This window comes from Amphiura filiformis, chromosome 3 (genome assembly GCF_039555335.1).
Source record: "Amphiura filiformis chromosome 3, Afil_fr2py, whole genome shotgun sequence".
NCBI lineage: Eukaryota > Metazoa > Echinodermata > Ophiuroidea > Amphilepidida > Amphiuridae > Amphiura > Amphiura filiformis.
This window is the reverse complement of record NC_092630.1, coordinates 65,389,291-65,461,379: the sequence shown is the minus strand read 5'-3', so window position 1 is coordinate 65,461,379 and position 72,089 is coordinate 65,389,291. Positions and strand designations below refer to the sequence as shown.

General features: G+C 35.9%; 1 protein-coding gene across 2 annotated transcripts; it reads right to left on the bottom strand.

The window, feature by feature from the left end:
* Positions 1–31,536: 31,536 nt before the first annotated feature.
* LOC140148978 (uncharacterized) lies at positions 31,537–65,635 on the bottom strand. Of its 2 annotated transcripts, XM_072171101.1 has the most exons (7): positions 65,351–65,635; positions 41,139–41,735; positions 37,849–38,172; positions 37,237–37,290; positions 36,633–36,896; positions 35,724–35,981; positions 31,537–35,617 (listed from the first exon to the last, which is right to left on the bottom strand). In XM_072171101.1, exons 2-7 carry the CDS (start codon positions 41,722–41,724, stop codon positions 35,334–35,336), a joined length of 1,770 nt encoding a protein of 589 aa, XP_072027202.1. In that variant the 5' UTR covers positions 41,725–41,735; positions 65,351–65,635; the 3' UTR covers positions 31,537–35,333. The 2 variants fall into 2 exon arrangements, with proteins under 2 accessions (XP_072027202.1, XP_072027203.1); XM_072171102.1 differs by lacking the exon at positions 37,849–38,172 and having other exon boundaries at positions 65,351–65,627.
* Positions 65,636–72,089: the final 6,454 nt, after the last annotated feature.

Below are 72,089 nucleotides of genomic sequence, written 5' to 3'. Positions count from 1 at the left end.
TTTGCAAATCACACCGTAAATTCTACCTTGAGTAGATAACAAACAAACAAGCAAACAAACAACAAACATGTAGTAACAAATAAAATATACCAAATGAAATTTCTGACTTCTATGATTTTTTAATCAGTTCATACGGTTCCAAATGGTATCATCAGTAGATAACAAAATATTGTTAACCTTTCTTACTTACTTTCTTTGAATTTTATACAAAAATACTATCTTGAGTAGATAGCGGGAAAAAACAAACAAACAAACAGGCAGACAAACAAACATGAAATATAAAAAATATACCAAATGATCTTTTCGACTTGTCTCATGCTAAGTCTTACGATTTCCTTGTTTTGTTTTTGTATTATTTCATTTGGTTTAAAAATGCTATCATCAGTAGATAGGCCTAACAAAATATATTCAACCTTTTTCAATTTCTAAAATGACAATACTGAAAAACTTTTGTTCACAATCCCAAGTCAGAATATTATTAAATTATAAATTGTGTACGACAGCATTTCGTTTATTTTAATCAATATTTTGCTCTTTTGCTATCTACTAAAGATAGCTCAAATTTAATGCATTTTGTTATTTCCTATAACGAAATAAATCGATGTATTTTCTGTTGTAATAGTGGTGCTATCTGCTAAAGATCGAATTAAAATTTCTTTAGTGTTATGATATTTTCTTTTGATATGCCTATAATTTTGTTACATCCATGTGTTTTTGCTATCTATCGAAGAGATGCCTAATTCAGATTAAATGGATGTTGTCATTTTGTCTCTTCAACGGGGTATCTTATTATTTTAAAGCATCAGAGAAACGTATCTCAGACACACATTGGCTGAAAAATGAAACAAATAAGCTCCATTTCAACGTATTACGGGGACTATTTTACGGGTTGCACTTTTTGATTGCAAAATCTTTTAACGTCAGTGGTGTGCCTCCTTATCTCGTTCAGCAGATAAAGACGACAGCCAACTACGCATTTAAATTTGAGCTATCGGCAGTTGATAGCAAAAACACACGAATTCAACATACGCCCAATTAAAAACAACAGATAGAGAAATCTAATAGCTTTGTTTCAAAGTTTGTTTCAGCGTCATACGATATTCAGTTCTTGAGATATTTCAATTTCAACATTCACCGTGCAAGTCAATGCATGAGCTTAATAGACACCGGGTACCAAAATCGAGCAAATTACGGCATGTCTTGCGCCATTTTCTTTCTTTAAAAATCGCTGTTAAATTCGTGTTTTTACTATTTTCTGTTGCTTAAATTAAATTAATATGGTGTACTTTTGGTCTCCAATTGTGCTATCTGCTGGATCAAGTAAATATTCAAGCAGTTAGGCTTGCAGAGTGTTGCGATATTATTTTGAAAAAGATGAAGGCCTAGTCCGTACGTCATACAAAGTGTATGCGCGCATAACGCGTGACACCAAAGTCGCGCGTTGTTTTTACGCAATCGCTCGCGCCATTCGATCAATCTGCAGTAAATACCAAAACCAGCATGAGAATAAAAAAAAGCAGCATTGACTAAATTTATGACAATACTGAAAAACTTTTGTTCACAATCCCAGGTCAGAATATTAGTAAATTAAAATTGTGTACGACATTATTTTGTTTTAATATTTCAATCAATATTTCTGCTTCATGCGCTAAAGATAGCTCAAATTTAATGCAGTTTTGCCATTTCGCGTCGTACTGAATCATCATCTACAACGCGTGTTGGGCAATTTTTTTTAAATATTATTATTTTTTATGTTTTTTGCTTGCTATCTTCTGAAGATAGCAATTTTGGTCAGCTTCGTCATTTTAACATTTCTTTATAGCTTTGCATTCGGCCTAATGCCGATTTTTCTCTAAGCGCCCAGCCCCGGTCAATTAGAGAATAAACGATAGGAATTTTTGTTTTACTATCCTCATATTGTCAAACTTTCTTACTTTTTTGTATTTTAAAAAAAAAATACTATCTTGAGTATCTATACTATTAAAGAGGAACTTGCCGATAATCGATACTTTGAAGAGGAACTGATCGATTCATCGGTATCATGTCAGAGATTATAGATAAATTATAAATTAATGAATAGATAAATAAATAAGTTCTAGCATTTCCAGATGAATGGTAAATGCATAGATAGATAGATAAATTAATAAATACAAATAATTATTTGGATTTATTCGGTAGATCAACCAATGGTGGCCCGCTTATTTACGGTCCGTTGCTGCGTTGCTATACGCGGATTACGCACAGGTCGTGGCAACTTCCCGACGCGCTAATGGTAACAAAACTTCCAGTTTTATCTACGGAAAATATCACATCTCTTAGACGGAACTAACAAATTAATGGCTGAGACAAAGGTGGTTTTAAGTTACGTATTTTGAAAATAAATGGTCCAAGTGATCTAATAATTTTGAAAGTGATATTAGTTTATCCGTTCGTGGTGACTTTCGACGGAGAGTGGGCATTATGCGGCATGGTAACCGCAACGGCTATAATAATAAATCAACTGCATTCGTTTATGCAAATTATGACTTTCGGAAACTTCTTTTGTGATGACTTTCCGAAGATTTTAAATTCAAGGTAGGCCTAGGCATATATACGGTATTGGAAAGTAATTTGAGTTTATTCGTTTGTCATGTTGTGATGAATTTCGATGGGGAGTGTGGGACATCATCCAGATTATAGCATGGTATAAAACCGCAACCGCTAAATATCCGTGGCGTAGATTTCTTTTTGACATTAGGGAGGGATGAAAACATTTCTTGAAGTAGGCATATTAATAGTGAATCCGGCATCTTTGGGCAACATTAACAATGGCGTAGATTTCTCTTGACATGGCATGGGGGATGGGTCCGTTTAAATCAATTTCTTGCAATAGGCCTACAGTGAAGCCAGCATCTTGGCGACAGAATAATTTATGGCAAGCTAATTAGGCCTACTGGTGAATTATATTGTGCAAAAGTGGAACAAATTCGCACGAAGGCCGCAAAAATTGGCACTTTTAGTTTGGCCAAAAATGAGGTTAATTTTGTCAGAAACCCACATCTATTATACATGTGTGAACTTGGGGTGATTGTACGGACCATTGACCTTATCAAAACATTGGGGGGGTTATACCCACCCCAACACCGGAATTTACGCTATGTAACTCAACCTTCTTGAAACCCAATGTTGCTATAGGCCTACTTGATGAAACAGAAACACATATAAAAAAAGAACGAACGAAAGAAATAAAGGAACCCACATACATGCGTCAACATGGAGGTGATTCAGTAGATCATGCCCCTTATCGAAATATTGAGGAATTTATTACTCATCCCGGGATTTATGCCTATGTAAAGAAAGTAGAAGGAAGGAAGGAAAAAAGGAAGGAAAGAGGGAAGGAAAGAGGGAAAGAAGGAGGGAAGAACGAAAGAAAGAAAGAAAGAAAGAAAAAGAAACAACGGGAAAGCAAGAAAGAGAAAGGGAGAGAGAAACGAAAACAAAGAAGAAATAGACAGAAAGAAAGAAAGAAAGAAGAGAGAGAGAGAGAAAGAAAGTGAACAAGCAAGAAACAGAAAGAGAAATGGAACGCAGGAAAGAGAAACTGAAAGAAAAAAAGGGAAAGACAAAGAAAAAATAAGTAAAAAGGGGAAGGAAAGAGGGAAAGAAAGAAAGAAAGAAAGAAAGAAAGAAAGAAAGAAAGAAAGAAAGAACCAAAGAAACAGAGAAAGATAAAAAAAAAAAAAGAAAAAAAAAAAGAAAAAACGAAAGAAAAAAGAAAGAAAGAAAGAAAAAAGAAAAAAGAAAGAAAGAAAGAAAGAAAGAAAGGAAAGCAAGAAAGAAAGTGAGGGAAAGCAAGAAAGAAAGGGAGGGAAAGCAAGAAAGAAAAGAAAGGAAGGGAAAGCAAGAAAGAAAGAACGGGAAAGTAAGAAAGAAAGAACGTCGTTTGCAAAGTAGAGGCAACAAAAAGGGAGGGAAAGCAAGAAAGAAAGGGAGGGAAAGCAAGAAAGAAAGGGAGGGAAAGCAAGAAAGAAAGAACGGGAAAGCAAGAAAGAAAGAACGGGAAAGCAAGAAAGAAAGAACGGGAAAGCAAGAAAGAAAGAACGGGAAAGTAAGAAAGAAAGAAAGAACGTCGTTTGCAAAGTAGAGGCAACAAATGGTAGGCCTACCACATCACTAACCGCGTAATAATTGAGCTGTTAAAAGCGATACCAATTGACATGATTACCATTTCCATCGTTTATACTAACCGATCCCGTTTACTAACCGCTCCCATTTACTCATCTAGCGGGGGCCCGCGCGAAGCGCGGGTACCCGCTAGTATAGTAGAAAAAACAAACAAACAAACAAAACACATCAAAAACAAACTTTCCTAACAGATGTTTTCTAAATTTGTGATATATGTTCTGTTGTTTTATTAGGCCCGCAATGCTATCTTCAGAAGATAGCCGTTTGCGAGCACATTCCGAGAAAATGATGCAGATCGTAAATGATGCATGCCGTAAGTGGGCTCGCGCGTGTTCACAGAAGATGATGCATGTCGCAACGGGTGATTTGGAAATCGCACCGTAAATGGTATCTTGGGTAGATAAAAACAAACAAACAAACAGACAGAAAAAACAAACATGAAATATAAAAAATATTCCAAATGATCTTTCTGACTCGTCTCATGCTAAGTCTTACGATTTCCTTTTTTTTAAAATTATTATTTTATTAGGTTTAAAAATGCTATCATCAGTAGATAGGCATAACAAAATAATTATATTCAACCTTATTCAACCGTAATGTCGCACAGGGCCTATAATGATTTGCAAATCACACCGTAAATTCTACCTTGAGTAGATAACAAACAAACAAGCAAACAAACAACAAACATGTAGTAACAAATAAAATATACCAAATGAAATTTCTGACTTCTATGATTTTTTAATCAGTTCATACGGTTCCAAATGGTATCATCAGTAGATAACAAAATATTGTTAACCTTTCTTACTTACTTTCTTTGAATTTTATACAAAAATACTATCTTGAGTAGATAGCGGGAAAAAACAAACAAACAAACAGGCAGACAAACAAACATGAAATATAAAAAATATACCAAATGATCTTTTCGACTTGTCTCATGCTAAGTCTTACGATTTCCTTGTTTTGTTTTTGTATTATTTCATTTGGTTTAAAAATGCTATCATCAGTAGATAGGCCTAGCAAAATATATTCAACCTTTTTCAATTTCTAAAATGACAATACTGAAAAACTTTTGTTCACAATCCCAAGTCAGAATATTATTAAATTATAAATTGTGTACGACAGCATTTCGTTTATTTTAATCAATATTTTGCTCTTTTGCTATCTACTAAAGATAGCTCAAATTTAATGCATTTTGTTATTTCCTATAACGAAATAAATCGATGTTTTTTCTGTTGTAATAGTGGTGCTATCTGCTAAAGATCGAATTAAAATTTCTTTAGTGTTATGATATTTTCTTTTGATATGCCTATAATTTTGTTACATCCATGTGTTTTTGCTATCTATCGAAGAGATGCCTAATTCAGATTAAATGGATGTTGTCATTTTGTCTCTTCAAAACGGGGTATCTTATTATTTTAAAGCATCAGAGAAACGTATCTCAGACACACATTGGCTGAAAAATGAAACAAATAAGCTCAATTTCAACGTATTACGGGGACTATTTTACAGGTTGCACTTTTTGATTGCAAAATCTTTTAACGTCAGTGGTGTGCCTCCTTATCTCGTTCAGCAGATAAAGACGACAGCCAACTACGCATTTAAATTTGAGCTATCGGCAGTTGATAGCAAAAACACACGAATTCAACATACGCCCAATTAAAAACAACAGATAGAGAAATCTAATAGCTTTGTTTCAAAGTTTGTTTCAGCGTCATACGATATTCAGTTCTTGAGATATTTCAATTTTAACATTCACCGTGCAAGTCAATGCATGAGCTTAATAGACACCGGGTACCAAAATCGAGCAAATTACGGCATGTCTTGGGACATTTTCTTTCTTTAAAAATCGCTGTTAAATTCGTGTTTTTACTATTTTCTGTTGCTTAAATTAAATTAATATGGTGTACTTTTGGTCTCCAATTGTGCTATCTGCTGGATCAAGTAAATATTCAAGCAGTTAGGCTTGCAGAGTGTTGCGATATTATTTTGAAAAAGATGAAGGCCTAGTCCGTACGTCATACAAAGTGTATGCGCGCATAACGCGTGACACCAAAGTCGCGCGTTGTTTTTACGCAATCGCTCGCGCCATTCGATCAATCTGCAGTAAATAGCAAAACCAGCATGAGAATCAAAAAAAGCAGCATTGACTAAATTTATGACAATACTGAAAAACTTTTGTTCACAATCCCAGGTCAGAATATTAGTAAATTAAAAATTGTGTACGACATTATTTTGTTTTAATATTTCAATCAATATTTCTGCTTCATGCGCTAAAGATAGCTCAAATTTAATGCAGTTTTGCCATTTCGCGTCGTACTGAATCATCATCTACAACGCGTGTTGGGCAATTTTTTTAAATATTATTATTTTTATGTTTTTGCTTGCTATCTTCTGAAGATAGCAATTTTTGTCAGCTTCGTCATTTTAACATTTCTTTATAGCTTTGCATTCGGCCTAATGCCGATTTTTCTCTAAGCGCCCAGCCCCGGTCAATTAGAGAATAAACGATAGGAATTTTTGTTTTACTATCCTCATATTGTCAAACTTTCTTACTTTTTTGTATTTTATTTAAAAAAAATACTATCTTGAGTATATAGTAGAAAAAACAAACAAACAAACAAAACACATCAAAAACAAACTTTCCTAACAGATGTTTTCTAAATTTGTGATATATGTTCTGTTGTTTTATTAGGCCCGCAATGCTATCTTCAGAAGATAGCCGTTTGTGAGCACATTCCGAGAAAATGATGCAGATCGTAAATGATGCATGCCGTAAGTGGGCTCGCGCGTGTTCACAGAAGATGATGCATGTCGCAACGGGTGATTTGGAAATCGCACCGTAAATGGTATCTTGGGTAGATAAAAAACAAACAAACAAACAGACAGAAAAAACAAACATGAAATATAAAAAATATTCCAAATGATCTTTCTGACTCGTCTCATGCTAAGTCTTACGATTTCCTTTTTTTTTAAATTATTATTTTATTAGGTTTAAAAATGCTATCATCAGTAGATAGGCATAACAAAATAATTATATTCAACCTTATTCAACCGTAATGTCGCACAGGGCCTATAATGATTTGCAAATCACACCGTAAATTCTACCTTGAGTAGATAACAAACAAACAAGCAAACAAACAACAAACATGTAGTAACAAATAAAATATACCAAATGAAATTTCTGACTTCTATGATTTTTTAATCAGTTCATACGGTTCCAAATGGTATCATCAGTAGATAACAAAATATTGTTAACCTTTCTTACCTACTTTCTTAAAAAAAAAAAAAAAAATACTATCTTGAGTAGATAGCGGGAAAAAACAAACAAACAAACAGGCAGACAAACAAACATGAAATATAAAAATATACCAAATGATCTTTTCGACTTGTCTCATGCTAAGTCTTACGATTTCCTTGTTTTGTTTTTGTATTATTTCATTTGGTTTAAAAATGCTATCATCAGTAGATAGGCCTAGCAAAATATATTCAACCTTTTTCAATTTCTAAAATGACAATACTGAAAAACTTTTGTTCACAATCCCAAGTCAGAATATTATTAAATTATAAATTGTGTACGACAGCATTTCGTTTATTTTAATCAATATTTTGCTCTTTTGCTATCTACTAAAGATAGCTCAAATTTAATGCATTTTGTTATTTCCTATAACGAAATAAATCGATGTTTTTTCTGTTGTAATAGTGGTGCTATCTGCTAAAGATCGAATTAAAATTTCTTTAGTGTTATGATATTTTCTTTTGATATGCCTATAATTTTGTTACATCCATGTGTTTTTGCTATCTATCGAAGAGATGCCTAATTCAGATTAAATGGATGTTGTCATTTTGTCTCTTCAAAACGGGGTATCTTATTATTTTAAAGCATCAGAGAAACGTATCTCAGACACACATTGGCTGAAAAAATGAAACAAATAAGCTCAATTTCAACGTATTACGGGGACTATTTTACGGGTTGCACTTTTTGATTGCAAAATCTTTTAACGTCAGTGGTGTGCCTCCTTATCTCGTTCAGCAGATAAAGACGACAGCCAACTACGCATTTAAATTTGAGCTATCGGCAGTTGATAGCAAAAACACACGAATTCAACATACGCCCAATTAAAAACAACAGATAGAGAAATCTATTAGCTTTGTTTCAAAGTTTGTTTCAGCGTCATACGATATTCAGTTCTTGAGATATTTCAATTTTAACATTCACCGTGCAAGTCAATGCATGAGCTTAATAGACACCGGGTACCAAAATCGAGCAAATTACGGCATGTCTTGGGACATTTTCTTTCTTTAAAAATCGCTGTTAAATTCGTGTTTTTACTATTTTCTGTTGCTTAAATTAAATTAATATGGTGTACTTTTGGTCTCCAATTGTGCTATCTGCTGGATCAAGTAAATATTCAAGCAGTTAGGCTTGCAGAGTGTTGCGATATTATTTTGAAAAGATGAAGGCCTAGTCCGTACGTCATACAAAGTGTATGCGCGCATAACGCGTGACACCAAAGTCGCGCGTTGTTTTTACGCAATCGCTCGCGCCATTCGATCAATCTGCAGTAAATAGCAAAACCAGCATGAGAATCAAAAAAGCAGCATTGACTAAATTTATGAAAAAACTGAAAAACTTTTGTTCACAATCCCAAGTCAGAATATTAGTAAATTAAAAATTGTGTACGACATTATTTTGTTTTAATATTTCAATCAATATTTCTGCTTCATGCGCTAAAGATAGCTCAAATTTAATGCAGTTTTGCCATTTCGCGTCGTACTGAATCATCATCTACAACGCGTGTTGGGCAATTTTTTAAAATATTATTATTTTTATGTTTTTTGCTTGCTATCTTCTGAAGATAGCAATTATGGTCAGCTTCGTTATTTTCACATTTCTTTATAGCTTTGCATTCGGCCTAATGGTGATTTTTCTCTAAGACCGCAGCCCCGGTCAATGCAGTTTTGCCGTTTCGCGCCGTACTGAATCATCATCATCTACATTTACAACGCGTATGCAATATTTTTTTTGAATATTATTATTTTTTATGTTTTTTGCTTGCTATCTTCTGAAGATAGCAATTTTGGTCAGCTTCGTCATTTTAACATTTCTTTATAGCTTTGCATGCGGCCTAATGCCGATTTTTCTCTAAGCGCCCAGCCCCGGTCAATTAGAGAATAAACGATAGGAATTTTTGTTTTTACTATCCTCTATTGTCAAACTTTCTTACTTTTTTGTATTTTATTAAAAAAAATACTATCTTGAGTATATAGTAGAAAAAACAAAGAAACAAACAAAACACATCAAAAACAAACTTTCCTAACAGATGTTTTCTAAATTTGTGATATATGTTCTGTTGTTTTATTAGGCCCGCAATGCTATCTTCAGAAGATAGCCGTTTGCGAGCACATTCCGAGAAAATGATGCAGATCGTAAATGATGCATGCCGTAAGTGGGCTCGCGCGTGTTCACAGAAGATGATGCATGTCGCAACGGGTGATTTGGAAATCGCACCGTAAATGGTATCTTGGGTAGATAAAAAACAAACAAACAAACAGACAGAAAAAACAAACATGATATGGTGTACTTTTGGTCTCCAATTGTGCTATCTGCTGGATCAAGTAAATATTCAAGCAGTTAGGCTTGCAGAGTGTTGCGATATTATTTTGAAAAAGATGAAGGCCTAGTCCGTACGTCATACAAAGTGTATGCGCGCATAACGCGTGACACCAAAGTCGCGCGTTGTTTTTACTCAATCGCTCGCGCCATTCGATCAATCTGCAGTAAATAGCAAAACCAGCATGAGAATAAAAAAAAGCAGCATTGTCTAAATTTATGACAATACTGAAAAACTTTTGTTCACAATCCCAAGTCAGAATATTAGTAAATTAAAAATTGTGTACGTCATTATTTTGTTTTAATATTTCAATCAATATTTCTGCTTCATGCGCTAAAGATAGCTCAAATTTAATGCAGTTTTGCCATTTCGCGTCGTACTGAATCATCATCTACAACGCGTGTTGGGCAATTTTTTTTAAATATTATTATTTTTTATGTTTTTTGCTTGCTATCTTCTGAAGATAGCAATTTTTGTCAGCTTCGTTATTTTAACATTTCTTTATAGCTTTGCATTCGGCCTAATGGTGATTTTTCTCTAAGACCGCAGCCCCGGTCAATGCAGTTTTGCCGTTTCGCGCCGTACTGAATCATCATCATCTACATTTACAACGCGTATGCAATGTTTTTTTTTTGAATATTATTATTTTTTATGTTTTTTGCTTCCTATCTTCTGAAGATAGCAATTTTGGTCAGCTTCGTCATTTTAACATTTCTTTATAGCTTTGCATTCGGCCTAATGCCGATTTTTCTCTAAGCGCCCAGCCCCGGTCAATTAGAGAATAAACGATAGGAATTTTTGTTTTTACTATCCTCTATTGTCAAACTTTCTTACTTTTTTGTATTTTATTTAAAAAAATACTATCTTGAGTATATAGTAGAAAAAACAAACAAACAAACAAAACACATCAAAAACAAACTTTCCTAACAGATGTTTTCTAAATTTGTGATATATGTTCTGTTGTTTTATTAGGCCCGCAATGCTATCTTCAGAAGATAGCCGTTTGCGAGCACATTTCGAGAAAATGATGCAGATCGTAAATGATGCATGCCGTAAGTGGGCTCGCGCGTGTTCACAGAAGATGATGCATGTCGCAACGGGTGATTTGGAAATCGCACCGTAAATGGTATCTTGGGTAGATAAAAAACAAACAAACAAACAGACAGAAAAAACAAACATGAAATATAAAAAATATTCCAAATGATCTTTCTGACTCGTCTCATGCTAAGTCTTACGATTTCCTTTTTTTTTAAATTATTATTTCATTAGGTTTAAAAATGCTATCATCAGTAGATAGGCATAACAAAATAATTATATTCAACCTTATTCAACCGTAATGTCGCACAGGGCCTATAATGATTTGCAAATCACACCGTAAATTCTACCTTGAGTAGATAACAAACAAACAAGCAAACAAACAACAAACATGTAGTAACAAATAAAATATACCAAATGAAATTTCTGACTTCTATGATTTTTAATCAGTTCATACGGTTCCAAATGGTATCATCAGTAGATAACAAAATATTGTTAACCTTTCTTACTTACTTTCTTTGAATTTTATACAAAAATACTATCTTGAATAGAAAAAGAGAAAAAAACAAACAAACAAACAGGCAGACAAACAAACATGAAATATAAAAAATATACCAAATGATCTTTTCGACTTGTCTCATGCTAAGTCTTACGATTTCCTTCTTTTTTTTTGTATTATTTCATTTGGTTTAAAAATGCTATCATCAGTAGATAGGCCTAACAAAATATATTCAACCTTTTTAAATTTCTAAAATGACAATACTGAAAAACTTTTGTTCACAATCCCAAGTCAGAATATTATTAAATTATAAATTGTGTACGACAGCATTTCGTTTATTTTAATCAATATTTTGCTCTTTTGCTATCTACTAAAGATAGCTCAAATTTAATGCATTTTGTTATTTCCTATAACGAAATAAATCGATGTTTTTTCTGTTGTAATAGTGGTGCTATCTGCTAAAGATCGAATTAAAATTTCTTTAGTGTTATGATATTTTCTTTTGATATGCCTATAATTTTGTTACATCCATGTGTTTTTGCTATCTATCGAAGAGATGCCTAATTCAGATTAAATGGATGTTGTCATTTTGTCTCTTCAAAACGGGGTATCTTATTATTTTAAAGCATCAGAGAAACGTATCTCAGACACACATTGGCTGAAAAATGAAACAAATAAGCTCAATTTCAACGTATTACGGGGACTATTTTACGGGTTGCACTTTTGATTGCAAAATCTTTTAACGTCAGTGGTGTGCCTCCTTATCTCGTTCAGCAGATAAAGACGACAGCCAACTACGCATTTAAATTTGAGCTATCGGCAGTTGATAGCAAAAACACACGAATTCAACATACGCCCAATTAAAAACAACAGATAGAGAAATCTAATAGCTTTGTTTCAAAGTTTGTTTCAGCGTCATACGATATTCAGTTCTTGAGATATTTCAATTTTAACATTCACCGTGCAAGTCAATGCATGAGCTTAATAGACACCGGGTACCAAAATCGAGCAAATTACGGCATGTCTTGGGACATTTTCTTTCTTTAAAATCGCTGTTAAATTCGTGTTTTTACTATTTTCTGTTGCTTAAATTAAATTAATATGGTGTACTTTTGGTCTCCAATTGTGCTATCTGCTGGATCAAGTAAATATTCAAGCAGTTAGGCTTGCAGAGTGTTGCGATATTATTTTGAAAAAGATGAAGGCCTAGTCCGTACGTCATACAAAGTGTATGCGCGCATAACGCGTGACACCAAAGTCGCGCGTTGTTTTTACGCAATCGCTCGCGCCATTCGATCAATCTGCAGTAAATAGCAAAACCAGCATGAGAATCAAAAAAAGCAGCATTGACTAAATTTATGACAATACTGAAAACTTTTGTTCACAATCCCAGGTCAGAATATTAGTAAATTAAAAATTGTGTACGACATTATTTTGTTTTAATATTTCAATCAATATTTCTGCTTCATGCGCTAAAGATAGCTCAAATTTAATGCAGTTTTGCCATTTCGCGTCGTACTGAATCATCATCTACAACGCGTGTTGGGCAATTTTTTTAAATATTATTATTTTTATGTTTTTTGCTTGCTATCTTCTGAAGATAGCAATTTTGTCAGCTTCGTCATTTTAACATTTCTTTATAGCTTTGCATTCGGCCTAATGCCGATTTTTCTCTAAGCGCCCAGCCCCGGTCAATTAGAGAATAAACGATAGGAATTTTTGTTTTTACTATCCTCATATTGTCAAACTTTCTTACTTTTTTGTATTTTATTTAAAAAAATACTATCTTGAGTATATAGTAGAAAAAACAAACAAACAAACAAAACACATCAAAAACAAACTTTCCTAACAGATGTTTTCTAAATTTGTGATATATGTTCTGTTGTTTTATTAGGCCCGCAATGCTATCTTCAGAAGATAGCCGTTTGTGAGCACATTCCGAGAAAATGATGCAGATCGTAAATGATGCATGCCGTAAGTGGGCTCGCGCGTGTTCACAGAAGATGATGCATGTCGCAACGGGTGATTTGGAAATCGCACCGTAAATGGTATCTTGGGTAGATAAAAAAACAAACAAACAAACAGACAGAAAAAACAAACATGAAATATAAAAAATATTCCAAATGATCTTTCTGACTCGTCTCATGCTAAGTCTTACGATTTCCTTTTTTTTTTTTTTTTTTTTTTATTAGGTTTAAAAATGCTATCATCAGTAGATAGGCATAACAAAATAATTATATTCAACCTTATTCAACCGTAATGTCGCACAGGGCCTATAATGATTTGCAAATCACACCGTAAATTCTACCTTGAGTAGATAACAAACAAACAAGCAAACAAACAACAAACATGTAGTAACAAATAAAATATACCAAATGAAATTTCTGACTTCTATGATTTTTTAATCAGTTCATACGGTTCCAAATGGTATCATCAGTAGATAACAAAATATTGTTAACCTTTCTTACTTACTTTCTTTGAATTTTATACAAAAATACTATCTTGAGTAGATAGCGGGAAAAAACAAACAAACAAACAGGCAGACAAACAAACATTAAATATAAAAAATATACCAAATGATCTTTTCGACTTGTCTCATGCTAAGTCTTACGATTTCCTTGTTTTGTTTTTGTATTATTTCATTTGGTTTAAAAATGCTATCATCAGTAGATAGGCCTAGCAAAATATATTCAACCTTTTTCAATTTCTAAAATGACAATACTGAAAAACTTTTGTTCACAATCCCAAGTCAGAATATTATTAAATTATAAATTGTGTACGACAGCATTTCGTTTATTTTAATCAATATTTTGCTCTTTTGCTATCTACTAAAGATAGCTCAAATTTAATGCATTTTGTTATTTCCTATAACGAAATAAATCGATGTTTTTTCTGTTGTAATAGTGGTGCTATCTGCTAAAGATCGAATTAAAATTTCTTTAGTGTTATGATATTTTCTTTTGATATGCCTATAATTTTGTTACATCCATGTGTTTTTGCTATCTATCGAAGAGATGCCTAATTCAGATTAAATGGATGTTGTCATTTTGTCTCTTCAAAACGGGGTATCTTATTATTTTAAAGCATCAGAGAAACGTATCTCAGACACACATTGGCTGAAAAAATGAAACAAATAAGCTCAATTTCAACGTATTACGGGGACTATTTTACGGGTTGCACTTTTTGATTGCAAAATCTTTTAACGTCAGTGGTGTGCCTCCTTATCTCGTTCAGCAGATAAAGACGACAGCCAACTACGCATTTAAATTTGAGCTATCGGCAGTTGATAGCAAAAACACACGAATTCAACATACGCCCAATTAAAAACAACAGATAGAGAAATCTATTAGCTTTGTTTCAAAGTTTGTTTCAGCGTCATACGATATTCAGTTCTTGAGATATTTCAATTTTAACATTCACCGTGCAAGTCAATGCATGAGCTTAATAGACACCGGGTACCAAAATCGAGCAAATTACGGCATGTCTTGGGACATTTTCTTTCTTTAAAATCGCTGTTAAATTCGTGTTTTTACTATTTTCTGTTGCTTAAATTAAATTAATATGGTGTACTTTTGGTCTCCAATTGTGCTATCTGCTGGATCAAGTAAATATTCAAGCAGTTAGGCTTGCAGAGTGTTGCGATATTATTTTGAAAAAGATGAAGGCCTAGTCCGTACGTCATACAAAGTGTATGCGCGCATAACGCGTGACACCAAAGTCGCGCGTTGTTTTTACGCAATCGCTCGCGCCATTCGATCAATCTGCAGTAAATAGCAAAACCAGCATGAGAATCAAAAAAAGCAGCATTGACTAAATTTATGACAATACTGAAAAACTTTTGTTCACAATCCCAAGTCAGAATATTAGTAAATTAAAAATTGTGTACGACATTATTTTGTTTTAATATTTCAATCAATATTTCTGCTTCATGCGCTAAAGATAGCTCAAATTTAATGCAGTTTTGCCATTTCGCGTCGTACTGAATCATCATCTACAACGCGTGTTGGGCAATTTTTTTTAAAATATTATTATTTTTTATGTTTTTTGCTTGCTATCTTCTGAAGATAGCAATTTTTGTCAGCTTCGTTATTTTAACATTTCTTTATAGCTTTGCATTCGGCCTAATGGTGATTTTTCTCTAAGACCGCAGCCCCGGTCAATGCAGTTTTGCCGTTTCGCGCCGTACTGAATCATCATCATCTACATTTACAACGCGTATGCAATATTTTTTTTGAATATTATTATTTTTTATGTTTTTTGCTTGCTATCTTCTGAAGATAGCAATTTTGGTCCGCTTCGTCATTTTAACATTTCTTTATAGCTTTGCATTCGGCCTAATGCCGATTTTTCTCTAAGCGCCCAGCCCCGGTCAATTAGAGAATAAACGATAGGAATTTTTGTTTTTACTATCCTCTATTGTCAAACTTTCTTACTTTTTTGTATTTTATTAAAAAAATACTATCTTGAGTATATAGTAGAAAAAACAAAGAAACAAACAAAACACATCAAAAACAAACTTTCCTAACAGATGTTTTCTAAATTTGTGATATATGTTCTGTTGTTTTATTAGGCCCGCAATGCTATCTTCAGAAGATAGCCGTTTGCGAGCACATTCCGAGAAAATGATGCAGATCGTAAATGATGCATGCCGTAAGTGGGCTCGCGCGTGTTCACAGAAGATGATGCATGTCGCAACGGGTGATTTGGAAATCGCACCGTAAATGGTATCTTGGGTAGATAAAAAACAAACAAACAAACAGACAGAAAAAACAAACATGATATGGTGTACTTTTGGTCTCCAATTGTGCTATCTGCTGGATCAAGTAAATATTCAAGCAGTTAGGCTTGCAGAGTGTTGCGATATTATTTTTTGAAAAAGATGAAGGCCTAGTCCGTACGTCATACAAAGTGTATGCGCGCATAACGCGTGACACCAAAGTCGCGCGTTGTTTTTACTCAATCGCTCGCGCCATTCGATCAATCTGCAGTAAATAGCAAAACCAGCATGAGAAAAAAAAAAAAGCAGCATTGACTAAATTTATGACAATACTGAAAAACTTTTGTTCACAATCCCAAGTCAGAATATTAGTAAATAAAAATTGTGTACGTCATTATTTTGTTTTAATATTTCAATCAATATTTCTGCTTCATGCGCTAAAGATAGCTCAAATTTAATGCAGTTTTGCCATTTCGCGTCGTACTGAATCATCATCTACAACGCGTGTTGGGCAATTTTTTTTAAATATTATTATTTTTTATGTTTTTTGCTTGCTATCTTCTGAAGATAGCAATTTTTGTCAGCTTCGTTATTTTAACATTTCTTTATAGCTTTGCATTCGGCCTAATGGTGATTTTTCTCTAAGACCGCAGCCCCGGTCAATGCAGTTTTGCCGTTTCGCGCCGTACTGAATCATCATCATCTACATTTACAACGCGTATGCAATGTTTTTTTTGAATATTATTATTTTTATGTTTTTTGCTTCCTATCTTCTGAAGATAGCAATTTTGGTCAGCTTCGTCATTTTAACATTTCTTTATAGCTTTGCATTCGGCCTAATGCCGATTTTTCTCTAAGCGCCCAGCCCCGGTCAATTAGAGAATAAACGATAGGAATTTTGTTTTACTATCCTCTATTGTCAAACTTTCTTACTTTTTTTTTATTTTATTTAAAAAAAATACTATCTTGAGTATATAGTAGAAAAAACAAACAAACAAACAAAACACATCAAAAACAAACTTTCCTAACAGATGTTTTCTAAATTTGTGATATATGTTCTGTTGTTTTATTAGGCCCGCAATGCTATCTTCAGAAGATAGCCGTTTGCGAGCACATTTCGAGAAAATGATGCAGATCGTAAATGATGCATGCCGTAAGTGGGCTCGCGCGTGTTCACAGAAGATGATGCATGTCGCAACGGGTGATTTGGAAATCGCACCGTAAATGGTATCTTGGGTAGATAAAAACAAACAAACAAACAGACAGAAAAAACAAACATGAAATATAAAAATATTCCAAATGATCTTTCTGACTCGTCTCATGCTAAGTCTTACGATTTCCTTTTTTTTAAATTATTATTTCATTAGGTTTAAAAATGCTATCATCAGTAGATAGGCATAACAAAATAATTATATTCAACCTTATTCAACCGTAATGTCGCACAGGGCCTATAATGATTTGCAAATCACACCGTAAATTCTACCTTGAGTAGATAACAAACAAACAAGCAAACAAACAACAAACATGTAGTAACAAATAAAATATACCAAATGAAATTTCTGACTTCTATGATTTTTTAATCAGTTCATACGGTTCCAAATGGTATCATCAGTAGATAACAAAATATTGTTAACCTTTCTTACTTACTTTCTTTGAATTTTATACAAAAATACTATCTTGAGTAGATAGCGGGAAAAAACAAACAAACAAACAGGCAGACAAACAAACATGAAATATAAAAAATATACCAAATGATCTTTTCGACTTGTCTCATGCTAAGTCTTACGATTTCCTTCTTTTGTTTTTGTATTATTTCATTTGGTTTAAAAATGCTATCATCAGTAGATAGGCCTAACAAAATATATTCAACCTTTTCAATTTCTAAAATGACAATACTGAAAAACTTTTGTTCACAATCCCAAGTCAGAATATTATTAAATTATAAATTGTGTACGACAGCATTTCGTTTATTTTAATCAATATTTTGCTCTTTTGCTATCTACTAAAGATAGCTCAAATTTAATGCATTTTGTTATTTCCTATAACGAAATAAATCGATGTTTTTTCTGTTGTAATAGTGGTGCTATCTGCTAAAGATCGAATTAAAATTTCTTTAGTGTTATGACATTTTCTTTTGATATGCCTATAATTTTGTTACATCCATGTGTTTTTGCTATCTATCGAAGAGATGCCTAATTCAGATTAAATGGATGTTGTCATTTTGTCTCTTCAACGGGGTATCTTATTATTTTAAAGCATAAGAGAAACGTATCTCAGACACACATTGGCTGAAAAAATGAAACAAATAAGCTCAATTTCAACGTATTACGGGGACTATTTTACGGGTTGCACTTTTTGATTGCAAAATCTTTTAACGTCAGTGGTGTGCCTCCTTATCTCGTTCAGCAGATAAAGACGACAGCCAACTACGCATTTAAATTTGAGCTATCGGCAGTTGATAGCAAAAACACACGAATTCAACATACGCCAAATTAAAAACAACAGATAGAGAAATCTAATAGCTTTGTTTCAAAGTTTGTTTCAGCGTCTTACGATATTCAGTTCTTGAGATATTTCAATTTTAACATTCACCGTGCAAGTCAATGCATGAGCTTAATAGACACCGGGTACCAAAATCGAGCAAATTACGGCATGTCTTGCGACATTTTCTTTCTTTAAAAATCGCTGTTAAATTCGTGTTTTTACTATTTTCTGTTGCTTAAATTAAATTAATATGGTGTACTTTTGGTCTCCAATTGTGCTATCTGCTTGATCAAGTAAACATTCAAGCAGTTAGGCTTGCAGAGTGTTGCGATATTATTTTGAAAAAGATGAAGGCCTAGTCCGTACGTTATACAAAGTGTATGCGCGCATAACGCGTGACACCAAAGTCGCGCGTTGTTTTTACGCAATCGCTCGCGCCATTCGATCAATCTGCAGTAAATAGCAAAACCAGCATGAGAATCAAAAAAAGCAGCATTGACTAAATTTATGACAATACTGAAAAACTTTTGTTCACAATCCCAAGTCAGAATATTAGTAAATTAAAAATTGTGTACGACATTATTTTGTTTTAATATTTCAATCAATATTTCTGCTTCATGCGCTAAAGATAGCTCAAATTTAATGCAGTTTTGCCATTTCGCGTCGTACTGAATCATCATCTACAACGCGTGTTGGGCAATTTTTTTAAAATATTTTTATTTTTTATGTTTTTTACTTGCTATCTTCTGAAGATAGTAAGTTTTGTCAGCTTCGTTATTTTAACATTTCTTTATAGCTTTGCATTCGGCCTAATGGTGATTTTTCTCTAAGACCGCAGCCCCGGTCAATGCAGTTTTGCCGTTTCGCGCCGTACTGAATCATCATCATCTACATTTACAACGCGTATGCAATGTTTTTTTTTAATATTATTATTTTTTATGTTTTTTGCTTGCTATCTTCTGAAGATAGCAATTTTGGTCAGCTTCGTCATTTTAACATTTCTTTATAGCTTTGCATTCGGCCTAATGCCGATTTTCTCTAAGCGCCCAGCCCCGGTCAATTAGAGAATAAACGATAGGAATTTTTGTTTTTACTATCCTCTATTGTCAAACTTTCTTACTTTTTTTGTATTTTATTAAAACAAATACTATCTTGAGTATATAGTAGAAAAAACAAACAAACAAACAAAACACATCAAAAACAAACTTTCCTAACAGATGTTTTCTAAATTTGTGATGCATGTCGTAAGTGGGCTCGCGCGTGTTCACAGAAGATGATGCATGTCGCAACGGGTGATTTGGAAATCGCACCGTAAATGGTATCTTGGGTAGATAAAAAACAAACAAACAAACAGGCAGAAAAAACAAACATGATATGGTGTACTTTTGGTCTCCAATTGTGCTATCTGCTGGATCAAGTAAATATTCAAGCAGTTAGGCTTGCAGAGTGTTGCGATATTATTTTGAAAAAGATGAAGGCCTAGTCCGTACGTCATACAAAGTGTATGCGCGCATAACGCGTGACATCAAAGTCGCGCGTTGTTTTTACGCAATCGCTCGCGCCATTCGATCAATCTGCAGTAAATAGCAAAACCAGCATGAGAAACAAAAAAAAGCAGCATTGACTAAATTTATGACAATACTGAAAAACTTTTGTTCACAATCCCAAGTCAGAATATTAGTAAATTAAAAATTGTGTACGACAGTATTTTGTTTTTATATTTCAATCAATATTTCTGCTTCATGCGCTAAAGATAGCTCAAATTTAATGCAGTTTTGCCATTTCGTGCCGTACTGAATCATCATCTACAACGCGTATTGGGCAATTTTTTTAAATATTATTATTTTTTATGTTTTTTGCTTGCTATCTTCTGAAGATAGCAATTTTTGTCAGCTTCGTCATTTCAACATTTCTTTATAGCTTTGCATTCGGCCTAATGGTGATTTTTCTCTAAGAGCGCAGCCCCGGTCAATGCAGTTTTGCCGTTTCGCGCCGTACTGAATCATCATCATCTACATTTACAACGCGTATGCAATGTTTTTTTGAATATTATTATTTTTTATGTTTTTTTGCTTGCTATCTTCTAATATAGCAATTTTGGTCAACTACGTCATTTTAACATTTCTTTATAGCTTTGCATTCGGCCTAATGCCGATTTTTCTCTAAGCGCCCAGCCCCGGTCAATTAGAGAATAAACGATAAGAATTTTTGTTTTTACTATCCTCTTTTGTCAAAACTTTCTTACTTTTTTTGTATTTTATTTAAAAAAATACCATCTTGAGTATATAGTGGAAAAAACAAACAAACAAACAAAACACATCAAAAACAAACTTTCCTAACAGATGTTTTCTAAATTTGTGAAATATTTTCTGTTGTTTTATTAGGCCCGCAATGCTATCTTCAGAAGATAGCCGTTTGCGAGCACGTTCGAGAAAATGATGCAGATCGTAAATGATGCATGCCGTAAGTGGGCTCGCGCGTGTTCACAGAAGATGATGCATGTCGCAACGGGTGATTTGGAAATCGCACCGTAAATGGTATCTTGGGTAGATAAAAAACAAACAAACAAACAGACAGAAAAAACAAACATGAAATATAAAAAATATTCCAAATGATCTTTCTGACTCGTCTCATGCTAAGTCTTACGATTTCCTTTTTTTTATAATTATTATTTCATTAGGTTTAAAAATGCTATCATCAGTAGATAGGCATAACAAAATAATTATATTCAACCTTATTCAACCGTAATGTCGCACAGGGCCTATAATGATTTGCAAATCACACCGTAAATTCTACCTTGAGTAGATAACAAACAAACAAGCAAACAAACAACAAACATGTAGTAACAAATAAAATATACCAAATGAAATTTCTGACTTCTATGATTTTTTAATCAGTTCATACGGTTCCAAATGGTATCATCAGTAGATAACAAAATATTGTTAACCTTTCTTACTTACTTTCTTTGAATTTTATACAAAAATACTATCTTGAGTAGATAGCGGGAAAAAACAAACAAACAGGCAGACAAACAAACATGAAATATAAAAAATATACCAAATGATCTTTTCGACTTGTTTCATGCTAAGTCTTACGATTTCCTTCTTTTGTTTTTGTATTATTTCATTTGGTTTAAAAATGCTATCATCAGTAGATAGGCCTAACAAAATATATTCAACCTTTTCAATTTCTAAAATGACAATACTGAAAAACTTTTGTTCACAATCCCAAGTCAGAATATTATTAAATTATAAATTGTGTACGACAGCATTTCGTTTATTTTAATCAATATTTTGCTCTTTTGCTATCTACTAAAGATAGCTCAAATTTAATGCATTTTGTTATTTCCTATAACGAAATAAATCGATGTTTTTTCTGTTGTAATAGTGGTGCTATCTGCTAAAGATCGAATTAAAATTTCTTTAGTGTTATGATATTTTCTTTTGATATGCCTATAATTTTGTTACATCCATGTGTTTTTGCTATCTATCGAAGAGATGCCTAATTCAGATTAAATGGATGTTGTCATTTTGTCTCTTCAACGGGGTATCTTATTATTTTAAAGCATCAGAGAAACGTATCTCAGACAAACATTGGCTGAAAAAATGAAACAAATAAGCTCAATTTCAACGTATTACGGGGACTATTTTACGGGTTGCACTTTTTGATTGCAAAATCTTTTAACGTCAGTGGTGTGCCTCCTTATCTCGTTCAGCAGATAAAGACGACAGCCAACTACGCATTTAAATTTGAGCTATCGGCAGTTGATAGCAAAAACACACGAATTCAACATACGCCAAATTAAAAACAACAGATAGAGAAATCTAATAGCTTTGTTTCAAAGTTTGTTTCAGCGTCATACGATATTCAGTTCTTGAGATATTTCAATTTTAACATTCACCGTGCAAGTCAATGCATGAGCTTAATAGACACCGGGTACCAAAATCGAGCAAATTACGGCATGTCTTGCGACATTTTCTTTCTTTAAAAATCGCTGTTAAATTCGTGTTTTTACTATTTTCTGTTGCTTAAATTAAATTAATATGGTGTACTTTTGGTCTCCAATTGTGCTATCTGCTGGATCAAGTAAACATTCAAGCAGTTAGGCTTGCAGAGTGTTGCGATATTATTTTGAAAAAGATGAAGGCCTAGTCCGTACGTCATACAAAGTGTATGCGCGCATAACGCGTGACACCAAAGTCCCGCGTTGTTTTTACGCAATCGCTCGCGCCATTCGATCAATCTGCAGTAAATAGCAAAACCAGCATGAGAATCAAAAAAAGCAGCATTGACTAAATTTATGACAATACTGAAAAACTTTTGTTCACAATCCCAAGTCAGAATATTAGTAAATTAAAAATTGTGTACGACATTATTTTGTTTTAATATTTCAATCAATATTTCTGCTTCATGCGCTAAAGATAGCTCAAATTTAATGCAGTTTTGCCATTTCGCGTCGTACTGAATCATCATCTACAACGCGTGTTGGGCAATTTTTTTAAATATTTTTATTTTTTATGTTTTTTACTTGCTATCTTCTGAAGATAGCAATTTTTGTCAGCTTCGTTATTTTTACATTTCTTTATAGCTTTGCATTCGGCCTAATGGTGATTTTTCTCTAAGACCGCAGCCCCGGTCAATGCAGTTTTGCCGTTTCGCGCCGTACTGAATCATCATCATCTACATTTACAACGCGTATGCAATGGTTTTTTTTTGAATATTATTATTTTTTATGTTTTTTGCTTGCTATCTTCTGAAGATAGCAATTTTGGTCAGCTTCGTCATTTTAACATTTCTTTATAGCTTTGCATTCGGCCTAATGCCGATTTTTCTCTAAGCGCCTAGCCCCGGTCAATTAGAGAATAAACGATAGGAATTTTTGTTTTTACTATCCTCTATTGTCAAACTTTCTTACTTTTTTTGTATTTTATTAAAAAAAATACTATCTTGAGTATATAGTAGAAAAAACAAACAAACAAACAAAACACATCAAAAACAAACTTTCCTAACAGATGTTTTCTAAATTTGTGATATATGTTCTGTTGTTTTATTAGGCCCGCAATGCTATCTTCAGAAGATAGCCGTTTGCGAGCACATTCCGAGAAAATGATGCAGATCGTAAATGATGCATGTCGTAAGTGGGCTCGCGCGTGTTCACAGAAGATGATGCATGTCGCAACGGTTGATTTGGAAATCGCACCGTAAATGGTATCTTGGGTAGATAAAAAACAAACAAACAAACAGACAGAAAAAACAAACATGATATGGTGTACTTTTGGTCTCCAATTGTGCTATCTGCTGGATCAAGTAAATATTCAAGCAGTTAGGCTTGCAGAGTGTTGCGATATTATTTTGAAAAAGATGAAGGCCTAGTCCGTACGTCATACAAAGTGTATGCGCGCATAACGCGTGACACCAAAGTCTCGCGTTGTTTTTACGCAATCGCTCGCGCCATTCGATCAATCTGCAGTAAATAGCAAAACCAGCAAAAAAAAAAAAAAAAAGCAGCATTGACTAAATTTATGACAATACTGAAAAACTTTTGTTCACAATCCCAAGTCAGAATATTAGTAAATTAAAAATTGTGTACGACATTATTTTGTTTTAATATTTCAATCAATATTTCTGCTTCATGCGCTAAAGATAGCTCAAATTTAATGCAGTTTTGCCATTTCGCGTCGTACTGAATCATCATCTACAACGCGTGTTGGGCAATTTTTTTAAATATTATTATTTTTATGTTTTTTTGCTTGCTATCTTCTGAAGATAGCAATTTTATCAGCTTCGTTATTTTAACATTTCTTTATAGCTTTGCATTCGGCCTAATGGTGATTTTTCTCTAAGACCGCAGCCCCGGTCAATGCAGTTTTGCCGTTTCGCGCCGTACTGAATCATCATCATCTACATTTACAACGCGTATGCAATGTTTTTTTTGAATATTATTATTTTTTATGTTTTTTGCTTGCTATCTTCTGAAGATAGCAATTTTGGTCAGCTTCGTCATTTTAACATTTCTTTATAGCTTTGCATTCGGCCTAATGCCGATTTTTCTCTAAGCGCCCAGCCCCGGTCAATTAGAGAATAAACGATAGGAATTTTTGTTTTTACTATCCTCTATTGTCAAACTTTCTTACTTTTTTGTATTTTATTAAAAAAAATACTATCTTGAGTATATAGTAGAAAAAACAAACAAACAAACAAAACACATCAAAAACAAACTTTCCTAACAGATGTTTTCTAAATTTGTGAAATATTTTCTGTTGTTTTATTAGGCCCGCAATGATATCTTCAGAAGATAGCCGTTTGCGAGCACGTTCCGAGAAAATGATGCAGATCGTAAATGATGCATGCCGTAAGTGGGCTCGCGCGTGTTCACAGAAGATGATGCATGTCGCAACGGGTGATTTGGAAATCGCACCGTAAATGGTATCTTGGGTAGATAAAAAACAAACAAACAGACAGAAAAAACAAACATGAAATATAAAAAATATTCCAAATGATCTTTCTGACTCGTCTCATGCTAAGTCTTACGATTTCCTTTTTTTTAATTATTATTTCATTAGGTTTAAAAATGCTATCATCAGTAGATAGGCATAACAAAATAATTATATTCAACCTTATTCAACCGTAATGTCGCACAGGGCCTATAATGATTTGCAAATCACACCGTAAATTCTACCTTGAGTAGATAACAAACAAACAAGCAAACAAACAACAAACATGTAGTAACAAATAAAATATACCAAATGAAATTTCTGACTTCTATGATTTTTTAATCAGTTCATACGGTTCCAAATGGTATCATCAGTAGATAACAAAATATTGTTAACCTTTCTTACTTACTTTTTTGAATTTTATACAAAAATACTATCTTGAGTAGATAGCGGGAAAAAACAAACAAACAGACAGACAAACAAACATGAAATATAAAAAAATATACCAAATGATCTTTTTGACTTGTCTCATGCTAAGTCTTACGATTTCCTTCTTTTGTTTTTGTATTATTTCATTTGGTTTAAAAATGCTATCATCAGTAGATAGGCCTAACAAAATATATTCAACCTTTTTCAATTTCTAAAATGACAATACTGAAAAACTTTTGTTCACAATCCCAAGTCAGAATATTATTAAATTATAAATTGTGTACGACAGCATTTCGTTTATTTTAATCAATATTTTGTATCTCAGACACACATTGGCTGAAAAAATGAAACAAATAAGCTCAATTTCAACGTATTACGGGGACTATTTTACGGGTTGCACTTTTTGATTGCAAAATCTTTTAACGTCAGTGGTGTGCCTCCTTATCTCGTTCAACAGATAAAGACGACAGCCAACTACGCATTTAAATTTGAGCTATCGGCAGTTGATAGCAACACACGCCAAATTAAAAACAACAGATAGAGACAAAATTTTAACATTCACCGTGCAAGTCAATGCATGAGCTTAATAGACACCGGGTACCAAATCGAGCAAATTACGACATGTCTTGCGACATTTTCTTTCTTATAATTATGCCGCGCTATTTAAAAAAACGAGGTAAAAACGAGGTAAAAGTATAGAGAAACAGTCAGATGCGGAAAGTGACGAGTCTGTAATATCGCTTTAAACTTTCTAATCGGGACTGATGTATTAGAAAGAAAATAATGTAAAACATTACTTCTAGAGTAGAAAGATGCAATGAATCGGGATGAGATTCTAAATACTATCGTCAGTAGATATAGCGAAAAAATCCTAAAACTCGCAATTTTGGTCAGCTTCGTCATTTTAACATTTCTTTATAGCTTTGCATATGAGACAAAATGGTAATTTCTTGTGTACTGAATCATCATTGTTTTTGTTTTTTTGTCTTTTAAATACCAGCCATGTTTTGCAATTTTGTTTCTTTATTTTGTTCATGTTCTTGATAATCTCTGTTATATAACTGCCGTTTTAAATTTTGGCCAGCTTCGTCATTATAGCATTTCTTTATAGCTTTGCAGTCGGCCTATATTGGCTATTTTTTCTAAGCGCCCGGTCATTTAGTACCGGGTATAGGCTATAGCTGTTTTGCCCCGGGATTTAGCGTACGGTACTGAATCATCATCAAGCACGCGTGTTAGGCAATGTTTTTTGGAACATTATTATTTTTCATGTTTTTCGCTGTGCTTGTCCTGAAGATAGCATTTAGGGCCTACAGAGAAAATAATTAATTTCTCAATTTTTTTCTTTGTGTTTAATGATTATTTTGATGATGATTATTTTGACTATCTACTGAAGATAGCAATTGCGGCGGTTATATATGTAAGATAAAAGGTAAATTTTCGCGTACTGGATCATCCTAGTTGTTTTTTTGAATATCAGTCATGTTTTGCAATTTTGTTTCTTATTTTTTCCCTTCATGTTCTTGATAATCTTTGCTATAAGTGCCGTTTTAAATTGTTTTGCTTTGCCATGTTTTGCTTTGCCATATTTTGTTTCTTTTCCCCCTTCATGTTCTATAATTATAATCTCTGCTATATAAGTGCCGTTTTAAATTTTGGTCAGCTTCGTCAGTTTAGCATTTCTTTATAACTTTGCAATCGGCATATTGGCTATTTTTTCTAAGCGCGCGGTCAATTAGTATAGCCGTTTTGCCCCGGGATTTTGCGTAGGGCCTACTGAATCATCATCGGCGTGTTAGGCAATGTTTTTGGAACAGTATTATTTTTCATGTTTTTTGCTTTTTTTGCTATCTTCTGAAGATAGCATTTAGGGCATACAAAGAAAATAATACCTGTTTTTTCTTTATGTTAAATGATTTTTTTATGATTATTATTTTGACTATCTACTGAAGAGAGCAATTACGGTGGCTTTATATAAGACAAAATGTAATTTCTTGTTGTTTGTTTTTCAAATACCAGCGGCCGTGTTTTGCAATTTTGTTTTTGTTTTTTTCCTTCATCGATTTTAGCGATACACGGCGATATTTTTGGCATTTAGTGTTTGCACCAGGCCTGCAAACCATGGAAACGGTACCATGGATATGCAACAGTCCCTCTCGTGATCTTACCACAACCAATAATGTTCGTGCTCTGTGGTGGCGCTGAAGCAGCCATTAATTTGCTCAGGCTGAATTTGCTCAAGAAAATGAGAAAAAGAATTGGTTCTGGTTCAGGTTCAGTCGGAATCACAGTCAAGCCGCATCTTCTCCAACATGAATTTCAGTGAACAAAGCAGCATTGAAGATATAAAAAGCGTCGTAGGAGATAGAGCAAATTAAGTAATGATAATACTAATAAAAGGAGGATCGGAATAACTATCACGTGCAGCGACTAAAACTATGGCAAAATACGTTTACAGTATTCAATTTCCACCAAAAACTTCCGTCCGTCGTCCGTTAAAAACTCTGACTGAACCCCAATTCCAGCTGCCCCAATTCTGTATGAACAGGTACATGTACTAACATAGTGACGAACTTTGACGGTCTTTGTTGCGGATATCACAAGTTACCGTTTAATGTGTTGCTGATCAACAATCGTTCGTAACTAACAAACATCAAACGACTTTCAAGAAGTTCAGGTTCAGTAGATTTTTTGAAAGCTCGACCGTATGTAGAAATATTATGAACCGGGTCAAGCTTTCAAGATTCGATTTGGTGAAAAACATAATAGCAATGAATTTTGAAACAACCATTATTTTGTCAAGGAATAGGCCTACAAATTATTGGATAATTATCCCTCCTGGACCTAGGGTTATGTTTTCAATTACCAAACAACATGACGCTACAAAACACCATTGCATTGCAACCACTCTCTCTTAATTCATTCTATTTCAAACTTAATCAGTTTGTTTAACATGTTTAATAAATACATCGGTAGAACGAGCCTGCTACAGCTACCTTCCTTACCAGTACACAGTATCCGGAGAGTTTACTCCATCTGCAGAGCTGCACTACACATAGGGTTATACCCAGCGCACTGAATGGTCTATTGTTCTATTGTGTCCGATTTGAGCGCTGACATATTGGAAAATGTTGCCAATCAATATTCATGAGAGTGTACATTCAACGTCCAATTTTCGAAATTGGGTGATTTGTGCTTGGCAGGTGTAAAATACATCTGACTGGGCGTTTTAAATACGTAACGCATAAAGGCATTGACATCATCGAATGGCTGCCTATTAGTGATGTTAGTGTTAGGCCTATGTGGGGGGGGGGCTGTGTTTAGTTTCTATAATAATTATTATAAGGCCTACATTTATTTGTCATTCCTTTCTTTTCCTTTCTCTGTACTTATTCTTTCCTTGCTAAAGTATCACTCCCTCTTCTTATCTCCCTTCCCTTCTCCGTCCCCTCATACTTTTTGCCCCCTCTCATTCCTATCATTTTCCTTACCTTTATCTACTCATTTACTTCTATTTATTTATTTCTCTTCATTTCTTCCTCTTTCTCTCTTCCTCCAGCCGCCCTCTCATTCTTCATGTCCCCTCCTCCACCTCTTCCTCCCTCACCCCCTCCCAAGACCTCTCACAAAAGAGCTGCCCCCTCTTCAGTACGCCACTGTTTAATGACATTCTCCTTCTTTAAATAAAATAAAATGTCAATTTGTGAAACAACTTTTATATAGGCCTATATATACTTATTATATGTTACATGTATACGTAGCTATTACCATTATACAGCACTATAGACATGCAGACATGGCAGCCTTGATGTGTAATCATTCAGCAAGCGCATTCAATTTATTTAAATGAAGCACCTACAGTCAGTGGGGTGACAACGAACTGTACATGGGCTGTACATCAGCGGCTAATGTGTGCCTTTTGTGCTTACGGCTACTCAATCACACCCTTGTGGTTATGGTAACAAAGGGTACTTTTCGTTCCAGTAAGCGCTTTCACGCGACTTTCGTTTGATCACTTATTGACAGTAGCCTGCTAGGTAAAGCGTTAATACACTGTCGGGTCAGCTTACCGATTTAATGGTACCTTTCGATGAATAGCTTGTCAAATTTCAAATCGGCACAAGTGAACAATGCGTTACATAATCTATTGCCTCTCCATCTTTAATAGCTCCATGGTTATACCCCTCTCCACATACCCCCACTAGGTAATACATATTATGTAATTTGGATAAAAAACATGGTGTATTTTTGGTATTACTTGATCTATCTGCTGCCTTCGACACCATAGACCATGGTGTCCTTCTGTCGCGTCTCTCCTCTTTTGGTATTAGAGGTAGTGCACTTGAATGGACCCGTTCTTATTTGACCGACAGATTGCAGGCTGTCAACATCAATGGTTGTTTGTCATCATTCATTCCACTCCTTTTCGGTGTCCCCCAAGGATCTGTATTAGGACCTCAATTCTTCACCATTTACTCGTCTCCAATAGCGAACATCGCCCGCAATCATGGATTACAAGTTCACATGTACGCCGACGATACACAGCTTTATTTATCTTTTGATTTAGATAGTGCATCAGATGAACTTTCTTCACGTTCGCAAATTGAATTATGTATCAAGGACATTAAATCATGGATGACTGTAAATAAATTGAAATTAAATGATGACAAAACTGAACTTCTTATTATCACCTCCAAATATAATCAATCAAAACTTCGCTCCAACTCTCTTCAAATTGATTCTGCCAACATTCAAGCTTCTTCTAATACTCGCAATCTAGGAATTATATTTGACAACATTCTCTCAATGGACGACCACATCAAAAATGTGTGCAAATCAACGTATTTTCAGATTAGAAACATTAATGAAATTCGCAAAGTGCTCGATTATGATACTGCTGCAACACTTGTCCACGCTTTGGTCACATCACGTCTTGACAATGGAAATGCTTTATTATATGGAATCACTGAACGACAACTCAATAAACTTCAACAGGCTCAAAATGCTGCTGCACGCATGCTCACAAGGACTAGGAAATTTGACCATATTTACAACGTCTGCATTGGTTACCAATTCGGTATCGCATTCATTTCAAACTCCTTCTTCTCACCTGGAAAGCGCTCCATGACATGGCACCTTCTTATATCAGTGAACTTATCAATTTTTATATTCCATCACGAAACCTTAGATCATCGGATAAATGTCTTCTTTCAGTTCCACGGACTTCTTCATCATTTGGCGACCGGGCCTTCTATGCTTGTGCACCTGCTCTTTGGAACTTGCTTCCTTTAAATCTGCGTATATGTGATTCACTTGATATTTTCAAAAGACTTTAAAAACTCATCTGTTTAAGATTGCTTATGACAATTGATTTCTATATGTGACTGTTTTTTTATAATTGTGTGTTAATTTTTAATTGTTCAATGTTTGCGCCTCGGAATAGGTTGTCTAGATAGATGGCGCATTATAAATGCATTATTATTATTATTATTAGGTACCCACACCAACACCCCCCACCCGACCGCACACACCGTACATATAAACACACCCGCCACCTTTCTCTCATCTCACTCCCTCTCTCTCTCTTCTCTCTCCCACGTTACCGTAAAATTGGGGACATAGCCAAAAATATACCTTTCTCTCTCTCTCTCTCCCCCTCCCTCTGTCTGCACACATATAAGATGTAGCCTATAAATATTGGAGATCATACTGCAGTTACTGTTCATTTTCCTATACACAATACACATTGCTCTCACCATTGAGGTGTGACCTCTACAAACAGTGTATGTTAGAGGTATAGGGCATATCCTAGTTAACGTCACTGTGTGAAAAATAACCAGCCAATATTTATTGTACTCTCTGAAATTCTAGGAAATATAGTTTGGTAACATGTCCTACAGTTTTGTTTTAGCTAATTTAGATATTTGGAAATATTCGCACTTTGGTGTTTTAGTAAGTAGAGCACGGCATGGCCTGCAAAATTCCCTGTGTAAATCGAATGCAACTTTTAGTGACTATCAGTCTATCACTCACTTGCAGACCTCTCTCTTCCGAAGGGCATTAAAGCTAAACCACTTGACGGATATTTTTTGTACTTGCTGTCAATCAAGAATAATGTATACATTACGTGTAGGCTAAAAACTGAGTATGTGGGGCATCCACAAATGTGACCATCCAGCACAACTGAGCCCTGAAGTCGCCAATCATCATTTTTGAGATATTCAACCAAAATATTCTGCTTGAAATTAGCTTTAAAATGATGTATATCATGTCTATAGTACTTGACATTTAAGTAGTGAAAAATTAATAAAACAGTCAATAAATCCTGTGTTTCCTATTGTTTATTGTTAAGTTCAATGGAGCATATCTCAATAGTGGCACTGGCGACATCCGGGCTCAGTTGTGGTGGATGGTCACAAATGTTCGTACCTCCCTGCTTTGTAAATGACAGATAATAGCAAAAACAGCTCCCATATCTGTCCATAACTTTGGTCATTGCAGCGAGTCAGGGTTTTCAAGTGGGTGACTATTGATTGGCAAGTGTCATATTTGGGCATAAGTGCAGTCCACCATTCCATGTGGAGGATAGACTAGACTTTATCAATTGATTTTGCTGGAATAGTTTCCTGTTAACCAGGTTTAAGTACTGCAAAGGTCGAATCATGTTTGCTGTGCAGTATAACTGCACTATGTTATGTTGAAGGTAGCTCAATTGATAATGCGCTAGCCTCTGAGTGTGAGGGTACGAGTTCGAGTCTCGGCAGTATAAAAACAAAACGAATGAGTTGGTTTGAAATTTTGCTGGGTAAAGAATACAGGCCCAAGTGCGAAAGTTTATTGTGCATGAGCCGCATGTGGGTATATCTGTGTAGGCCCTATACGCGATCAGTTTTTTGTTGTGTTAAATGGATTCTATAAGGTGTGTAAGGTAGGACTACGTGCAGTTGCAGCTTTTTACACCCCAATTGGTCACGTGTAAGATGCATCTTAGACGTGTTATGATACACGTAACATCTTACTCGTTTTTGGACTATTCCGCCATTGATAGTATCGTCATCGCCATGACGGTTGATTGAACTTATTGGCAACCTATATGCCCGTGGGTTTCATAGAATCATTAACAAAGGTAACTAACATTGGCCATAAACATGATGAAGAACTTTAAGGTTCAATGGGTTTTGTGAAAGAACCTGTCTATAGTATCTGGAAATGAATGCAAATGGATTTCGATTTAATATTTAATACGGTATTACTAGGCCTACATTAATAGAATTAAAACTAACTTTCAATCTTATTTAACACATTTTAAAACCAATAGTGTGTTATAGATAATTATATTTGTCACATGTATTAAATAGACTAGTAATTGGCTTCATTGTCACAATACACGCAACAAAGCTAAGATAAAGAATAATTATTCTGTGTACAGATACACACATCACCAATAGTACCATTCCCATATATTTCAAAGCCCACCAACTCAAAAATCCTTCTATTCTGAACGCGTGTGCTTTGATATAAACATCTAAAAAAAAGTAACTAACCCCCCTAAAATGATGGGCATTATTCAAATACGGGCTATATTACAAATCTGTGAAATGCGTTGGAAGTAGAATTTATTTCCGGGTATTTTGACACCTCATTTGGTACATGTACGATAGCCCAGAAAACAATAAAACACCGGACAATTTAATGTAGTGAGGTCCAGATTTGAAAGTTGCACTTACAACAATACACACATTTCCTTCCAATTACTGAATATAAATCAGTAGAATTTACTGCAACTTTCAAATCTTGGGTTACATTGATTTAAATCTATGCTGTGACGTCAATATTTAGTCAATTGCAACAAATGAGGTGTCAAAATGTGCAGAAATAAATTCTGCTTCCAACGCATTTTTGAATAATGACCATTATTTAAGGGGGCTAGTTACTTTTTTTGAGATGTTTAATAAGTAATTTAATGGGTATCAAATAAATCCAAATAATAGCACAATATCTGATATTTATTTGGATAATTCAATTTGTGTAAGTTTATCTCGGCAAAATTGCTTCCGATAAGAAAGATTTATTGAGGGGGGGTCACATTTGTGTGTAATAATAATTATATTCTTTCGGACATTGAGGGGTCTCATAACGACCTTTTCAGGATAGCTACTAGAATCTGGTAAGATTTTTGGAGGAATTTAGTTTTTTTAAAAATCGGTATTTTGCATATTTTTCATTAAGATAACCTCTTTCGATTAGTTTGGCAAAAAAGACGGTTGAATTGCAGCATGAGCCCTATGCTATAATTGCCTCACAATTCCTGATAAACATTAAACCCACAGCAAACACAAAAACGTTTTAAACTTTTGTTTGTCGGTTTATATAAAGTTCGTGAAAACTTTTAAAAGGAAAAAAAATACTGCAACATTCAAACATGTAATTCAATAACTTATTATTATAAAATATTATTTTGCAAACTTTGTTGTCAACACTTACATAATTGTTAGGCTATTTTGCAGCAAGTTAAAAAAATGTTTTTAAATGTTCTTCTTACAGTTTATACCGTTTAAAAACGTTTTCAGGCAACAGTTTATACCGTTTAAAAACGTTTTCAGGCAACCCATTCTAACCTTTTGCGAATGTTTATGCTGCACACAAAAGTATTATATTGCAACATTGTGGAAAAAAAATTTCCGCAATCTGTAAGTTGAACATTGCTCCAATAATCCTGTCGATTTCTCATGGATGGAAATGTTCTTTGCATGAAATAAGTACGATTAGGCTATTGAATGTCGATATTGAATGGGATGGACAATATCAATTTTGGTGACATCATACGCCTATACAGTGCTTACATTGTCGAAAAACTGGAAATCCGGATATCCGTTTGAACACAGAAACGAAGAAACTTCAGTTCCCAAAATGTCCAGATGCCTTTAGAATACTCTCAAAATTTCAGTTGCAATAATATGGTCACGTGGTATGGTATTTAAACACGTAATGAACATACAAGACAATATTTTGGTGCGACTTGAGGTTAGTGCCTTACTGGTTAGCCATAGGCCTATGCACGTGACCTCTCTGAGCCCCCCCGACCTTGACGGACCTTTGTCTTCTAAGGCTGGTAACGTTTTCCACCCGCCACATCCGTAATCATTTTCCCATCACCAATTTCCTGATGCCTTGCAAAAAAAATAATTCAACCATTTGCAGACCATTATAAAGGAAGGCATCTGTATATTTTGTGGACTAAAGTTTCTTCGTCTCTGCATTCAAACGCATTTTCGCCTTTCCGCCATTGTAAGCACTGGAACGTGCGCAAGGTGTATAACAAGGGACGCCTTTCATCTCACTTATCTGCTTATTAGATTAATCTTCATGCAACTTAACATTTCCATGCAGTACGTCAGGTAAAATCGACATGATATTATATCAATGTTCAACTTACAGTTTGCGAAATTCATATTATTTAAGCAATGTTGCTATACTTTTGTGTAGTGTGTGTAGATTGCTTAATTTTACAATGGATATTTCAGCAGTATTTCACATGCATATTCAGGAACAATGTATATTTTACATAAAACTTTATGTACACTGTATTCTTACATCTTTTCCCAAGTAATAGACGTAGACATTAACGACATTGAAAAAATATATACAATAGTTTAAATTTTGCGTATATAAAAGCCATGGAAAGAAGAAAAATTGTGATGCAATATAAAGTAAAAGGAGTCTGTTGCTAATATTGATTTTAAGTTTTTGGCAAAAACGTGCTCATTAATTCATTTGTTTCTTATTGTTTTCAACACCACGTACACGTTCTGTATCACTTCTTATATGATTATATTCTTCATTATGTTATATGCAAAGGCGTGAAAGTCTTCATTTGTTAGAAAAATTAAGGAACTGTTAAAATGGTTCAAATGATTACGCTCGGATAACCATGATAATTATACAATTTATAAGGTTTATCACTGCCACAATTGCTCTATTTCCTCTTGCTCGTCTCCCCACTGTCTGTTCCTCATAGCGGTTATTATTTTATCTCTCGTTCCATTTCGTCCATTTATTTGACGCCATTTTAGTAACACATTTCGACACAACGTAGATGGGTCTGTGCTGTTTGCTTGCTTTTCTGCTGCTTTTATATCTCGATTTTTCAAATTAAGATCACTGTAGAAATTTTGAAGTTCTTCACATGTTCCTATAATTGTGGAAATATTTCCTGCATCTTTTTCTGTCATTTGTTTCTGCCCTGTATAAAAAAAAGAAAAGAAAAGAAAATGAATCATATGTGAGAACCTTCATTAACAGGGGCATTACGAAAAATGATTGGAAACATTGGACATGTTGGAACTTACATTCTGCCGGCATTTGTCCCGCAGGAGGATTCTGGTTCATTCCAGGAGCAACAGGCTGCCCATAATTAGGAGGCGGTTGTCCGTAACCTTGAGGAGGATTGTAGCCAGGATATCCTGTTCCTTGGGGTTGCTGATGACCGTAGCCAGAAGGATTGGGCTGCTGATAGCCAGGAGGGGGATGTTGTCCGTAGCCAGCAGGAGGGTTTTGTCCATACCCATATTGAGTGTTAGGTGGGGCTCCATATCCCGTTTGTGGTGCTGCATGATTCAAAGATGGATGGAAATAATTTTAATTAAAAGGATGGCTCTGAATGTATTAAAAATCAAATCTAATTTTGCATCAGCTTAAGGTATGGACAAATGATTATATTGAATAAAAAATATAACATGTTAGATATCGAGGTTCCGAGATAATCTGGACATCCAACTGATAAATATGTTCAATCGAAAGGTTTTTTATTTCTGATCCAATAACATGATATGTTTCGATAATAACTCTGTTATCTTTGTCAACACTGAATGAAGACTGTTACTGAGAACTGGTCATCCAATCACCTATTATTTTCCGGTGATTGACTTGGTTGACTTTTTCCTGTTAGAATTTTTGATAGAAATTTTGACAATTTCACAAATTTTGAAAAGTTGATATTGACCTTCATCTTGAACTTTTTCACATTTTTGATGAACTGCTGCATCTCAGTAGCAGTCTTCATTCAGTGTTGACAAAGATAACAGAGCTGTTATGGAAACGTAGTGCAATTTGTTGGATCAGAAATAAAAACCTTTTGATTGACTTTATTCTACCGATCCTGATGAATTAGTTCAAACATGATTGTATTACAAAATAAAATAAACAAATACTCCTGACTCCTTAATTTAAAGTAGTGCAAAGACATTTAATTTACTTACTTTGCTGTGGATATCCAGCATAGGCATTGCCACCAGGTGCTGCAGGTGGGTAGCCACCAGGGGCATTCTGGGGAGGAGCGTGAGCAGGGTCACTAAATTGCCCATATCCAGGTGCAGGGTTAGGTTGTCCATATCCGGGAGTAGGACCAGGTTGCCCTGGTCCTTGGTTTGGACCAGGTTGCGGTCCTGGTCCGGGGTTGGGACCAGGCTGTCCTGACCCGGGGGCGGTGTTAGGAGGTTGCCCGGCTCCAGTAGTCGACGATGCTGAAAGAATACGATAATTTTCTGCATGTAAATATTGTAACAATAATTGAATGTTTTACACAAAACCTATAGTTTACATTATTATCCACGGTTTATGATTCATTGAACTAACGTGCAATGTGAATGTCGCGAAACACCTTTTACAATGTTTTATAACTTCATTCTGGATGTAACAATTAACTTGAGCTGATCGAGGAATGGCGACCTTTGTCGTTTTGCCGTGATTTTATCCTGAACTACATCTTTGTTTAGATTGTATATAAATACCAGATAAACCTGGTTGCAAAGTAGTTTTATGACATTCATTTAAGAGAATAGGCACTTATAAAGTTCTGCTAACCTGGATCTGCTTGTTGCTGCATGGTAGGTTGAGATCCTTGTCCTGGTGCTTGTCCTAAAGTAAAAATTACAAAATCACAGGGAAGGTTTAAATCACACATGATGAAACAACAAACAATGTCACAGAAATAGAACAATATCCAGTGTCGTAGCGTCAAAGCACGGAGAGCACGTGATCCATACCAATCGAAGTACATTTTGAAAAATCCCGTGAAATTTGCTGAAAAACGCGGGGAATGACCGGTTCCCCCCCTCACTCAGGCTCGATGTCTCCTCAAATGACGCACACTACGCCACTCTACTGACCACTGCCACTGACCATACCAATATCGGAAGAACTTTCGCCGAGCTGAAATCGTCGTCAGGTGCTGTGCGTCGGCTATTATATAGCGAATTTTGATTGTTGGCGTAAAGCGGAAATTCAAGTAGGACTACCATGTATACTCAGATTAATGAGAAAGATCATCGTCAACCGCGTCATGTAGGCCTACCTACAGGCTACAGCCACACAGTATGATCAATTCTCAGAATTACCTCTGTTCCATATAACGCTAAAAGAAATGGCCAAGGTTAAGAACCCAAAGTCTTCAAGGAAACATCTATAGTGACTTACCACGCTTATAACCACTTTCATCCTGAATGTGTTTAATCTGGTCATACAAATCTTGTTTACTAATTTCAAGTAATACATCCATAAATGCATCGTACGCTGTTACAGGCTTTCTCTTCAAAATATTGGTCAACTCTTCAGCTTTGTCTTCGTCGGTGTTCTTACTTCTGATGGTCTGTGCATCATTAGTTAACAAGGCGCTCTTTTTTAGTAGTAATTCTATAGTTTCTCTGAGACCTTTAGAGTCCAGACCTGTGCATATTGTCTGAGTGGAATCTCGAAGGATTTTCTTAACGAGTTCCATGTTGTTCGCCATGTCTGCAAGCTCTTATACATGTAACAAGATGTAAAAATTGAAATAACAATAAGGATATTAATGTTTGATCACGGAAGAGCATTTATCCACTAGGATCCCTATCACCTCATCCGAAACGTCTTCAGTTTTGGTTATTAATATTGCTCAGAGAGTTTTGCGATTACCATGATCACTTGCCAAATCAACACAAACCCAGGCCAACCACTAATAGAACTGACGATATCTACAGCACAGGCGAAAATTCTCCCGGCAAAGAACACGAAGAAAAGTAACTTGAGTCATTTGGAAGTATTACACTGCATACTTTCACTTTGGTTAAATTACAGCTTCATACTTGTACGGCAGTTTATTAGTTACAGACAGTTAGTTGTAAAACTGCATATACCAGCATTCCGAGTTACATAGAATTTCGTTCAGGTCTTTGATTTCCAATAAAGTGATTCAAAATCAGTGAACCCATAATATGCGCCATACGGGTGAAAGAGTCAACGACAAGCAAATACCAGCCACAGCTACACTACCCAAAAAATTAATGTTAACCCAAATCATGCAAAATAAGGGTATTGATACAATTGTATGCCCCAATGATTAAAGCAAAAAAGCAGAGTTTAGCATTAGTCTATGAACATGATGAAGGATTCTCCTTCAAGTTTTGTCTGTTAAAAGAAGTTAAATCTATACTAACAGTGACATCTTACTCATCATGTTCATCATGATAAAATTATTAAACTTACAAAATTTATGGATAACTCGGGAATGATACGTCACACATAAACAATGGGATTTAAGTATACAAAGCGCATTCACATAAGGAAAGATAGAAAAGCGGCAGTGAGACAGAGAAAGAGAAAAACTACAATCTTGGGAAGAGGGAGAAGGCGTCTAAAGGTGGTAATTGTCATGTTACGAATATTAGTGGATAGTTTAAAGGCGGGGACTAATTCCTTCGGACGTACATCAAAAATAAGAGCAGATTCTGAACGAATAGTAATTATACTAGGAAACCATGTGAAGCTGAGACCGGAGAATGAGATATGATCAGGCACAGAAAAATGGAGAGCTTTGTGTATTTGCAGGAAAATGATATAGGCCCATGACAGCAATAACTCAATTACAATGATAGAAATGTGGAGTTTGTATCGTCATTCTATTCCTCCCCCAGTTTATTAACTAACAGGCCTTGCTTTATTAAATTGAAATGTTTTCAAATTCATTTAAAATATATTCTATATCAATGCATTTAGCTAAATTTGAAATCCAAAACAACAAATATACAGTTACGTCAAGAAGGGCAGCGTAGATAAAAAGCAATATTAATTTTGGTAATAAGTTCCGCAGACACAAAGCATGTACGCGAAACCTCGCCTATTGTATTGAATGATAGTTATTTGACATAATTCTTCTATAATTCATAAATGGCACAGGTGATGAAAGAGGTCACATATTATTTGATACAGCGAATTATAATGCAGTTATTGCCTAATTTGATTAGAAATATCATTCTTCGTAATCAATGGTATAGTTATTATAGAATCAATTCAGAATTATTTGACGCATCCACCATGTCCACAGAGACGTTCGAAGACTTTTACCACATTTTGAACAATACAAAAATACATTCATATTGCACACCATTGGAATTGATGAAAGAGTGGAACAAATTATAGAATAATACAAAAGATTACATGCATATTGTACACCATATATATTAATCAAAAGTTGGTCTCTGGTGGAATTGGGATCAAAATATAATGCAAGGAACAGAGCAGCGATAAAAAATTTAAAAAAATAAAAAGATAAAAATTTTTTTCAAATTGCTCGCCAAAAATTGCTCGCCCCTGCCCCTTGGCCCGCCAAAAATTGCTTGCCCCTCTCGGCTTGCCATAAAATCTTTGCCCTCCTCCCCATTTTACCCTCTCCCAGGGCTCATAATTCTTGCACAGTCCTTAAAGATTGGTTCCAATCAAATTGGTGGTCTACAAGCAAAGATATGGACAATATTATGTTAACTATAGTCGCAAAACCACTTGCGTGTCTTTGCGCAACCATTGACCAGCTAATGGTCTATGTTATCAGATGGTCTATGGTGCAACATGAACAAATCAGTATTATCAATGCCAAAAGTGACTGCATGCATGATATTGAACCGTGGACCAGGGGCAATGGTTTGGAAGTGTCCGAAACAAAAGTTTTAAGAAACATATTTGAAACGTAATTTTGTTTTTAATTTTGAAACATAATTGACATATATTGATACATACGCCACAACATGAATTCTGAACTTTATGGCGAAGTGTTACGTTTATAACAATAATTCGTTTGTACTCATCGAAGCAACATGTTAAATTTACCAATGTTTACGCTCAGTCAGGGATATGATAAATGATTTTTTTAAATTTAGAAACCCTAAAGAAATAGTGCAGTTTCATTTATTATTTATTTCAAGAATGCGAAAGAAATAAGAAAATATCTATGTTTTTCTTTTGTGACCTCAGATGTGTAGTGCATATAAATATAAGTCAATTTTTGCTGTACAGACTTGATATGCGCGAAAGTGACCCAACTCGTTTCCTACATGTTTTAGGTAATCGGGCAACCGGGATCGAGCATAACTTTTGGTTCCCTATAGATCGTTATCCAATGACGTCATCAGTTAAAATTGTGCCCAAGAGAGTACCCGTGTCTAAAGATTCCAAGGTCGCTGGTTCGAATCCGACCGAGTGTACATTTTTATTTTTTATTCAACATTAATATGCACCGCACCGCCACTCCGGGTAAAGATATAAAATTGTCCATCACCCACAGTGCTATGTCATATCTTAATTTAACATACTCGTATGTTGTCGTTAGTAACATGTTAACAACATAATAGATATGACTTAGATAGTGCTAAAACAACAACTTGAATGCCAACAAAGAGGAAAAATATATAAACTTACACAACATCATTTTTTTTGCACACGGTTCACATTCTTACCTTCAGCTGTATATGCATATGCTGTGTTGCTTTCATCTGAGTTACCTTCGGGTTTTCCAGTTTGATCAACATGGTTGGTCGAGTTTGCAGTAGGAGCATTCTCGTTTCCTTGATTTTTTTCAGCGGCTTCTTCAAGAAGAAGTTTCAAATCTCCCAAGGTAACGTCTTTCTCGTCGTTATCCACGTCTTTTTTCACCTCTGTCAAAACTCCAAACATAATCGAACCTTGTAGGACTTCCAACTTGAAATCAAATTTCTCGAACTGTTCTTTGATTTTGCCCTTCTCTTTCATTTTATCCAATTTGCCTTTTCCTTTCAATCCCTCTGTGAAAACTTTTACTTCTTCCATAAGCTGTAGCATCTCCTCCAACGACTTAGCAAACGCGGCTATTCGAGGTATATCTTTTTGTATCTCTTCCTTTTCGGCTTTCATGTCTACTAAGACTTGCAAAGATGGCTTAATCTGGTCAATTCGAAACAACAGACGCTCAGCATATTTCTTGAAATTCTTGATTTCTTCTACTGTTCTGTGAATATATAGACCTAGGCCAACGATTTGTTCAGCAATAGCGATTGGGTCAACCATTTTGGCGTTAGCTGTAAGAGATATTATAAAATCATGTTTATTTCATAATTATCTTTTGATAAACTTCCCCCGGCCTTCCGCTACCCAAAAAAGTAAACAAATGTCAAAAGGCGAGCTACTTGAGTAGATGATTTGTTGATATATTGGGCGAGACGAAGTCGCGCTCAATATTTTTAAAATCATTCATTGCAATGAATTTGTGCATTTTCGGAAAAAATGAGGTCAAGTGGTGAAATAATTGGACAGCTAGGTTACGTTTAGGATGCAATCGGCGCTACTTTTTAACACTTTTAAGATTAGTTCTATATTTGCAAGGGTAATAATACTAAGCTTGTGTGGTACTCTGCGTATAGCAAGTTTTCAAGGTAATAATAAAAACACATTAGAAAACGAATTTGGAGATAACCTTGTGTTAATAAAATACTATGCTGAGCCACCAGCCTGGGTGGCTCACGCTCCGGTAATTTCAGATGATTGAGCTCAGTTATACATCAAAGAATGTCTTCCAATTCATGAAAACAAATATAAATAGATAATCAGCTTAAAAGCTTAGAGGGAAGGTCTTGCTGCTCAGCGAGTGTTTGTAATTATCAGAAGGTTTTCTCCAAATTCATTCTCTAATAAATAAACAATAAACAGAGATTTATAAAGCACCTTACAAATAAATCTTAAAGCGCTGTACAGCTGGCAAGAGGAGAAGACACAACATTAACAAAATGAAGAGCCAAAAACACACAGAAATGAAAATGTTTGCAAACTCCTAGTCAGCTGTACATTGCAAAAACAAAGAAAGACACAAAATCATAAATCAAAAGCAGAAAATAAAATACATGAACATCATAATTAAGCCATTATTTTACAAAGGTGAGTCTTCAGCGCCATTTTGAAGACACGGACGCAATTATTGACCCAATGTGTGCAGACAAGGTATTACAGATCTTAGGCGCTGCTGAAAAGGATCTACTACCGTAATAGAGTCCGACACTTCCCAGTGGGCACAGGTTAGGATTTCGACGTTGTATCAACGTTGATACAACGTCGAAATATAACCTAACCTGATTTCAACCCGATTTCAACCTAGAGATTGGTTGAAATCAGGTTGAAATTTCAACGTCGATACAACGTTGAAATTTCAACCTGATTTCAACCATGTTTCAACAAACTTTCAATGCAAAAATTAAGGAGGTTTAAATCAGGTTGAAACTTCAACGTTGATACAACGTTGAAATTTCAACCTGATTTCAACCAATGTTTCAATGCACAACTTAATGACGTTACATAAAATAAATATGCATATGCCTAGTATAATACATGTTTAAAGGTCGATAGCATTGAAATTTTAGCCAAGTTTTTCTATATATCCAGGCCGCATGATCTAACGATTTAAACCGAACTTCCGTTCCCTTCTTCAAGTGGCGCGCGCGGCGTGCACTACCTCAAATACTTACGCGAAAACACCGGGTGGTACGGGGTATGCTATACGGCCCCGTCGCCGCTCAATTGGCGGGCTGATGTTGATATGGGAATTCCTACAACATGGTGAAGTTGGTGCAAGAGACGTTCACAAACACTTGTTAGGGGGGGCTGATGCAAAAGGGTGGGAGGGGCTTTAGTTTTGACCCTCCTAGGGGTAGAGGAGGGCATTGAAAAATGACCAAAAATTTTCCCAGGAAAATTGAGTTTATATGATTTTCTATGGGATTGACCCATAATTTTCATGTCAAAGGGGGGCTGAATTTTTAGAGATCTGAAAGGGGCGGAAAACTTTCGCGATGATATTTTTTGCATCAGCCCCCTAACAAGTGTTTGTGAGCGGTCCCTAATATGCCTATTCGCATATCTTCAAACTATTTTACTAACCCGATCATATCGCCCCGGGGAATTGCCCGGGTATCGCCACGGTGGCATAGCCGGTGTAGTAGCTACAAGGTCGGCATATCCATAGACATACCACCTTGTCTGTCTGGGGGCATATCGAGGTCGGCACCCATACGCGGGAGGCAACCGGGTGTGGGAGTGGGTGGGCCGGCCGCATCATAGGCCTATGTTGTCGATCATAGTCGGAGAAAGCAGGGGAGAGTTAGGGGGGGGGGGGCCCGCCCTCTCTAATTTTTTTTTTTTTCATGGGGACGGCAAGTGTTTATAGGTAGGCCTATACCGCACGTTTGCAAGATATTGTGGGTGGGTATGTACACGCGTGCACAATTGTGTTAACAAGCGTTCGCAAATGTTTGCGAGTACGCACTCATGTTTACAAGTGTTCATGGGTACGCTTGCGTACATTGCCGGTACGCACGCACGTTCGCAAGTGTTTGCGAATACGCATGCGCGTGCGCAATTGTTTATGGGTACGCATGCACATGTTCAAGTCTTTATAGGTACGCACATGCGTTTGCAAGTTATTGCGGGTACGCACGCGCGTTCGCAAGTGTTTGCAAGTATACACATAATGCATACACAAGTGTTTGCAAGTACAAACGCACGTTCTCAAGTGTTTGGGAGTATACGCATGCACGTTCGCAAGTGTTTGCGTGAATACACTCGTTCTCAAGCGTTTATGCGTACGCATGCACGTTCGCAAGTGTTTGCAAGTACGCAAGCGTATGCGCAAGTGTTTACGGGTACGCACACGCATGCGCAAGTGTTGATGGGTACGCACTTGTGTTCGAAAGTTAGTGCGGGTACGCACGCGCGTACGTTACGCAATCGAGTTTGCAAGTGTTTTCGAGTACGCATGCCCGTTCGCAAGTGTTTATGGGTACGCGAAAGTTATTACGGGTACGCATGCGAGTTCGCAAGTGTTTGCAAGTGCACACTCGCGTTCACAAGTGTTTAGGCCGTATAAAATTAATGTTTTGGTTCTCGTCCAGAGGATTTTCATGAATTGATGAGGGAGGGAGGTGTTTTTTTTTTTTTCAATTTAAAATTAGCATTTTCAGTAGTTTTCGGTCTTCTCCAACAGTGCTAGAGGAAACGACGAGGCCCTTTTTTTTTTTTTTTTGATATTCTAAGGGATAAAACCCCTATATTACAACAAAAAGACTTGGAAGTGATGCTTGTTCTCTAATAAACTTATTTATATGTATGAAGATTTCATAAATCATTCCGAAGTCTAAAAAAATTGAAAAATCTAAAAAAAAAATCTGACAAATCCCAGAAATTGAGGAGGGAGGGGACGAGAACCAAAATATTAATTTTACACGGCCTTATAGGTACGCACGCACATTTGCAAATTATTGAAGGTATACGTACGCGCGTGCACAAGTGTTTGTGAGTACGCACACAAGTGTTTATGGGTAGGCCTACGCACACGCGAGTGCAAAACTGATGCCACTGCCACGAGCGGGACGGCGCATCAATCAATGACATAATGCCTTGAATGTGTCCGTTTGTTTGAACTTGATGTAGGATCTGGATTTGGATCTGGATAGGTAAGCAGTGAATTCTGCATCACGCTAGAGTTGTAGGCTAGTCGGCCTATGAAACATGTTGAAAAACAATTTCAAATTTTTGGATATTCGTTAGTTCTGGTCGCATTTTTACCTATAAACATGTTTCTAATCCTAGATCACCATGTTTGGACATCCGGGTTGGACATTCAAAAGTTTAAAAAATTTTGGATTAAAATTGTAGTAGTATCGCTTTCGCCCAACACTTTTCCAGAACGGATATTGCCCAATGTACATCAGTAAGCAAAAGGAGTTGTACGCGTACGTGTGACGAACATAAACTTGAGGCCTAAATTTGCAAATAAAACAGGTTAGTAAACATTTAAATTTTCTTTAAAGGTCTACTTGACTTTTGGACACATTGCTGGATTTATATTTCAACTTGGTTTTCCATTTTGTATCATCAGGATATGTTAAAATAGTTAAGCTTACTGAGCAGTTAAATTACATGCCTGCTGCACATGCCATGCATGCTGTACAATCATGAATGCACCATTCGAGACACGAAACAGTGCCTTGAAGTTGACATGCTTAATGACTTGTACTTGTACAAGACCCAGTCATGCCAGTTTGGAATATTTGCTGGGGGCAATCAGGCCCGTAGTCTGGATTGATTGGGGGGGGGTATTGATTTTGAAAAAGTGGACTTTTTTCAAAATTTGGAACTTTTGGACTGGGCGGATTTGGACATTTTGGACGGACCAAGATTACAGAAGGCATAAAAAACCACGATTTTTCGCTCGCTGCGCTCGCAAATGGGACTTTTTGGGTTCAAAAAGGGGAACTTTTGGGCCTTTGGCATTTGGGGGGTGGTGCTGGCTACGGGCCTGGGGGTAATGCAAATGTTTATTGTATAATTAAGAAACTAGGCCCCTAGAGCCTAGCCCTAGTCATATCATGCAGCAATGCTCATGTGCTAGAGTCATTACAATCGCAAATTTTCAATTTGCGATTGTACTGTTTTTGGTCAGTTCTTCTTTCGTTCTTTCTTCTGTCAAACCTATAACGAGTCATCGTAGCCATATGCTCTAGGCCAGTGTCCAACTCGGGGGGTCAAAGGTCATATGTCATTTATGGCCAAAATGTGATTTTCACTAAAATGCTTCATCTTCCACAAATTACATAATACAATGACGTCACTTGCATACCTGCATCGCCTTAGCCAATGTCTAAAAGTTGTACAAAGAATTGGGGTCAAAGGTCATTAAGGGGGTAAATCTCACAATTGCATTATCTCGACATCCGTAATGGGTATGGGGCTCAAACTCGGTGACAACAAATCTCATGACCAGGGCCGGGGGACATTTTACAGGGCTCAGGTCAAAGGTCAAATTTTAGAAATGCATTTTCTGTAAGGGGTAAGGACTCAAACTCTGTGACAACAAACGGAATGACCAGGGGAATATATTGAACACTTTGCAGGGGTCAGGTCAAAGGTTATCTTGGGTCAAATCTTATAATTTCTTCTTCTGGACTCAAACTCAGTGACAGCAAATCTCATGACCAGGGAAACATTTTGCAGGAGTCAGTGAGTTCAAAGGTCATGCAGGGGTCAAATTTTAGAAATGAATTTTTTGGACATCTGTAAGGGGTACGAGGCTCAAACTCGGTGACAACAAAATTAATGACCAGGGGGATATGTTGGAACACTTTGCAGGGGTCAGGTCAAAGGTTAACTGGGGTCAAATCTTATACCGTAATTTCATTTTCTGTAATGGATATGGGGCTCAATTTCGGTGACAACAAACTTCGTGGCCCGGGAAACATTAAGGTCAAAGGTCAGGTCAAATGGTCATTAAAGAGTTACATGCCTTGCGATTGTCTGCGCTCTGTAAGCGCAAATCATTATCTCTAGTGTATTTTTTTTTAGACATTAAGTTACTGGTAGGGCAGACTAGATGTGTCTTTGATGATTTGACATGAATTTCAATGTCAAAATGACAATTATTTTAAAAAATAATAAACTGAGTGATAGTGATACCAAGTTCGTGGAAGTCCACATCCCACTGACAAAATGATATTTTAATAAGCGCAGAATTATGAAGCATACATGGCCCAGGCCTATAAATATGGCTAGGCGTAAATAGTAGTACCAGTAATATTTAGTTAGACTAGGCTAGTGGAATTTGTGGAATAAAGTTCTTTTCAAATAGATAGAGCTTAAGAGCTCGGATAGCAACGTTTTCACGTATTTTGTGTGGGACCTGAGAGCACATCAGACATATCTAATTGCATTTTGATTTGAATACGAGGAATGTCCTTCTATTACGGTATCAAATAATTTTTTGAAATTCGAGATTAAAAATTGATATTTTTGAAACAGTCCTCGAAGTAAATTCTATAAATCTAATGATATACTTAAAGTGTATGTAGCTGGGACGAGCGGCCGTCAATCATATGAACATTTTGACCTTTCCTATTGAAGATATAGATTGTTCCCCAACAAAATTTAGGTCTTTTGGGGAAAAATCTATATATGAAAGGTCAAATTTGTCAATTGATAGTTGGCTTTTCATCCCAGCTACATACACTTCAAGTAGATATCATTCGATTTATTAAGTTTACTTTGAGAACTGTTAAATGTCAAAAATTGCCATTTTTAATAATTTGCCCCAAAATTTTTATTGCATCGCGAATTTCAAATTATTAAATATATCAGAAGGACATCCCCTATTCAAAATTAATCATGTTAATGTTCGTTTGTGCTTCCTTGGTAGGCCTAGTTGCAACCGTTTAGTAAACATAACGGGTAGGCCTATATCTAATCTTTTCTGAGAGACTTAAGGTTAAATTACAAATATACATCATATGACCCTAATATTAATAATCTACTTATCTTCGTTTTTAATAGGCTAAATGAATTATGAACTTTATTCAGTATTTGTATTCACGAGATTTAGACCCTTAAAGCTATAGGCCTATACCTTCCAAGTTATTAAAGGTCGTAAAGATCTTCCTCAAATAGATTCAACATTAAGGTGCAATCTGCAGTTCTCTAGAAAGAAAGTGAGGCTATTTTTAATTTTTCATTAAACTTATCACTGCTCTATGTCAAAAATATCATGTTCTCTGAGTATGCCTACTTTAAACATGTGCAAGCATGAGCCAATTAGTGTTGAACACTCTTTAGGCAGATTTTTTAGGCAGAAGATTTCACATCCCCAAATAATTTCTCTAGTCTAAAGCATGTGTCTAAAGGAGCAAAGATAAGTTATACTTTCCCTCTTTTTGGTCCCAAGAATGGCCCTAAGAATTGTTCAGCAGAATTACCCTAAACAGTCAGGAGTAACAGGTCTACCTTCAGTAGGCCTATGCCTATTTTACATTAAGCATATTAATCGTACTGTAAGTCTATGTCAAATATAATGTTTTTGTATGTGTAAATTATGGAAATAATTGTATTTTTAAATCCCTAAATTGTTATTTTTGTCGTTACAGCTGACCTGTTGTTGTGCCACGTGACAATGGAATCAAAACAAGATTGGCCATGCAATAGACAAGACTATAGTCCATGACAATGTACAATGTATAAAGCATCAAGAAAATTGACTTAACTTAGAAAGTTTAGATGCAGCCAAAGATTTCGGATGAACTGACAACTTGAGAGAGCCATAATTTTAATACAAGAGCACGGTCAAATCAAAGATGGAGTAAACTGGCACGGCATGGCATGGACCAACTCCTACACTGAATAAAGTCCATTGTTGAGCAGTTGCTGCCACATACTACTCATCCGTTCAAGATCTAACTTAAGTTGTTAGTCATCATTCATTCCATATAGCCCGCAGATGGAATGAACTCACGCCTCACATTCCAGGAACTGTGAAATGGACCAGCTTCAAAAAGTGTTTTGGTCAAAAATGTGATTTTTGGTCAAAAAATGTGTAAACCCATCAGCTTAATGATAACAGCTGTTATTGCCTTGATATGTGTCTTGACATAGAAAGAACTAAGCAAGCAAATACAGATTCTGGTCTAGATTTTCTTAATATTGGTATTGATGACATCATCAATGCGATATAAGCCTACTGATAGGGTTGACGTTTTCGATGCTTATCTCCTTCAGCTTAAACTGAGCACGACAAGGATCCTTTGAATACGTTGAAGGGTGGATTGCAAACGCAGAACACTTCCACAGCTATTGATCACACTATCTGTATATGATCTGATCAGCAGTCTAAGAAAGTTCTGTGAAGTTCTTCGATGAGAAAAATAGAAGTATTCAGTTGTATAATCTGTCAACAATTTCAAGTTTAGTTATACGTGTAAAAGTCAGGACTTAGAAACCATAATTATGTTAAAGATATCTTACATGGTATCAGAAGTTTTAAGTAAGTTGTAACGTGAAAAGAAGAAAAACTTGAGATTATTACTCAAGATTTTTACGCAAGCCAGGGGAAACCCTATATTAACATTAAGTATAATGGGCACATTGCATCCAGTACATTCTGAAAAGGTTCCAAAAGGGTCAAGTTCTAAAGTGTCCTCCTAGTACATAGGCCTATGGATAACCCTCGCACTTTAACACAAACAGCTTTCTGAAAATTCACGAGTTCTTTTGAGAACCATAACTAAATATAATGTATTTAGGCTCTAAATGTCCAGCTCTAACACTTTTTAAACAAATACACACGTTTTAAAGGAAGGCTCCGCCTATCACAACATTATGCCCTATTATATGTAAGAAAAGTAATTATCAAGCACGAATCACGTGGTTTTATCTAAAACAAACTCATGGCGACCATGTGATTCGTGCTTGATTATTATTTTCTAACATAAATTTATAAGGCATGATGTTATGATTGCCGGAGACGAAGTGCTTAGGAATAAAAGAAAATATTGTTTTCCACATTTTCACGAAACGATAGGTATTTTTGGCAACTCCAACTCCTAAACATCACAAATCACAAATAAAAAGCTTACATATCTAATTTCTAAAAGTTTAAAATGACTTTCAGCCCAAAATTCCGAGCAACCTTGAATTTTCGATGTGTGACACACATCTCCATGGTAGGAAGTCCTATGATGTTGTTACTTGTTACATACATGTATCTAAACATGCATGTCACTTAGCCAAACGTTAACAGTGTTGAAGACGGGATATAAGTGTTCAGGATGCGTTTATATACAAATTGTATCAAAGTATGATACATGTAACCATGGTAACGTAACTTGAAAATCAAAAGGACGGAGCTGATTTTATTTTGGATTTGCGAAGTGTAGGAGAATATGTTTCAAAATATGAAACCATAACTTACCCTGAATTCAAACTCTATTAAGGGATGGAGTATGCACGTTTGGACAGTATTTATTGTGGGACATTAGAGCACATCAGACATATCGTTGCATTCTGAATACGAAGAATGTCCTTCTGATATTAAAAAATTTTAATTTTTTTTTAAATTCGCAATGTAATACACATTTGAGCAAATCATTAAAAACTGATATTTTTAATATTTAACAGTACTCGAAGTAAACTTAATAAATCTGATGATTTTTTCCCCAAAACACCAAAAAAATTAGGTCTTTTGGGGAAAAAATCTATATCTTCAATATGAAAGGTCAAATTTTTCAATTGATCGTCGGCTTTTCCTCCCAGCTACATACACTTTAAGAATATATCATTAGATTTATAAAATTTACTTCGAGGACTGTTATATATCAAAAATGTGAAAAATATCAAATTTTAATAATTTGTCATAAAATTTGTATTATATCGTGAATTTAAAAAATGAAAATTATTTGATATCAGAAAGACATTCTCCGTATTCAGAATGCAATTCGATATGTCTGATGTGCTCTCATGTCCCACAAAAATATTCATTCCAGATCCCTTAAAATTGCATATTATGTTCTAAAGACACAAAATAAAATTAGAAACAATTTTCTCAATTTCTTGAATAAGGACCTTAAAATATCCCAAATTTTGGTCAAAATTTTTGACCCATATTTTTGATTAATAAAAATTATTGAGAGAACTGTTTCTAGTTTTGTGTCTTTAGAACATGCATGTTTTTTTAAGACACACAAAACTATTTAAAGTGTTTTTGGTGTTTTCCAGCTAAGGCGGCAGCCACTATGAACGTGGCTATACCATCTTGAAAAAAATAATGGATTACCTTGTTCTGCAGCTAGAGCACTATAATATTCCTGGTTGATTTTATACCAATAATAGGTGAAAGAAGTGTCCTGTATGTACATGTGTTTGTTGTTGTTTTCAGCTAAGGCAGTTGCCATTTATTACTATTACTTGCATTATAAAGGTACAAAAATGCTTTGTCAACTCTATAATAACATGTTAATATATCGTGCATCTATTTTTCAAAAGTGTTTTAGAACGTTATTAAAACGTTTTTATACCCTTTATATAAACCAACAATAAAACGTTATATGTAAAATGTTTTGTGTTTGCTGGGCAACTCAACTTGCAGGTTCTACGACGACGTTGAAAAATTTATATGATGATGATATCAAAAATAAATTTCAAAGTTCAAGGTAACTCGACTTATGGCCTAAAACGCGACGCTTACTTTGCACGTAAAATCTTTGGAAAGCTATTTAGGATTTGAAGGTTAAAAATAGGTCAAATCATCAAATTGAGGCTTTTACGATAAAAAGGTGAGAAATTAGCAAAATCGAATACTAAGAAGATTGCCCAAGTTGCATGTTTACTCAGTGGTGGCCATCTTGAAAAAAAAATGTGATTTTTGGGCAAAAATTTCATTTTTGACAAAATGTGTTTTTTGGTAAAAATGTTATTTTTGGTCATAAATGTGATTTTTGGTCAAAAATATGTTTTTTTTTTCACAACATGTGATTTTTGGTAAGGGGTCAAAAATGTGATTTATAATAAAAAAATGTGATTCATGGTCAAAATGTGATTTTTGGTTTAAAATGTACTCTTGGTCAAAAATGTGATTTTTGGTCTAAAATGTGATATTTGGTCAAAAATTTAATTTTTGGTCAAAAATTTAATTTTTGGTCAAAAATGTGATTTTTTGGTCAAAAATGTGATATTTGTTCAAAAATGTGATTTTTGGTCAAAAATGTGATTTTTGGTCAAAAATAGGATTTTCGGTCAAAAATGTGATATTTGTTCAAAAATGTGATTTTTGGTCAAAAATGCGATTTTTGGTAAAATTGTGATTTTTTGGTCCAAAATGTGTTTTTTGGTCAAAAATGTGTTTTTGGTCCAAAATGTGTTTTTGGTCAAAATGTGATTTTTGGTCAAAATGTAATTTTGGTCAAAATGTGATTTTTGGTCAAAACATGACCGCCGCGCACGGGCCCGCGCACCTGATTGCCTCCCGCGTTGCGGTGCCGACTGCACCGGCCCTCCGACTCCGACGCATGCTCCACTGCACGAGGCCAACCGACACCACACCCGGTAGACTCCCGCGTATGGATGCCGACTGCACCGTCCCTCTGCACCGACCACTGCGCGCGGCTCACCACGACTCCACACCCGGTTGCATCCCGCGTATGGGTGCCGACTGCACCGGCCCTCTGCACCGACAACGACGGCGATACCAGTTACCCAGGGGCGATACCAATCCTAGCCTATAATCATGAATTCATGATAATATTCTCCCAGACGGACCACAGCGGTGAGGTTCTACAAGTGGGTACGTATAAATTTATTACTATATAATAATTATATTTAAATAAATATCAGGTTAAAATCGGATCAAATTCAGGTTGAAATTTCGGCGTTTAATACAACATGATATTCAGGTTGAAATTAGGTTGAAATTTCGACGTCGAATCAACGTTGAAATCGGGTTGAAATCAGGTTAGAGTCGATTTGCAAATACAACGTGATTTCAACGTCGAAACGTCAACCTGATTTCAACGTGATTTCAACGTCGGGTGTGCCCACTGGGTTATGTATGTAGAAGTAAATTCTGATGAAGAACGTAATGAACGACTTGGTTTGTCTTGAGAAAAGCTGAGAAATGCAGGTTCTGAGAATAAGATGTCATGCCGTTCAACGCTTTGAAGTTGAGAAGAACGGTCGTGTATGTAACGAGATGATATTCGGCAGCCATGTAATAAGCAGATCGCGCAGAATCACAGAAATTCTGATGATTTGAACACCTGTTGGTACTTGTTACCAGCCTGACTGCTGTATTTTGGACACGCTGTAACTTCTCTATTTCACTTGTAAGACTGTAAGTGGTTCTTTCAAAGGAAGCGTGTACCAAACTCTATATGGAATCTGGTAGATCGCAAATGAAATAGTCCGGGGAAACAGTACAGACAATGGCTTTCACTTGATCTAATAAAGTGACTCGCTAATGATAACATTTTGGCTTTTGGTGGTACTGACTATATCAAGGTTGAATCGCCGATTGAGCTTCTTGGAGAAAAGATGGAGGTTTCAGAATAGAGAGCCTTGGCGTCAATAGGCTTGTTTCAGATGCTCAATGATTTTAGGTCACGAATGGCACGGGATCTATGATCAGATTATGGAAGTACTGACGCAGAGTAATATAAATGTATGCCGTGATGGAGCAGTATAAACGATATGTATGCCGTGATGGAGCAGTATAATGGTGAAGATCGAGGGGCCAACAGTGTTCTGCGAAACTGTTCAGCGCAAGCATCAGATAGCAAGATTGTACGCGTCCTGTGAGATTCAAACCAATCCCCGGACCAACTATGCGAAATGCCAACAATATCCGTACTGATTTGTAAAGGCGATCGAGAACAGTCAGATGAGCTATATGGTAGTCGTAAGTCACGGAGTAATTCAGTAACACCAATACCGCATCCTGGCGATTGCCCACAGCTCTTCAACTCTTAAAATGTCGTTCTGGATGCGGACTAAGGCTGTCTCAGTACTGTTACTCTAAAATTTGCGACATGCAGACTGAAAATATCTTGCAAACCATGCGTATAAAGGCAGTCGTTCACTTGAGCGACGGCGGCTCTCTCTCTCGAGTTTTTGAAGACATAGTTCAGATTAAAGATGGGGCGGTAGTTCTGACAAAACGTCACAGTGCGGTCAAGATTCTGTTTTTTTTTCAGCAGCAGTACGCGAATGCCATGGAAGTAGTAGTAAACATTCAATGGTATAATAAAATGTTATGGTCATACTGATCGGTGAATTCGTCTGGTGACCTCAAGTGGGGCATGGGTCATATCTTCCCTATAGAAGAGAAAATTATTTTGAAGTAAATGGGAAGTGGTCTTGTGCCCCTTCATATAGGCTACGATAGTAGCTAGATGTGGGTTATGAGCATGATGAGAGCAATTGCCCACCAGAGTACCAGACAATGCACCTTACTCGCACCATGCTCGCGTTAACATTGTATCTAGTAACACCACTTATTAATGCAACCGAAGACAAACACAAACAAACTAATAATACTTAAAGTCTACTTAAATCATCGTGATGTATACTCGTAATAAGTTTTTTTTTTTTTTTTTTTTTTTTTTTTATATTTCACATAGCCAAAACGGCTTTTATTTCCCTGTGCTCAATGGGAGAAAGACATGTATACAGAAAATGAAAAACTACACAGATTTACATAATGCAGGAGAACATTGAAAATAAAACATTACATGATGTTTGAAAAGAGCGCAATCCATTACAGCTTTTAAAAAGAATGGTGAAAGTTAACAACACATCTGTTCTAAAACATGCCATTTATCAATAAATTTGTGCATTGTGTTATTACTAATAGCAATTCGTTTCTCAAGCTTGTAATGAAATTTAATCAATTGCAGAAAAGACACAAAAGATGGCTTTTGGTTTTTAAATCTACTGTCATAAATAACCTTTTTGATTAAAATGACACATATATTCAGTAAAGTCTCAGAACCAAAACCAAAAATAATATGCTTATAGTTTAAATCAATGTTTCCATCAACAATGTCTATATACCATGATCCAAAATCATTCCACATTTTCTTCGCATATTTACAATCCCAAAACAAATGGTACAAAGATTCAGGAGAGTTATTACAAAAGGTACACATTTCACTGTTCACAAGGTTCATCTTATACAGTCTACTATTTGTCATTAAACAATTAAGATTAATCTTATATTGAAAAATCCTGGTTCTTATATCATAAGTTGACTTGAAAGGCATAAGATAAATAACACTCCATTCATCATCATTAATATTAAACTCATTCTTATACTTTTTCTGTGATGTTGGAGGCTCTTGTATTCTCTGTACAAAAATACGATTAATACATTGAGATGTCATTTTACTAATATTGATTTCTTTATCTTCATGATACAACACGAAACCTTTAGGAGTACAAAGATCCCTGTCAAAACCTTGTTTCAAAACTTGCTTCCATGAAGAAGGAATTGCATCAATAATGCTCCTCCATTGCAAAAAATACTTCTAAAAAATCCCCTATCACTCCAGACCTTAAATGGAACAATCGTACCATCAGTGTAAAATAAGTCGCTAACTAACTTCATACCATGGATCAAAAAATGCTGAGAATAGATGGACTGGCGATTCACAAGGATGCGACGATTGTTCCAAATGCATTGCTGGTGTGGGTCGACATTATCAGGATTAGTTAAATTAATATACGAAATCAACATATCTTTATAAAAGGATGGAATATGCCATTTCATTATCTGCTTTGGGGAGATATTACAATAAAAGATTAAATCTTTACCATATGGGATGATAAATTCATTCAAAATAATTTTCCAAGGTGCTGAAGTGGAATTGTATTTACTAACCCACTTAATTTTCTGAGCAGCAAAAATAGATTTTACATCAACCATTTTCAGCCCTCCTTGATCAATTTCACCAATAATTGTGTTTCTCTTAACAAAACCTTTACCTCCATTCCAAAGAAAATTATAAATAATAGTGTCAATTTGCTGAATCACATGGTCAGGGATATGAATGACTGATGCCAAATAAATAAATTTTGATAATGCAAATGTTTTGATCAAGAGGATTTTACCAGAAAGGGTTAAGTTTCTAGTTTTCCAAATATTTAACAGAGTCTTTATATGCTTGATTTTTGGAACAAAGTTCAGATTCCCAGCAGCATCATTATCATAAGAAAATACACACCCAATGCCTTAACGGGATTATTTGGCCACTCAACATTCAATGGTTTTTCTTTGCAATTTCTCTTAGAACCAAGCCATAACGCTTGAGATTTACTTACATTTAATTTCAATCCAGAGACCTTAGAGAAAAGATCTAAAACCTTTAAAAGATTATTTGCTGACTGAACATCATTTAAAACACATGTAGTGTCATCTGCATACTGAATTAACTTAAGTTCAAAGTTATTCACAATTATACCAGAAATAGACGTGTCTTCACGTATTGAACATGACAATAATTCTATCGCCAAAATAAACAAATAAGAGCTCAATGGGTCGCCCTGTCGCACGCCGCGCCCCACCGAAAAGTAATGTGATGTAAGCCCATTATTAAGAATACAACTACTAATATTAGTGTAAAGGGCTTTGACATACTTGACAAAACTTGGACCAAAATTCATTCGATTTAAAGCTTGAAAAATAAAGTTCCACTCTAACGAATCGAACGCTTTTTTCAAAATCTAAGAACAAAAGAAGACCTGAAATATTTTTGAATTTGGTATACTCCATAATATCATTAATAGAACGAACTGAGTCACCAATGTATCTACCTTTAACAAATCCACTTTGGTCAGTATGAATCAAATTATGAATAACCTTTTCAACTCTCATCGCTAGGGCTTTAGAGGCGATTTTATAGTCTACATTAAGTAAGGATATGGGTCTCCAATTCTTTAACATGCATCTGTCTTTACCTTCTTTCTCAATCAAAGTAATCACAGCTTGCCTCTGAGAAGATGACATTTCTCCTTTATTCAAACCTTTATTTAATACATGCACCAAAAAAGTATCAATTTTATTCCAGAATTGCAAGTACCATTCACACGATAAACCATCATTACCCGGACTTTTATTCTTTGACATTTTACTAAGTACATTAAAACACTCAACTTTTGTAAGGTTACCTTCACACTTTATCATGTCTATGTCAGTTAAAGTAGGTATGGTATTACCTTGCAAAAAGGTATTATTTCTGGAAGAAGTTATGTCAACCTTCGATTCATAAATGTTTTTATAGTACTCACTTTGTGCATTCAAAATAGACATAGGTTTAATAATTTCTGTACCATCATCAGAAACAATTTTTTACACTGCTTTTTCTGCAATTCCTTTTTTCAAGGCCCAAAAAATACTTATTGCTTTTCTCACCTTTTTCTGCCCAACGAATTCTTGAGCGAACAATTATACCATCAATAATTTTTGTATCAAGCTCCTCCAAATCGGATTTAACAGAATTAATCTCATTTAAAGTATCTTGAGAAGGATCATTAGCCAAAGACTTCTCCAATGAATTAAGTTTACTGCTAAGCTCTTTAATTCTGTCTCTACGAAAAACACACTTTTTCTTAGCATACTTCATTGTTTCATTTCTAACCTTATATTTGATCCATTCCCATTTAGCTTGAGGATCAGATAAAGAATCATCATTTAACCAATCATCTAGATTATTGTTCATGTCATTCACATAATCATCCTCATTAAGATAAGAATTATTGAATTTCCAGTGACCAGGACCCCGTACAGGGTCTTTTTGAAGTTGCACATTCAAAGTGATACCAGAGTGGTCAGTTCTTAAACCTGGAACAATATCTGCTTTTGTCACATACTCAATTAAATTATTGCTAATAAGAAAATAATCAAGTCTACATTGAATAAGAGGATTAGGTTGTCTCCACGTAAATCTACGAATATTAGGATGTAAATATCTCCATATATCTAAAACATCAAAATTATCCATAATATCAGAGATTTTTTTCAACAACATTCTCTTTAATTCTTTCATGACCACCTTTTTTTTATCAAGCATAGCATTCAAAATACAATTAAAATCTCCTGCAATAATAATCCTTTCATTGCTACCGAAATTACTTTCATCAAACAAATCATTTAATTTTGAATAAAAATTAACCTGCATGTTTTCAATATTCGGGGCATAAATATTGACCAAAGTAAAAGTTAATTCATCTTTAACAAAATTAATCTTCAGAATTCTACCTTCATCATCTTTGTAAACGTCAGTAACGTCTATATCACATCCATTACGAAAAATAATTGCAACACCTCTACTATTATTTGTGCCATGTGAGAACAAAATCTTTCCACCCCATTCATGTTTCCACTTAGATTCAACATGATCAGTGCTATGAGTTTCTTGCAATAAAATAAAATCAGCTTTATTTGTTCTGGCCCAATTAAAAATACTTCTCCGTTTCTTAAAATCACCAATGCCCCTTACATTCAAGGACACAATTTTTAAAGAGTCAGTCGAAATCACTTACACACCAAGCAGATGAGCATAACCACAACACAATTAATTATGCATGTATTTTTGTCACGACACCTGTTCAAAGTCTCTCCACGTGGGCCCCACCTCGAAATCCACTCAAAATAAACAATGCGCATGCGCGGATGAGTGTCAATTAGCAAAACACAATGAGATCGAGGGGCAGGGTTGACAACAAACAAGTGGCTTGACATGATGACGATATAAACATGTACAATTGCGAATTTATAAATTCCAAACAACTTGCAATATATTACCAAAGTTCTCCAAACAAGTAAACACAAATTGAACATACACGAGCACAACTGAGATATTTTTACTACTTTATACACAATATTCAAGAGAAAATAATATTCAGATCTTATTAAAAGATCGTAAAAGACAAGAGGGTCTGATTTACAAAATGATGGAAGTTCAAAACCCTCCAAACCCGTACGTTGAAACGGGCTTGCAAAACAAATAAATGCGCACCACTTTATCAACCAAAACATGCACATTTATGTGCAAATTGCTTACCGATAGTCCACTGAAATAATTAGAAAAACAAAATGTTCGTTCTGCTGTACACGAGACAATAATATTTTTCCATAAGTGGTACAAACTTGAAAGTCCGGGTTCATCGCGAAAACATCGCGCAAGTTCTTCTGTATAAAATAATCCAATATTTCAAAAACAGGTCCCGAAAGTTTTTTCATCGCGACAACACATTAAAAAGTTCCAAGCTTGCAGTCACAAACGTTGTAAATCCATGCAATCTCGCGAAAGTTTAACAAAAATCTTGCAGTTCTTGTGCAAAAAAGGAGATCCAAGCACTTTACTTTTTAAAGTTATCCAAGTCCTCAGAGTTGAAATCTTCCATATCGCTTACGGTAAGTTTCTTGTAGGCTCCACCTCGCTTCACCAGTAGACATGCTGGAACTGTCCATGGAACAAAAGCATACTTTCCTTCTTTTATCAGCTTCTTGCGAAGACCAATTAGTTGCTTTCTTTCTGCTCTTACTGCCTGAGTTACGTCGTCTGTAATGAATATTTTCTCACCTCTATATTCTTTGTCTTTGAGATATTTTGACGCAGATTTCAGGAGTACTTCTCTATCTGGATATCGCAAAAGTTTTACAAACATTGGCCTCAGAGCGCCTCTGCGTATGGCTTGTTGGGCTGCCATTTTACCCATAGGGCTCCTGTGTGCTCTCTCAATTTCAATGTTTTCACCGTTCTCAACTTGCATATAATTTACAATGAAATCCTCCATAAATCCACAACAGTCAGGAGAGTTTTCACTATTTTCCGGGATAAGTAATAAGTTGGTATAACAATACAAAGAGCAACATCAGGTTAAATATACACAAAGACCACATATGGAAATTGTCAGATTGCCACCTGTCTTGGGGAGCTTCGGCCCTCTTATAATCAAGACTCCCTCGAGGTGGGGGCAGAAACACCACCTCCCGCTGGTGAGCTACTAATAAAACTAAAACTATGCTTCTAGCATCTGTTGCTAAATAAATAATCTGCTTCTCATAAATGAAACAGGCACAGGCCAGCGAACCAAAAGAGAAGATCAAGCACCAGTTAGCACCCATACTATGTCAGCATGACAAAACAAGACGCTTTGCCCATATGGGGATACGCCATCACCGTCAAAAGGGGGATATGTATGTACCCCCAGATGACCAAACTAGTCTGTAGTAAGTGGACGGGATCCGGCGCCTCTAACCCTACCATGCAGCTGGAATCACTTAACCCTAGCTAACTGGAGTTGATATGAAGTAACAGATATGGCTAGCTGGCCTGCCTGATCTGGCTGAGGATACTGATGATGTACTTCACTTTCAGATTATCTACTCCTCTGAATGTACTTGGACCACACCCACGACGATTCTGCAGCCTCTAACGCTGCCCTGCTAACTGACTTTAGCTCTCTTCTGTTGAAGCCTAGATCTCGCAGCCACCTCTGCAAAGAGTGTGCAACAAAACCACGAAGGGGTAGCAAATTAAGCCTTCCAACCTCCATCCTTGCATTCTGCTCTCAATTCTGAATACTTGGTAAATTTTCTCTCATGAGCTTCATCAATATAATTGTCTTCCCATGGGACAGTCAGCTCTCCAATGATCACTTCTTTTCCAGCCTCTGACAATATCTGGACGCAGTGTGGTGATCAATATCTCTCTTTGAAATTCTCCTTTGCCAGATCAACCCCAATGCACCAGTCGTTTGCTGAAGAAAGGATGCTTGATCTTGAACTGGAACTATATGACCTGGACTGAGAGCTTGCGACGTTCATTGCCTGAAGAAGACGACCACCATTTGTGCGTAGTCCAACCAAGCCCCTGTCGGCCTAGCTGGGTAGCGCCAACCATCTCCTTGTGCTTCAGTCTTGACTCTGCCTCCTCAACTGCCAAGTTCGCTGTCCACTTTGATCTTGCCTTGGCCACCTTGAACTCTTCAACAAGAGAACGCACTGGAAAAGTCAACTTAGTCCGGCTGCTATGGATTGCGATGTTGGTTAAGCTGCGTGGAGCTCCAAGTCACTTCTTGACAAAGTTGTTAATCTTCCGCTCCATTGCCTCTACATGGGTTATTGCTACCTCATAGACTGTGAGTGGCCACATAATCCGTGGCATGAGACCATATTGCAAGCACCACAGCTTCAACTTCCCGGGCAAGCCGCACTGATCAATGGCTTTAAGACCTTCGTTGACTTGCCGTGCTGTCTCTTTGACTCTTCTTGTATCCTTCAGATCCTATGTGTACCAGCGCCCGAGGCTCTTCACTGGTTGTTCCTGAATAGTTGGGATTTCCTCTCCACAAAGGGTGAAGTGAAAGTCAGTCTGAGTACAAGGCTCCTCGACTTCTTGGTCTTAAACACCATCCTCCCCCACTCCATCAACTGCTCAAGGTTACATAGATTTGCTTCAACTGCCTCTGTACTTGGATTAAGGAGGGTAAGGTCATCCATGATTATGAATGCTCGTATTCATAGTATTGATGCTAGTTCTTGTGCACCTCCCAATTTTACACCTGGTCCTGCTTTTTCCGAGCTCTTATGACGACTTCCATTGCTAGCACAAACAGGATTGGGGAAATTGCACAGCCCATTGTTATTCCAACTTCCAATCTCTGCCATGTGGTTGTGTACTGTGTTGTTGAAAACCGCATACGGAAATCGCTGTAGTACTGCATGATGAAGCTTCTCACCTTCTCAGGAATCCACATGAATTCCATGGCAAACTCAATCAGTGCATGTGGAACAGAACCATAAGCATTTGCCAGATCGAGCCATACAACACTCAGATCCTTTCTCATCTTCGTAGATTCCTGTATGGTATGTCATATCATACTGGTGTGTTCTAGGCACCCTGGGAACCCTGGTATTCCAGCCTTTTGCACAGATGTATTGACGAAACCGTTCTCAAGCACAAATGTTGAAATTCTCTCTGCTAGGATTCCAAACATGATCTTTCCTTCTACATTCAGCAGCGAAATAGGACGGAACTGGCTCAATGTATTGGAGCATTCCTCCTTTGGGATGTATACGCCTTCCGCTGTACTTCATGACAGAGGGACCACATCCTGCCTCCATACAACTCTCAGCAACCTCCACAGGAATTTCTTAGCTCACCACACTTCTTGTAGACTTTGTATGGAACTCCATTTGGGCCAGGTACAGAAGCCGATCTAGCTTTGTTGATGAACTTCTCAACTTCAGCAAGTTTTGGTTGCGCTAGTTCAAACTGCACGCCTGGTTGAGTTGGCTTCACTAAACCTGCGATGTTAGGCATTGGTACCTGACGTTGCTGGTCCGAATAGGTTTCCAGATTAACTTATTTGTTACTATTTGGAATCTACTTCTTAAGTTGAATTAAAAAATAAAGTTGTTGAAATTTCCACTACATTTCCATTAAAATCAATCAACATATTAAATCAAGCTAAAGTACTAGATATTGTGGCTTACTTAATATGCTTCGACTTTATAAGTATTTATAAATGCGCATAAGTATTTATAAATGCGCACGTGACCCTTGGGCACGACATACCGAGACCAGCAAGCGTGACCAAATCCTCATGCCATTGAAATGGATAAGAACTCTTTAGATAAATATCATCAAATTTAAGCATGAATTTAATTACAAAATTATTACACATGGGAGGATTTCGAATTATGTTATCAAAAACAACATTTTGAAGTTAGTACTTGCTGAAATATTTATCCTCGGACACGTTTACAATATTATCACAAAGTTGTACAAAATAGACAATTTTGCTACACAGTAGTCTCGTGTTGCTACCGCCGTTGCATTTAAATGTACAGAAATATCACCCGCTATGTAGAAGGTCAATTCGAGACTTACTGTCTACAAGCTGTTATGGCAGCGCGCAGGTGGTCACGTGCGTATATAAACGTATCTATAAATATAGTCGAAAAATACTGCTTAGTGTCGCTGCGTTCGAGCTATCTTTTGCGTCATTCATTTACATGTATCGCAACAAAAGGGAGTTGTGATATTTTTCCAGCATTCATTCAGCTTCAAAGTAATATTTGAATTCTTTAATAATGATTAACACTTATGTTTGCTTATTATATATTGACATGCAACTTATTGAGTTTTAGCACTATCTGGTCATCTGTACATGTTCAGCATCTTTTTCACACATTGGCTGCGTATATTCATGTGATGTGACTCTATTATATGCTCCGGATGTTATTGACATGTAGAATGCATTAACCTAGTAAAAACCGACAAAGCCTACTTTTATATCGTTTCCATTTCTTTATTGCTTAACAACCTGCACAAAATGTCTGACTTCTGACGTAATTGTGTATTATTTTCATGCATGTTGTAATATACTATACAAAAGTGAAAGTTACTTGTGTTTGTTCTCGTGTTATTGTATCATCAAAAGGACTGCATATATTCATCAATACCATTCCATATAAATCTATTTTGTAATGTGATTTGCGTCATTGGGTTAAGTCATGCAATAAGGTCATGTTCAGTATCTTCACAAGGTACATTTCCTTTACGAAGCACACACCAATAAACGAACAAACAAAACAATAGTAACAAAAACACGTTGCAAAAGTGTTTAAATTAAACACACTGAAAGGCTATGGAAATTTATCTCAATATGTTGATGATTTTTGCCAAGTTGGGATGTCCTCAGAGTGGCTAAGCAAATAAAAATGTTGATATTCTATAGGTTTGATCAGTGACCACTCATAATTGCAGAGGATCAAGTGCAAGAAGTTTGGGACAGATGACCTTCGAAAATATTATTATTCCTGTTTCTTTATTAATTTCTTTCAAGAAGTACGTGGACTGTGCTTTTGTGAAGTAAAATTGATTGAAACCCCTCCTCCTCAGTCTTCACTGGCTCAAAGAGCTCTTTTAGGAATATAATACGGATACAGAAGAATAGTAATAATTGAGCAAAAAAGTCGATAGGAAAAAAATCCCCAAATCGCGTGTGATGGTTGTGGTCGCTGGTCAATCACAGCCACAGGCTGTGGCTGTGACAAGCAAATTTTAAAAGTAAATGACTTGCCATTGCAAAGTTTATTTTCTATAGGTTTCTTTCACTTAATGAAAGAGACAAAAATATTACAGAAAACGAAACAAAATGTTAGTTGCCCTCAAACATGCCCCAAATTGTAACGGACTGCGGACAAGGATTTGGGTGAGTGAAACAGCCCATTAGTCAGATGCGGTATTAGTTCGAAAAGGGTTAAAGTTAGGGTTTTGGCATTTTAGGCAGAGAATTAGGCTAGAATTAGGTTAGAGCTAAGATTAGTGATAGGGTTAGTGTTGTGATAGTGTTAGGTTAGGGATATGGTTAAGATTAGGGCTCAGATTATAGGTTAGGTTTAGGGTGAAGTTTAGGTTAGGGTAATGTAAGGATTAGGTTTTATAACCAAATTATTGGGGTTTCGGACTATTTACCCCCAGGATTTACCCTTCTGAGTATCATTCTATATGAAGAAGAAGAAGCGCAGTGATTTATAGTGCGCTACGCACAGGCACAACGCCTAGACGTTGATCCACAAGCCTCAGCACACTTTATATGCCTATTAGGATTAGGATTACACGTTCTTCCCGTTGATCGGATTGAATAGGCCTAGTATATGGTTATTGTAATGGTTATGGCATCAATAACTAAATATTTGGTTCTATATAAGAATTAAGATTAAACACAATTTTACGACCAACTTAATGTAAACCTATTGCTGCTGCTGTTTAACAGCATACACAGTGACAATCACAATATACATCGAGCGCGTTCATAATTTTACTGATCAACCAACTGGCATTGTTCTTTGTTCTCAGTTTGCGTGCAAGTGTATGTGCAACAGCCATGTTTAGATGCGCAACAGCCATGTTAGAAATTAATTTACATTTGGCACTTGGGAAGCTACAGCACATTAATTTTTAGCTCTGGCAGAACCATATTTAAATCTTAACGATTTACTTGAACTTGTCTAATGATCGTATTTGTTAACTGCTCGAAGATGATTTTTAATATCCTATAGAAAATTAGCATTATCCTAGCAATCATAACGCCGTCAAAACCGGGTGAATTTCTACAACTACAGGATTAAAAGTCACCATTTAACCATGGCCTTTTTCCCCACACACAACTAAGTATACATACACGGAATATATATATATACACACAATGATAGGATCGGTCAACCATGCGAATATTGGAATCTCACAATTAAAATCAAGCAGAAACGCTCAAGTTCAACATATTTCTAGTAAAATGTAGCTAAAAAGTAAATAAAATTGTTACTCACCAAACGGTACGTTAAACTAAATGCAATTCAATGATATTATGGTAATATCGAAGTGGTAGAACCGTAGAAGTGACGAGTATGCCTGTTTTTGTAGGCCTACCTATGTGATCAGCAGCTGTACGTGTAATAGGTACCTACTGTACCGGTTGCTGGGTGAAGCAAATGCCAGAGAGGAAATGTACCCAAATAGGCAACAATAAGGTATACCTAATGCGGGAATTATTTTTGGGTGCGTATTTATCTGGGTTCAGTGGGTTTAAATGGAACCCAATGACGTCTATATGGGTTTAGGTGATTTGCTAAAACTTCATTATTGCACAATACTCTATTAACATAATGACATGTACTCTAATTTCAATAATATGTGCGTTTCCAGAGCAAGGTTAGTGTACCATCGTTGGGATTAACCGCGGGAACTGCCAACTCACAAACGTATATCATTGGTTGGAACGTTAATTGGTCCTTCCTTCCTGGCACCCCAACTTTTTATTTAAATAATTAAACATTTTAGTGATTTTCCCGACAGAACTTACACATGTCTAATGTCCTGCTACTGGTGTGGTCTTTTTAGATCTCAAAAAAGCATTTGATACGGTCAATCATATCATATTAATTAGTAAACTTCATGAGCTTATAATTGGTGTTGGTCTTATGTTAGTCATCGTAAACAGGTTGTTTCTATTGGTTCTGCCTTTTCTGATATAAATGATATTAAAATTGGTGTATACCACAAGGCAGTATCTGGAGACCTTTGTTGATTCTTACACATACTTGACATAAAGTTTGGAATATTTCTTCACGAGGTGCCAAGACTTGTCTGGAAGAGGTCTGCATAAACCATACGGGCGAAATATGTATTGGGGTACCGTATGTCAGGAGATAGTGTCAAATAATATTTGGATAGAAAATGTGCTTCATACTGCAGTTACTGTCCGTTTTCCTATACACAATACACAGTGCTCTCACCATTGACGCGTGACCCCTACAAATGATGTATGTTGGGAGAATGGACACTTACCTAGTTAACATCACTGTGTGAAAAATAACCAGCCAATATTTTATTTATTCTCCAAAACTTCTAGCAAATATATTTCTCTAACATGACCTAAAATTACAGCTAGGTTAGATGTTCAGAAATGGTCGTACTTTTGTAAAATATGAGTGAGGGCAAGGCATAGCTAGCCAACTCCCGTGTTATTTGAATGGAGATTTGACCGAAAATATTGGTATCGGACCGCTCACTTCTGAAGGATGCCACAAAAAAACCGGTAAAAGCTACATTTAAATTATTCTAAATAGGTTCTAGAAAATAAAGTTTTGTAACATGTCCTAAATTTTTAGCTAATTTAGGTGTTTGGAGAGGGTCGTACTTTTGTGTTTTAGGAAGGACATGTAAACGACAGATAACACCAAAAATATGAAGAAATTATTTCTAAACCGTGTTAAGTCAAAAATCATTATGTTGCTCATTTTCAAGAATGCTGGTTTACAAAAAGCACGACATTGTCTGATTTCGTGAACAAAGCCACACATAACATTGTTTCCTTTCGTTTCCTTTATAATCAGTTACCCAACTGAAGCTATGAATACCAGTTTTATTGCGATATCGCACATGAAAACAGTCACTTGTGCACAACCAGAGAAGATCCGATTTAATCAGTTGAGCTGTTTCAATGAGTGTTATCTTGGTTTAATAGCTTTTAATGGGGTTAAGTCCTGCAAAGGTCGAGATGAATTCTACTGTAGACATGACTGCATCATGTTCCATGAGTTTACATTATGGTGGCTCATAATGTAGTGAATTAGCCTAAAATGGCGGATTTAAGGAGATTGAATTTGAGTTTTGTCGGGGGTAAAATTTCTGAATTTGGGCAAAATTGTTCTGATATTATCAAATCTATTGAGGTTTGAGGTGACATTTACTGAACCTCAATACCAATTAGTGTTCTTTTACTAAAATGCACTTGTAATGTACCAGATTTGAAAGTGGGAGGAACTAAAAAAATAAAGCTCTTAAAAGTGGTACGTACTCAGAAAGTTAGAAAGGCCCCCCTGCGACCAAATGTTATAAACTTACTGCACACAAAGAATTGGACAACCAGGAACTGGAGCCCTAATAATGACAAATTTGGGCATGGTGTCCTAGTTTGTGAAAATATAGCCCTATTAAAAATATGTGTCTACATTGTATGTTACATTGTGAGTGGGATCAATTATTTAGCAAAGCTCGTAAATCCAAGTCTTCCCATGCATGGGCAGCCTACAAAAATCTACCAAAACTACAAAGTACTTGAATGAAGTAGTCTGAGGTTCCTTACAAGAAAACCCAAAGATATTTTGGTCTTATCTTCGCTTCATAAAAACTAAAAACATCAGTATCCCCCTCTGAAATTTGATGGCAAATTGCATGCCACTGACACAGCCAAAACATCTGCTTTAAACTCTAAGTTCAAATCTGTGTTTAACGTTGAACCAGTTGATATACCAACACAAGGTCTCTCCCCGTATCTCTGTCCGTATCCTAACATCAGTAGTTTCGAAATTTGAAATAGGGGTGGAAGGTGTTGCCAAACAGTTTAATAACATCAACCCTAACAAGGACTGTGGCCCGGATGAGCTCCCAGCAAAACTTTTAAAGACCGTGGCATTTGAAATAGCAATGCAGTTCTTATATCTGGAGGTCAACTCTCCCAAGGAAATTCAAGACCCGTTTATTTGTCGAATCCGTACTAACCTATGGATGTGAAGCATAGACAATGTCTCCCAGACTATGTAAAGAACTTGATGGTTGCTACACAAGAATGCTTATAGCAGTTTACAACATCAATTGGAAGCAGCACATCACGAACAAAGACCTGTATGGTGACCTACCGAAACTTTCACAGAAGATCAGAGAGAGAGAGAGAGAGAGGAGGACACGTTTCGCTGGGCATGCATACAGAAGCATAAATGAGCCTGTAGCCAAGCTGATCCATTGGACACCAAAACATGGAAGCAGAACACCTGGTAGACCTCCTCTAACATACATGAATGTATTGAAACAAGACACTGGACTGGATGTAATGCATTTGGGAACGGCCATGCAGGACAGAAGGACTTGGCGTGCTGTTGTAGTTCGAGTACACCACTCATCTTAAGCAAGTAAGCAAGAAGAACACTTTCTCCATGTAGCAGTGAAGTCAAAGCCAGAGCCACTCACTCTTAGTTAAGCCGCAACTGGAATATGGAAGCGAAGCTTGGAACCCATGCACCAACCCAGATGTTCAGCGCCTCGAAAGCATCCAGTGCCAGGCTGCACGCTTCGTCTTCCAAGACTTTCATAAGACCTTCTCTCCACAACAGAGTGATCTAGATCCCTGATAGGAATATTTCTTGAGTATAGTACCAGAATAATTAGATATAAAAATGAACCATTTTACTTTAACGAGCTATGAACGATCCTGGTGAATTTGTTTGAAGAAATTAGGCCATTACCGAGTTATTTACGGCAACCTTTCTCGTGCATCAAAGTTGATTGCGAAATGGCTATTTATAAATTAATTTTATAGCTGATTTAATCATCGTATAGCACTGAGGTGGTAGTTGCGTCAATATCGTTGCATATGAGTACAATATAATGACATTTCTTATAGCAGCAGAAAGAAAGTGAGAGCGATGAAACGGTATAAATGTATAGCTAGCCCAATACAAATAACGTTAAATTTTCTCTGAGTCCCATTGTATTTGATCTAAGAAATATGGTATTGTCATTTTAAAGCAATAACTGAATTATGATTCGAGAAATATGGCATTGGTATGCCGTTTTAAAGCAATAAATGAATATTGAGTTGCATTGCGATATCATTAAGTGTTAAAAGATTGTACATGGGTAAAAATTGTAATTCAGTAAAGCTCAATCAAGGAATGTCTCTACTACTATTTCTTACGTTAAGTATCTCTACATTTACAGTCCGGGAATAGAGTCCATACCATCTGTACTCTGTAGAGCAAGGTCTATAACGACCAGGGTGAAATTAGATTATCCATGCACTTCACTCAAACACGACCTCTAACCGATATGACAACAGGGGTTATATTCCGGCAAGAAGGGATGTGGAAGGCAATCAGATTCGTTGGCTTCCAAGATAAGATCACTAGCCGGCTCCAGGCACTGTATAAAAAGTCAAGCAGTGCTGAACGTACGCATGGAGGTTTCACTGGCTCAAAACAACTGTTGGAGTGAGACAAGGATGTGTGATATCACCACAACTATTTATATTCGGTTAGATCTTTTGATGTTGTATGTCTCGCATGAAATACCAATAGGAGCCATAATCCATGGAAAATCGTATATCAAATCTCCGTTTTGCAGATGACATAGTTCTGCTAGCCCAATCAGAACAGGAGTTTCAGTCAGTTATAAACAAAGTACAACAAACTCAAAGAAGCTTCAACTTTGATCTGGAAATAAACATAGGTAAAACTGAAGTACACGTTATCACCAATCAGGAGGAAACAAACCTCAAAATCAAGCTAAGTAACACCGTATTGAATGACTACCATATCACAGAAGGGAACAATTAAGCTGCGCAGATTTGGAAAAGCAATGGGAGCAATACAATGACTTAAAAGTATATGGACTACCAAAGACATCCAACAAACCCAAATATATCAGACCCCAATTCTGACGGAGCTGTACTATGGAGTTGTAACATGGACCATCAAAAAGAAGATGAAAACATATTGATAGTTTTCGAAATGGCGTGCCTGCGCAAATTCCTAGGAGTGACACGCCTTGACAAAATACGGAAAACTGAAATCAGGAAATCTCTTAGCTTGAAAATTACAATGGACAGAATTGCACAAAAAACGAATGCGATTCTTTGGTCATATATCCACCGGATAGATATCCTAAAATCCTGATGGAGACAAGCCACATTGAAGGGAACTCGGCCCGGGGACTCGGCCTAGATGTAGTCCAGCCAAAAGATTGATAGACTGCTTTACTTCCGTAGGAATGACTGCAAGACAGCAAACATCACATCTATCACTGAAGCCAAGGGGTAACACTAAACATGCTAAATTCACATATTCATTATATTAGCAACGCAAACCTGCTGCAAATTCTGTGCTCTGTGATCTACAAAGTGGAAGTGTTTGAAGTGTTTGGAATATATATATATCATGATAAACAATATTTATTTAGTAAGTTCACCAAAACCAATCACATCAAAGCTAGGTATAGAGGAGATGAAATTATTGCCTTAAGTAACATAGCAGATGGCAAAAAGCGTAAGTGAAAGTTGCTATGCTAATTTTTAAATTGCAGTAAGGTATACTTTTGTGCAAAATTAATGCATTTTTTCAAACGCAGTGAATGCTTGCTTCGGGGCATTTTATTTCATTACTACTTATTCAGTAAAACCATCAAGCGTTGCATGCATGATGACCAAGGTTGTTTCAGTTAACGTATGCAATTTACCGTAAAGTAATCTTGATTACTTTTATTTATTAATGCAGTGTTGTGTACCAAAGAAAAACATTCGTAATGATGTAACCTTGATTAGGAATTTACATTCTTCACTCTACTTGAAACTCTCTTCTCTATGTTGGTGCCGTATTCAGGAAAAAGCTTCATATACCTACGGAGGTCATTTGTTTGTGCTGCTATCATTTGATTTACAATGGAAACGGGATACGTACCGTATAGCACGTGGGTGTGGCAGTGTGGCTGTATGTTTAGACAGATGGTTGAGGAATGAACTGACATGACAATGTTGGTCTAACTTCACCTGCATGAAGAAGTGTACTACAAATGCGTATAGCTTAGTATCCCGCTTAGTATACGATCTATTGTCTTTTGTGCAAAACAATGGCTTTATGGATAACATTGTTATTTTTTCTCGTTATTTTCCTACTTGGTGTTCCCGGCAACCTCACAATTCTTCGTGTATATCTTGGACATAAACGCAAAACAAGTACCGATGTTCTACTGATTTTTCTTGCCATATCAGATCTTGTGTTCTGTTTAAGCATCCCATACTTCGTCGCATCCATTCTTTCCCCTTGCGATGGAGGATCTGATCTATCTTGCAAACTTGGATCATCTATAAAATTGATAACTTTATATTATTCCATATTATTAACAGGTGCAATAGCACTTGATAGATACTATGCTGTGTGTAAACCACTCACTAGAAAAATTACACCGAAACGGGCGGCTGTCATATCTTTGCTTTGTTACGTTTTTTCTATGTTTATTGGTGGTATTGTTGGATTTGATTCATCAGTTATCGACGATCCATCTGTAGATTCATCTAATGGAACAGTTTGCACCATCTGCGCTGTCGCTACTGGTATAATAAGTGAACGAAACAACTATCTTGGATTGTTAACTGCTGTTATTTACTTTGCTGTGGTAGTTGTGTTTATTGTAATCGTCATTCTCTATGGGTTAGTATACGCATCGGTTCGACGCCAGGTAAAAGTAAGAGCTGCTATGGGAATCCAATCTGCAAGGGGAAATATACAAACTGTTTCTGATCACACAAATACAGTAAGTGTTCAAGCAGAATCGTCGACACGTGAGGAGCATTGTACCGATAATCAGGATAATGAATCTAATGGTGGATCAGCAGCGACACAAAGATCGGGAGCGGCAAAATCTAGCCACATTATGCAACAGAAAATAACACGCATGTTAGTTCTTATAACCGCCCTATTATGGGGTAGTTGGACTCCTTCTGTAATCGTGATATAT

Coding starts and splice junctions, on each gene's coding strand:
- LOC140148978 (XM_072171101.1), bottom strand. CDS start 41,724: ATGGTTGACCCAATCGCTATTGCTGAACAAATCGTTGGCCTAGGTCTA. Junction 36,897..37,236: donor GCAGCAACAAGCAGATCCAG/GTTAGCAGAACT, acceptor GTATTCTTTCAG/CATCGTCGACTACTGGAGCC. Junction 35,618..35,723: donor GGGACAAATGCCGGCAGAAT/GTAAGTTCCAAC, acceptor TTTTTTATACAG/GGCAGAAACAAATGACAGAA.